Below are 72089 nucleotides of genomic sequence, written 5' to 3'. Positions count from 1 at the left end.
AATTTGCTGTTTTCAAGTTTTCCTCTTTCATTGTATTTACGTTTATACTTATACATTTTACTATTATTATGCTGTCAACAAAACTGCAAGTTTGATGTTAAACTGTACCTACTGTACACCACCTTGGGTGAATCTCTTCTTAAAGGCAGTTAATAAATCCCAATAAATAAATACCATAAATGGTTATGGAGACATACAACATGGGATTTCTTGGATATTAGCCAGAGTGAGTGAGAGTGTGAGTGAGTGAGAGAAGGGGAGTGCGAGAGTAAGAGTGGGAGAGTGAATGAGGTGGAGTATGTGAGGGAAAAAAAAGGTGGTCTGAAAGATGTCTCACCAAAGTGTGTGTGGGTGGGTGGGGGGGAAGCAAGGATCTCTCCCTGGAAAAAGGTAAGAAGTTTCTATCCAAATTGAGCTAACATCATAAATGCTGCTATAGTGAATTATGTTTTTAAATCAGACTCTTTTTGGAACAGTACTAGCCTGATAGCAGATAGCACACTCTAAGTCCATTTGAGCAAACAGGGGGTAAACTTAGATTAAATATGTGGTATTGACCCTGTGTGGAAACATTAAACATAACATCTTATTGAAACACAGAGATTGTAAATTTCCATATATGTTTCTTTAATCAGACATTAATTACAATTGTTAATTTATTAATTTGAGTCAAATAAAAGCCATACTTTAATTACCAAGCACCTCTTGCTTATATAAAACATAGCATTAAGAGGGTATTCAGGTAATGCCTAACAAGGTATAAACAGATCTTCTAACAAGGCATCCGACTAACCACCTGTTCCCTTGTGCCCTACCCATCATAGTTAGTACATCAGGGAAGTAGGGGTCTCATAGCAGGGGTGAATTCCTCTATTTCTAATGGGCAACTACCAACAGTATTAAAAAAGGCAGTGGTGCATCCTCTAGTAAAGAACAACCTTGACTGGGATGAGCTGAAAAGTTACCAGCCAGTACCTAACATCCCATTTCTAGGAAAATTTATAGAACAAACAGTTTGTGTTAGTTCAACAATTAGCTAGAAGAGAGAAACTGGCTAGATCCGTGTCAATCTGGGTCCAGACCCAGATATGGAATAGAGAGGTTCCTTGTAGCCCTACAAGATAATCTTCACAGAAACCATGGCAGGGAATTTGCCTCGATGTTAGTACTGCTGGATTTCTCAGCAGCTGTTGACACTGTAAACCATAGTATCATGCTCACATGATTAGCAGAAACAGATTATTCATGGCACAGTACTTTTCTTGATTCAGATTTTATCTATCAGGTAGGCAACAGTTTATACTGTTTGGCAGTACCTCTTTGCCACCATGGGCGCTGACCTGCAGAGTACCACAAGGATTGATCCTGTCACCTATTTTGTTTAATATCTACCTCAATCCACTAGCCGATCTGACACTCAGCTCTACATCATACCCATTGAGCCAGACCTACCTCTTTAGCTGCAATTCAAGAATGGGCTAAAAACAACAAACTTTGCCTGAATTCAAGTTAAATTGAGCTCCTGTGGGTCCCTAACACAAGTGATCCTTTACTGGACCTCAAAATCCCTTTTTTGAGAGGTACAAATTCTCCCTTAAATCACAAGTCAGGAACCTTGATGTAGAGCTAGACTCAGCAATGTGCTGGTCCCCCAAACCCAAGCAACCTTCAGGAGCTGCCTCTATCATCTGTGACAACTACACTGTCTCTCTCCATGCATCCTGAAGGCAAGTCTTGTCACAGTAGTTCACAACGCAACATCAAAGCTGGATTACTGTAATGTACTCTGCATTGAACTGAATACAAAGAGTTTGCAGCAGCCCCAATTGATTCAGAATGTCACAGTGCAACTGATAGAAGGTTGTAAACAATGTGATCACATCTCACCATTTCCACGGGCACTTGACTGGCTACAGTACAATACAGGGCTAAGTTTAAAACTCTGTGTCTGACCTTCAAAATCCTTAAAGGAAATGTGCCAGAGTACTTGAAGAACAGGATCTTTCTTTACATACTTCCAAGGTCACTAAGGTCTTCCCAAGGAGTATCCCTAACCACACCCTCTCCAAAGGACATCACATGATGTGACACTCACCAACATGTGTTCTGTAGAATAGCCTCACACTCCCTGAAAGCATTTTGCTTAATGCAAGACTCTCTCTATTTCAGGAAGCATGCACAAGCTTGGCTGTTCTCCAAACTCTTTAATGGAAAAAGAACTACCCCCCCCCCCCCCCCCCATTTACAAAGCCGCACAAGCGGATGCTGGTGCAATAATGCCAACACAGCCCACTGAAAGTGAATGGGCTGTGTTGGCATTGCCCTGTGGCTTTCTAAAAGGTGTGTGTGTAGGGGGGGGGGGGGGTAACTTAGCTAGTCACATACATGAGGGCTAACACTAGCTGTACATACTGTAGCAAGACTTGCTTATCTATTCTACTTTGCATGAAATAATTTTCTTGCACCTTTTCTGATTCTATGTGCAATTTTTCCTTACAATAATCCCTTTATTTCTATCTAAGTCCTGTTACTCTATCTTATCTGTCTATAAGATAACCTCTTTTTACATCCTATGCTGTCTACTAAGATCTTTTAATTTGTATTGTGATGGCATTGTAAGCAGCATATTATGGTATAATGTGTATTGTTATTGCTATGTTTGACTTATTCTTGCTGCGCGCTACCTTGAGTGAATTTCTTCAAAAAGGTGTTAAATAAATCATAAGAAATAAAGTAAATAAATAAACACATCTTTAATTTCCTGTAAGAGCTCTCTAACTGAAGGTCAACTGGTAAAGAATTCCAGACTGTACAGGCTAAACAGCTACAAGAGGTGCTGCTTGATGAATCTAATCTTAATCTAGTAGAGATAACTATATAGTTTGCCTGGGAAGACCTTAAAGATTGTTATAGGGCATAAGAGAAGTTAGATAGATCAGTATAATAGGCATGGAGGGGCATAATTGAACAAAAACGTCTATCTCCATGGGCGTTTATCTCCGAGAACGGGTCCGTGAAGGGGCGGACCGAACCGTATTTTCGAAAAAAATAGACGTCCATGTTTTATTCAACAATTTGTGAGCTGGGCGTTTTTGTTTTTCAGTGATAATGGAAAATGAAAGCGCCCAGCTCAAAAACGAATAAATCCAAGGCATTTGTTCGTGGGAGGGGCCAGGAGTCGTAGTGCACTGGTCCCCCTCACATGCCAGGACACCAACCGGGCACCCTAGGGGGCACTTTTACAAAAACAAAAAAAAAGGTAAAAGAGCTCCCAGGTGCATAGCACCCTTCCCTTGTGCGTTGAGCCCCCCAAATCCCCCTCAAAACCCACCGCCCACAAGTCTACACCATTACTATAGCCCTAAGGGGTGAAGGGGGGCACCTACATGTGGGTACAGTGGGCTTGGGTGCGGTGTGGAGGGCTCCCATTTACAAGCACAAGTGTAACAGGTGGGGGGGGGATGGGCCTGGGTCCACCTGCCTGAAGTCCACTGCACCCCCTAATAACTGCTCCAGTGACCTGCATACTGCTGCCAGGGAGGTGGGTATGACATTTGAGGGTGAAAATAAAAAGTTGTGAAACGGCATATTTTGTGGTGGGAGGGGGTTTGTGACCACTGGGGGAGTCAGGGGAGGTCATCCCCGATTCCCTCCAGTGGTCATCTGGTCATTTAGGGCACTTTTTGGGGCCTTATTCATGGAAAAACAGGGTCCAGGAAAAGTGCCCTAAATTCTCGCTAAAAACGCATATTTTTCTTCCATTTTCGGCGAAAGGCGCCCATCTCTGATCGCCCGATAACCACGCCCCAGTTCCGCCTTCACCACACCTTCGACACGCCCCCATCAACTTTGTCCGCATCCGCGACGGAGTGCAGTTGAAAACGTCCAAATTCGGCTTTCGATTATACCGCTTTATTCGTTTTTGTGAGATAAACGTCTATCTCCCGATTTGGGTCGCAATATAGGCGTTTTTCTTTTTCAATTATAAGCTGGATGGTGGGCTAGCAGCAGGATTTTGAACTTTATCCAGGTGCAGGTAGGAAGTCAATGTTGCTCAACTAATAAAAGGGGATGTGTGATCAGAATACTTAGGATTTTAGAATAGCTTTACAGCTGTGCTCTGCACAAGTTGTAATTGTTTTATCTGATAAAGGGGAACACTGGCCAATACAGAGCTATAATAGTCTAAGCGATTAACAAGTGCATGTGGTTCTAGAATCCAGTCAAAGCTCTGATCTTTCTAGCAGCAAAGAAGGATGCCCTGACCTCTGAAGAAATGTAAAAACTGAAGGAAGGTTTGTTGTCCAGTAAGACACCCAGGGGCAGTACAGATTCTGGGTTTTGCATAATATATGGCTAAAGTGGGAGGGGGTTGTTATTTCTTGAGACTCGCATTGCTTCAGAGTTCTGAGGGTTAAGGGTCAATTTATGTGAAGTAATCTAGCCCGTAATTTTATCAAATCTGTGTGCTAAGCTTTGCAGAAAATTCTGATCCCAGATGTCATGAGCAATTGAAAGCCGTGTATCATCCATGTAAATAAATGTGCACTGGGTTGGCACCAACTTGAGAACTTTGACGTGTGATGACACATTTTTGCTATCTATTGAAGATATCCTTTTAATCAGTTTCAGTTTGCTGAGTATATGCGTTTTCAACTCATTGTAAATAGATTGATTTCATTGACCCCTGATGCAGGCGCTTGATGCTGAAACACAACCCCTGTCGGGTCTTCCAATAAAGGACTCTTCAACTATCCCATACTTGAATGGCCTCTGGTGCTTCTTTTGTATCCTCTAAGCTTTGCAGAGAATTCTGATCCCAGATGTCATGAGCAATTGGAAGATGTATGTCATTCATGTAAAAAATATGCACGTGTCCCAAAATCCTGTATTAGGGTGGCATGTGGTGCAAATTCAAAGCACACAGAACTTGTGCAAATCAGGGTAAGCCTACCAGACTAATTTACACAAGGTTCTGCTCTGAGGTATGCACAGAAAAACATTCCAGTATATGCATGAATACAATTTTTTTCTGCTGAGACCGATATACAGAACTGTCACCTCCCTTTCTGTCTTAAAAGTAGCAGGTATTATTATGCTTGCAGCAAAGATTTAAAGCTAGCAATAAATCCCCAAACCTGGCAATTCAAAGGGGCATGTGATCAGGAGTCCACTCATCAGCCCTGTGCGGTTAAATAACACAAGTAGATTTAACCATAGACAGGGCAGGCAAAACTCGAAATTTCTGTGGGTAAGGAGAATTTTACTCATGGAGAGGGGTTATAGTATTGTCCTCTAAAGAGTATTACGATTAACAGTTTTACCTACGGACTGAGGCATGCCCAGGGACAGAGAGAGGGCAGAGACTGGGGCGATACACATAGTTTTGATTTTTCACAACTACGTATGTTGTTTCCAATGAAAAAAGTTACCCATAGGCACAAATGTCTGGAGGTGATTCTTCCCTTAGCAATAATGAAAAACACAACTACCCCTGAATTTCATTATTGTTGCATGTCCCCTGCGGTTTGCCATTCCAAGGGTAGTTTGACTATTTTGGCTATAGCTAGAGGGTTGACAGCTGGTTCCATATAATAAAAAAAAACAGGTTAATCCAGTCCTGCTTTTACCATATGGGATGCATGGACTCATGGTCTTGTTTTTCTTAAGAAATCTGCAAGCCCATGCATGTCATAGAGTGAAAACTGGACTGGATAAACCAACTCCTTATGACAGGGAGCCAGCTGGCATTCTTACTGGCCAGTATCCAAACCTCAGAGAACAGGAAAAGTTGACTAATCTTGACGGCTCATATGCTGTAAAGAAATAGATTACAGGTTGGTTAGCAATCTTCCTACAGGCAGCATATCTATGGAATAAATACAATATTCTTTATCCAAACCAGGATTATCTATAGAGTTAGGCTAACTGCATTATCTGGCAGTAATATAAGCCAGCTTGACTGTTCTGACTCCTTTTCAGTTGCAAAGTGCACTTTGGTGAAAACAGACTACAAACTTACACTGAGCAGAAATTTTTAAACCTTTCTCCACTGTTTCCACTTTCTGGAGCTGATCAAAATGGAAGAACAGAGCTTCTTCGATCTGTGAACTGTCACTTTTCTTTGTCAGGAATGCTTTTGTCATCAAGGCAAGCTCCCAGGGGTCTTGTCTGTAGCATAATATTGAATACATTTTCTTTATCAACACAAAGCTGAATGTATCAACAGAGCAACATTTTCAAATCTGTGCCTGGATCTTGGCCCTCTAAAGTGACAGATACAAAAATGCAGCAGTGAAATTACAAATGATTTTCCTGCATTGATTTTAACTTCATTTGAGATAGGGGAGGACCAACCTGGAGAGGTCAGGACTATGTGCTATATGCTGAAATGCAAGAGAATAGGGTTTATGTTCCTGCTGGTAGAGCTGGTGGGGTCACTGTGACCTTCCATCCCAAGGATGGAAGGAAAATGGCTGCCACGATTGCAGAAAATGGCTGCCACGATTGCAGTAACATCTCTCATAGGGTTGGCACAGAGGGTAAATCTGCTCAAGGGGGGCTGGATGGAGGCTTAAGGGGAAGAAAGAGAAGGAAAGTCGGGATGACATAGAAATATTTGGAAAACTAAACAGACTCTTTTGTAGATGGGGTATGACTAAAATCAAGGCTTAGCTTTCATCATTTAGATGTCCTACCTAGGTGATATTGTGTTGTGTTGGGATATACATTTCTTCTCCAGTAACATAACTATTCAGCACAGAAACTTGTGTATCATTATTTATTTGTTGCATTTGTATCCCACATTTTCCCACCTTTTTGCAGGCTCAATGTGGCTTACATTATGCCGTAATGGTGATCGCCATTTCCGGAATGAGAAATACAAGGTAGTGTTACATTAAAGATCATAGATATTAAAGTAAATTATAAAGTAATTTAGATAAACAGTTCATTTCAGGCATAAGAGATGAGGGGGTGATGCGTTAATGTTCATTGGTAACAAATTGATTGAAACAGTCGGGTGTAGAGAATTCGGATTTAACTGGCTCTATTATCATTTCTATTGTCTGTTTTCGTTTTGCTACAATGCCCATTCTCAGTGCATTGTTTGTGAACACACCCATGGCCCTGCCCATGCTCCACCCACATGAAAGCCTCCTTGCATTTATGCATTACAACACTTCAGCGCTACCCTTATTGAATAGCACCTAGTGAATATGCCCGCTCCACTGCTGATTATTATCGTCAATGATGTGCATACTACTAGGTGTCCATTTATAAACTTGCCCTGATATACAATATTACTGATGCTTGATGGACTTTTGGTTTGATCCAACTTACCTAGTCTGTTCATTGCACTGCTTGGTCCTGGGTCATGGGTCCTGAGTCAAGGGTAATGTACTACTATTACTATTTATCAATCATGGTCTCTGAATCTAGGCATCAGGTAACACTTGCTGGCTTGATGGATGTCGCTTCTGAGATACTCATTGTTTAGCGGAGGACAGTAGTAACAGTCAACTTCCTTTTCAGGATTTTAGTACAATATCTCTCTGGTGTGTTTAGGCCTAATTAACCTCAACTGACCAGGTATCTGAACCTGAAACTGCTGTATTGTGGCACACAGTGCTATAGACTAAGCCATGGGGGCTCTTGCCAATTTTTTAAATTCTGTGTCTCTTTACACAGCTATTATAGAGTCTCTCTTCTGGCTGAGAGGAACAAGTCAGGGTTTTGCAACATGGTAGAAGTGCACTTTAGCCAATAAGAGTCACTCTTGAGCAGTAAATGGGAGTGTTCCTGCCAGATGCTAAGGAACTGCTTTTTGCAGTGTCCCCAGCTTTTACCAGCTCAACAAGTGAGTTAGGTTCAAAATTTGAATTGGGTCTCCCATATGACAGTCCCCTACTGCTGTAGGATCACCGAGTTAGACTTTATAATGACAAGTTAAGCATCATAGTCTACATTTTATTTTTTAAGGCATACTTACACTTTGTAACCACTTGGGTGTGAAGCAGACTTCAATGTCCTTTTCCGTAACAATTCACGTTTGCTGGCTTCCATAGTTGGAAATCTTCCACACATGAGCACTAAAACAAAATCAGCATTGATCTAACATTCATCATTTATCTATGATTCTGGCATGAAAGCTTCACCTGAAATAGATATTTCCAATAGGTACTGCATTAAAATCCAGTAAGGATGTGGTGAGGGCAATTCTATAAATGGGCACCCATATTTAGGCACCTAGAAGGTGCCTATTTGGAACCTATTCTGTAAAGGAAAGTGGGCATCTCCTTTATAGAATACTAGCATAACCATGTTTATATGCACAGATGAAATTAGGCATGAGCACCTATGCCAGCCATAGAACTTGTGTAAATACCTGCACCTAGATTCCATATATGGTGCCCAAATTGGGGCACACTGCTGAGATGTGCACACAAATTAATTGGGTAATGAGTTCTTAACCATCAAGAAACAGGTGCCACTCAGTAAAATTTGTGTGCGCATCTGACTATGCACTATTGCAGGATGCCTAACTCCTATAGGCCCAAATTCTATATATTGTGCCTGAAAAATCAGCACTGACTAAGAGCATGCTAAGCACAATTCTATAAACATTACAATAGAATTGCGCTGTCATTTTTCCGTGTCATATTTTTGTGCATCATGTAATCTGCCTAAATGTTTGTGCTGTTTATAGAATATGCCTAATTTTCTTCACCAAAATTTCTGCGCACTGTATAGAAACTGATCAGTGCCAATTTGATGTCAGTGTGTAAGGATGTCAGGATGTCATGTATGTGGGGACAGTTGCAAAAATGGCTTCTAGATGGAGACAGCTGAATTTCAGCTATTCTGACTTTGTACTGCTTGCTAGGCTGTTTCTTTGTAAGGAAAGGGGGGTATTTTGTACTCCCAGGCTGCATGGGAGCCTGAGAGGGGCTCATGGCCTCCAACAATTCCCATGCCTTCTTCCTCAAAGTACTGTGCACAAGTTATGTTCATGGTCATGGTGGTTGGCAGGCTGGCCCTGGGACAGTACAGGATTTTCTTACTACAAGGCTACTTTCTCCACTGCTTGATGATACCTGTTGGGATGGGGTGAGGGTTATGGGGGGTTGGAGGCCAATGACGGGATTTGAGCTCACCACCCCTGAGCAATATGTCTGGTGTGTAGGGGTGCCCCTTAGAATGAGAAAGCCTGCGTCCCTGAGGAGGGACGTGGAAACTGCACACAGCTTCTGGGGGTGGGGGGAGGAGGAGGCAAGGAGCCAGTGACAGGATTTGAACTCACCAGCCCAGAATGATAAGACAAGTGTTCTAACCACTCAGCCACCTCATCTGCAATGTATTTGATATCATCACTGATCCCCTAGGAGTACTGCATGTTTGTATCAGATTGTATGGTTGCCAAACAAAACACAGATTAGTCTTATATACTCCACAAAAATGTCTATGTTTACCACCTTTTTAGCTCAGCCACCAGCTGCAGCACCCCCTGGACCCACTGCTGCCACACAGCCAGCCCCACCAGCCCTGAGGAAGAGTGAGGAGGAGGAGATGGTCAGCCTGAAGGAGGAGGAAGGAGATGAAGAAGAAGGGGAGGAGGAAGAAGATAATGATGCAGGGGAGAATGAAGATGAATGGGAAGGGGACGAAGATGAAGAGACACAGGCACCAGCTGGCACCACAGCCCAACATACCCCCCCCCCCCGTACACCCCATCCACTCTGTACCACCCCAGGAGCAGCAGGACCTCCCTCAGGAGGGGAACATCTCCCCAGGCGAGGACAATGGCCTCCTACGTGTCTCCCCATCTTCCCCAAGACAGAGAGCTTAGGCTCATGTGGTTCCAGGGGCAGCCACCTCAGATCTCTCCCCTCTAGAAAGTATTGTGGTATCAGACCTCGAAAGAATATATGAATCACAGCAGGATCCTGGGTTGTTTGCACACACGTCTGCCTAACCTCGGCCTCTCCTGTGTTGCCTCAGCCCCTTTCATACCATCAGCCATTCCATGAAGAGCTCAGCCATCACACTTAGCAATAATCACACACAGAAAAGGAATACCAGCACATACAAAGACACAGCCAAATCAGAGACAAGTGGCTGAGCTCCGCAAACACACACAGACACACAATGCAACACCATCATGTACACGGACACACCCATTACAAAACACACTACTATACAAAATACACTACAATACAAAACAAACAAATGGCTGCAGCTGCACACACAGTACACAGCAACTTGCACACAGGGATGGTATATAGGGTTGAGAGAGGGAAAGAAACAGCAGGGTATTGAGAATGGATGAATGGACAGAAGTGGACGTGGTATAGGTGAGAAGGGAGTAAGCAGGACAGGATTCCAAGGATATGTGTATGGGGTAGTGTCAGAGCACACACCAAGATCGCAAAGAATCATAAGAAGCACTAGAAAATGCAAACACACTCTCTGAGTTCCCAAGGACAAACTCATCTACACCAGAACACCATTTATGGGAAATTGGCGCTGATGTGAATGTCAACACATGTCAATTCGTGCCAAAAATCTCCGCCAAAATATAAAAGTCAGGCCAGGTTCCACACGGAATCTTTAGGCGCTGATAATATGGCTTCATAAAGGAAGGGAATTTTTCTTCCTAGAGCATTTCACCTCCTAGTACAGGAGGCAGGGCTTTTTTTGAAGGGGTACTTGGGGGTACTGAGTACCAGCACCTTTTCCATTGTCTGCTAAAATTGACCCATGGACCCCAAGTTTTAATGAAAGAGCTCAGGCTCTACACACCAATTCTGCCTCGTCATAGATTCTGTGACTGGTTGCAGGGGGCTTGGCTATTGTGGGGTGGGTCCTTCAGTGATCACCCCGCCCCTGAAGAGTGGCCTAGCATTTGAGTACCGGCACCTTTTTTTGCTAGAAAAAACGCACTGACAGGAGGTAAAAGCCAATTACAATCTCCTGTATGGGGAAGCAGCTTACAGAACCAGTGCCAATGCACAACTCACTATCTGGCGGCACATCTGCCAGACAATAAATGCCATCTACCACCAGAATCATGAGGTGAAGGATCTAAAGAAGAAATGGCACTATCTGCATAGCAACTCTCGGGATAAACATCACCAGAGAGAGACTGAGAGACCTCACAGCACCATCACCCGACTGTCTTGTAGAGCGAGCTACTGGCTACAGTGAGGCCTGGAATAGTAGCTGGAGTCAGAGGCCAGGACATAGCTCGCAGGTGCAGAGGTAAGACTAGACACCAGACATCCCACATAACCATTGCCTTTCTTCCAGATGGACATTTGCCTTGTGCACCAATAGTGATGTTCACATTTAAGGTTCTATGATCTGTGACCCTGACATGTACAGCAATAGGTCAGAAAGTGAACAGTTTCCCTGTCAGGAAGCAGCTATGGCAACCACAGCAGATCCCTTACCTGGCAGTGAGTTGTGTGGTCATACCTATCAGGTATGTCAAATGTGTCCATTTCAGTCCTCTTTGGGCCTGGTTCCTGCTATGTAGTCACATACCAATTGTTTGGATATGTATGCCCATGCTAATGTCACATGTCTCTTCATGCAGATGCTGAAGCTGCTCAACAGGCCCCAGTAGAGAGGGAGGAGGAAGTTGACCAGGCAATGCCAAAAGGGGCTGGAGCAGCAGCACAGAATCCAGTTCCAGCAGTGCCTGCGACAGCACCAGAAACACTAGCTGCTGAGGAGGAGCTGGAGGGGCAGAATAGGAAGACGGTGAAAGGCTGGCAGATCAGATGGAGAAGGAGGAGAAATACCAAGAACTGGGGGAGGAGGAAAGCCCCAAAGAACACCAAGGCTGTCCTGAGCAGGAGGACTACCATCTCCTGGTGACCACAATATCCACCAGAAGTAGGTCCTGCTTAGGGAGAGGGGCAGTGTTCTATGCCCTCATAGGGGGTGAGGGCCAGAAGGAACTTTGAAAAACAGTGTCTGACCTATCTCACCTCCCTATCTGCCAGCATGGAGGGCACCCAACGTGCTATGGAGGGCATGCATATCACCCTTGCCTCCCTTCTCCCCCAGCTCATCAGGCAAACCAGATCTCTCCCAGCACTGCACCCACCAACTGCCCCTGAACCACCAGGGCCTCCAGCTTTCAGACCTCCAGCAGCAAAGCCTCCACCCCTTGGCCCTCCCCCAGCCACTCGTCCACCAGTTGTGCTGACAACACAGGCAATGGCAGAGGTAAGCAAGGCTGAGCGTGCGACCGTGGGAGAAGCCTACCTTGAGGGGACTCTCAGAGATGCCAAGTTACCCAGTTCCAAGTTGGAGATTTTGGCCCAGTTCTTCATTTCCAACCACCCCATCCTGGTACATTATGGAACTTGCAGCAGTGATTTCAATGGGCAGGGTCAGGTACTACAAATCCTACACAGCTTTGGAATGTAAGTTCCCAACCAGGACTGGCCCAAAATCTCTATACTCTGTGGCGCATACTTCCCTCCCCAGTGACCTCAGTGACAGAGTGCTACAAGGGACTCTGCCTTTCTCATCAGGATTTGCTGTGCAGATCACTGCCATTGATTTATTCTTTGAATCCTCTATCTCACGCAATGGCAGATGCTGCCACCAGATAGTGACTTCTGAATTGGCCCATTTCTTTCAGACTGCACTCACCCATAACCCATACAGGACATTGTTTTTGGTGGGCGGGGGGGGGGGGGTTGGGGGGGAATATAGATTCACCCTTGTACATAGCACAGGGAGGGGGTTGGGAGAATATAGATTCACCTATGTATATAGCATGGGGAGGGGAGGGCGTAGGGATGTAGGTGGGAGAGTGGTGAGGGGGAGGAGTTTTATATATGTATATAGCACTGAATAAAATTGTTAATTTTTGCATAAGAATTGTGTCTGTCTCAATTCTTTTATCAAATGCTGTCTTCTCTGTTGGGTCTGTTCTCAAGGTGCCTCATCTGCATTGTCACTTTGCTCCTGGCCTGTAGTTTAATCGCATGCCCCCTAGTCCTAGTATTTTTGGAAAGCGTGAACAGACGCTTCACATCCACCTGTTCCACTCCACTTATTATTTTATATACCTCTATCATGTCTCCCCTCAGCCGTCTCTTCTCTAAGCTGAATAGCCCTAGCCTCCTTAGTCTTTCTTCTTAGGGAAGTCGTCCCATTCCCGCTATCATTTTAGTCGCCCTTCGCTGCACCTTTTCAAATTCTACTATATCTTTCTTGAGATGCGGCGACCAGAATTGAACACAATACTCAAGGTGCGGTCGCACCATGGAGCGATACAACGGCATTATAACATCCTCACACCTGTTTTCCATACCTTTCCTAATAATACCCAACATTCTATTCGCTTTCCTAGCCGCAGCAGCACACTGAGCAGAAGGATTCAGTGTGTTATCGACGACGACACCCAGATCCCTTTCTTGGTCCGTAACTCCTAACGTGGAACCTTGCATGACGTAGTTATAATTCGGGTTCTTTTTTCCCACATGCATCACCTTGCACTTGCTCACATTAAACGTCATCTGCCATTTAGCCGCCCAGTCTCCCAGTCTCGTAAGGTCCTCTTGTAATTTTTCACAATCTTGTCGCGAGTTAACGACTTTGAATAACTTTGTGTCATCAGCAAATTTAATTACCTCGCTAGTTACTCCCATCTCTAAATCATTTATAAATATATTAAAAAGCAGCGGTCCTAGCACAGACCCCTGAGGAACCCCACTAACTACCCTTCTCCATTGTGAATACTGCCCATTTAACCCCACTCTCTGTTTCCTATCCTTCAACCAGTTTTTAATCCACAATAGGACATTTCCTCCTATCCCATGACTCTCCAATTTCCTCTGTAGCCTTTCATGAGGTACCTTGTCAAACGCCTTTTGAAAATCCAGATACACAATATCAACCGGCTCCCCTTTGTCCAAATGTTTGTTTACTCCTTCAAAGAATTGAAGTAAATTGGTCAGGCAAGATTTCCCCACACAAAAGCCGTGCTGACTCGGTCTCAGTAAACCATGTCCTCGGATGTGCTCTGTAATTTTGTTTTTAATAATAGCCTCTACCATTTTCCCCGGCACCGACGTCAGACTCACCGGTCTATAATTTCCAGGATCTCCCCTGGAGCCTTTTTAAAAAATGGGCGTTACATTGGCCACCCTCCAATCTTCCGGTATCACGCTCGATTTTAAGGATAAGTTGCATATCACTAGCAGTAGCTCCGCAAGCTCATTTTTCAGTTCTATCAGTACTCTAGGATGAATACCATTCGGTCCAGGAGATTTGCTACTCTTCAGTTTGACGAACTGCCCCATTACGTCCTCCAGGTTTACCGTGAAGTCAGTAAGTTTCTCTGACTTGTCCGCTTGAAATACCATTTCCGACACCGGTATCCCACCCAAATCTTCCTCGGTGAAGACAGAAGCAAAGAATTCATTCAGTCTCTCCGCTACGTCTTTGTCTTCCTTGATCGCCCCTTTTATCCCTCGGTCATCCAGCGGCCCAACCGATTCTTTTGCCGGCTTCCTGCTTTTAATATACCGAAAAAAGTTTTACTATGTTTTTTTTCCTCTAATGCTATCTTTTTTTCGTAATCCCTCTTGGCCTTCTTTATCTGTGCCTTGCATTTGCTTTGACACTCCTTATGCTGCTTCTTGTTATTTTCAGACGGTTCCTTCTTCCATTTTCTGAAGGCGTTTCTTTTAGCCCTAATAGCTTCCTTCACCTCACTTTTCAACCAGGCCGGCTGTCTTTTGGAGTTCCGTCTTTCTTTTCTAATTCGCGGAATATGTGTGGCCTGGGCCTCCAGGATGGTATTTTTGAACAGCGTCCACGCCTGTTGTACAGTTTTTACTCTCTCAGTTGCCCCCCTAAGTTTTTTTTTACCATTCTTCTCATTTTATCATAGTCTCCTTTTTTAAAGTTAAACGCTAACGTATTTGACTTTCTGTGTACAGTTACTTTAAGGTCGATATCAAAACTGATCATAATATGGTCACTGTTATCAAGCGGCCCCAGTACCATAACGTCCCTCACCAGATCATGCGCTCCACTAAGGACCAAGTCTAGAATTTTTCCTTCTCTTGTCGGCTCCTGCACCAGTTGCTCCATAAAGCTGTCCTTGATTTCATCAAGGAATTGTATCTCTGTAGCGTGTCCCGATGTTACATTTACCCAGTCTATATTTGGATAATTGAAGTCACCCATTATTATCACATTGCCCATTTTGTTCGCGTCTCTGATTTCTTTTATCATTTCTGTGTCTACCTGTTCATCCTGGCGAGACGGACGGTAGTACACTCCTATCACCGTTTTTTTCCCTTTTATACATGGAATTTCAACCCACAATGATTCAAAGATATCTGCACAAGATATCTGCACAAGATATCCAGTTGGCACTAGCACAGACCCAGCTCCATGATCCAACTCTCCATCCTCACCCCCCCCCCCCCCCCCCACAAGACACTACCAAGAACTACATCCGTGGTGGCCCAAGTGGGTCTCCCAACCATGAGGTCCGCTCGCAAGACAAATCCCTCCTTTCAGTACCCTTCTCCACCACCGCCAACTCCAGGCTCCGCCCTTTCTGCCTCACCTCACCCCATGCCTGGATTAAACTCCCTGAGCCCATTCGCCAAGCCCCCTCCCTGCCTATCTTCAAATCCTTGCTCAAAGCCCATCTCTTCAATGTCGCCTTCGGCACCTAACCACCATACCCCTATTCAGGAAACCTAGACTGCCCCAACTTGACATTTCGCCCATTAGATTGTAAGCTCCTTTGAGCAGGGACTATCCTTTTTTGTTAATTTGTACAGCGCTGCGTAACCCTAGTAGCGCTCTAGAAATGTTAAGTAGTAGTAGTAGTAAATAATCCCTGGTGGTCCAAGCAGGCCACCCAACTCCTGACCTCCCCCCAACCTCATACATCCCTGGTGACTCAAGTGAGCCTCCTTGGAACTCCCTCTCCCTGATCCCTCAAATGACCCTGGTGGCCCAAATTGTTCCGTTTCCTAGGCCTCCAAGAGAATCATCCCCTACCCACATACCTTTATGTTGGGAGGCAGGAATGATGCATCTGCTATCATTTTGATCAGATGCACCACAAAGGGTCAGTCTGCCAAAGAAGGCATGTATGATTTTATAGACCTCTGTCATATCTCCTCTCAGCCACCCATTCTCCAAGCTACAGAACACTAACCTTTTTAGTCTTTTTTCATAGGAAGTCATTCCATCCCTTTATCATTTTGAATGCTCCTCTCTGTATCTTTTCTAATTCCACTATATTTTTTTCAAATGTGAAGACCAGAGTTGCACACAGTACTCAAAGTGCAATCACACTATGGAGTCAAATAGAAGCATTATGATATACTCTATTTTATTCTCCATTTCTTTCCTAATAATTTTTAACATTCTGTTTGCTTTCTTGGCTGCCACCACATACTGAGCATTTTTATCAGGGTGACAACAATGATAAAGGGGATGGGATGACTTCCCTTTGAGGAAACGCTAAAGTGGCTAGGGCTCTTCAGCTTGGAGAAAAGACAGCTGAGGAGAGATATGGTAGAGGTCTATAAAATAATGAGTGGAGTGGAACAGGTATACGTGAATCACTTGTTTACTCTTTACAAAAATACTAGGACTAGGGGGCACGCAATGAAGCTACAAAGTATTAAATATTAAAAAATTGGAGAAAATATTTCTTCACTCAACTTGTAATTAAGCTCTGGAATTTGTTGCCAGAGAACATGGTAAAAACAATTAGCTTAGCAGGGTTTAAAAAAGGTTTGGATATCTTCCTAAAAGAAAAGTCCATAAGCAATTATTAAGATGCACTTGGAAAACTCCATTGCTTATTTCTAGGATAAGCTGCATAAAATGTGTTTTACTGTTTTGGGATCTTGCCAGATACTTGTAACCTGGATTGGCCACTGTTGGAAACAGGATGCTGGGCTAGTGGGCTTGATGGGCCTTCAGTCTGTCCCAGTATGGCAATGCTTATGTTTTTATGAGCAAGGTATTTTTGACATATTGTACATAATAATGCCTAGATCTTTTCCTGGGTGGTAACTCCTAATATGAAACTTTGTAGCTCTAGTTTGGGTTGCTCTTCCCTATATACATCACTTTATATATCCACATTAAATTCTTCTGCCATTTGGATGCCCACTGCCCAGTGCCCCAGTCTGAGAAGGCCCTCTTGCAATTTCTCACGATCCTTTTGTGATTTAACAACATTGAATAATGTTTTTCCATCTGCAAATTTGATCTCTTCACTTCTTCCAATTTTTGAGTCATTTATAAATATGTTAAAAAGCACTGGTCCCCGTACAGATCTCTGGGACACTCCATTATTCACCATTGAAAAAATAGACTATCTATCTCTACTCTGTTTTCTATCATTAACCAGTTTGCAGTCCAGAACAGGACATTGCCTCCTATCGCATGGTTTTTTAATTTCATCAGGAGACTCTTATGAGATTTTGTGAAATACTTTGTGAAAATCCAGAATCATGATAGGGTTCATTTTCAAGGCACAGACTTACAAAGTTCCTTAGGTTACTATGAGGGGCATTTTCAATATGAGGTCTAAGTCAGACTATGGACTAAATGTCAAATCCGAATAGAAAATATACCATTTTCGAAACTGCACAATGTCTCTGTTTTTTTTTTCTGAAAATACCGTTTGTAACAAGGTTTTTTGCTCTGTGCATTAATTTTTTTCTGGACATTTAAAAAAAACCATGCATGATAAACATTAAAAAATCAAGCCACTGGGATGTAGGAGGGGCTGGCGGTTTTAGCACACTGGTCCCCCAGACATCCCAGGAGAGCAATGAGACACTCTACGGGGCACTGATGTGGACTTCATATAAATGCTCCCAGGTACACACCTCACCATTGCTCCCTTATCATGTTTGCTGAGCCCTCCAAAACCCACCCACCCAAAACCCACTATCCCCAACTGTACACCACTACAATAGCCCTCATGGGTGAAGGGGGCACTTCAAGTCATTGGGAATATTGTTCTTATTCCCATAGTTAAATAACTTGATGGGGACTTAACTTCAGTCTCTAACTTTAGACCTATAGCAAATATTCCATTTCTCGCAAAATTGATCAAGTTTGTAGTGGGTTCTCAACTATCAAATTCTATTGATAAATATAACCTTTCGCTTAACTCTCAGCATGGTTTTTGACCATTTTACAATACAGAGACACTGTTGTCTTTAACATCTGAGGTTAGATGTATTTTGTGCAGTGGTGGAGTGATGGTTTTATGACAATTTGGCATCTCTGCTGCTTTTGATGCTGTCAATCATCATATATTATTAACTATGTTATCTGAATTTGGTTTCAGCAGTTCAGTATTCAACTGCTTTGATCCTTTTTGGAAAAATAGACAGTATCTAGACGTCTGTTATTTATCCCCTTGGGAACCTCCTTGTGACGTTCCCCAAGGTTCTCTCATCTCTCCACTTCTGTACAACATATATATGCTCTCTTCATCAACTCTTATTAACACTTGGTGAAATTATGCTGTCATATGCAGATGATATTTTCTTTCTGTAGGTCAGGCTGTGGATTCTGTTTCTTCTAAAATTAATGATTGGATTAAAAAGGATAAAAGACTGGCCCATCAGGAGTAAACTAAAATTTATTGCGGACAAGACCAAGGTATTATGGTTTTCAATGGATTTAACTAAAATACCCCAGATAATTGTGGGAGATGATGGATCTCAGTTTAATGTTGATAGAACTCTTAAAGTTCTGGGAATGGTATTGGACTCATCTATGACGAAGAAACCACAAATTAATAGCTTGTTTAGAAAAGCTTACTTTAAACTAAAACAGTTACGGCTGCTAAGATCTTATTTTTTGGAAGATCATTTTAAGATTACTGTGCAGTTAACAATTCTATCGCTACTGGATTATGGCAATTCATTATATTTGAGTCTTTCTTCTGGGCAACTCTCTAGAATTGAAATGATTCAGAACTCAGCCACTAGGTTAATATTCTGGAAAACTCGAATGGACCATATAAGTCCTTTATTAGGAGTACCAGTCTCAGGTCATTTTTAAGGCACTTTGCATAGTGTTTACATTCTTGGACGGTTTGTGTCCTGAAAGTGGATCTCAGTTGGTGAAAGTGCTGAAATCTAGGTCAGCTTCTAGAAGATGTAATTATTTACTGCTAGCTTTTCCGTCAACTGAAAAGGATGAGCAAGTGTCAAATAGCCTATTTACATGGATAAATAGCCAGGTTAAAAAAATTTGGGATGGGAAAACTGTTCTCATTACATATATACATACAAAACAAAGTTCAATATTTAAGTGTGTCAAGTCAATCTATTACTATTACTACTACTAATCATTTCTATAGCGCTACTAGACATACGCAGCGCTGTACTTATTACAAAAATCTATGCATTTTGACAGCATTGTTCTGGGATGGGTAATAGATTGTTGAGTTTAATTATGAAAATCTCAGGGGAAACCTAGGGGTCATGAGAGGTAATTGAGGTGAGAAGGCATAAGATTGAAGATTCACCTTGGGCGCCTAGTACTCTTGTACCATTCCTGATCCTTACTCCATGTTTTTCTACACCAGTTCTGCCCTTCAAATGTTCTCCTCTGTTTATCAAAATGGCTTTTCCTACTCAAATTGCCTTTTTCTTAGTTTATTTGACTCATTCCCAGTGCTTCTCTTGCAGTAACACAATGTACATTTTTACCTTTCTCAGGCGTCCTCTCTTTTCAGCTTTCCCTTTTCTCTTCTACATTCATCAGTAACACCACAGTAATGAACTATCAGTAGAACATGCTGAATAAAATTAGTCAGAATTCAGCTTGAGTTTATATGCACTTTGATGATGCTTTTGTCTCCATAGGCAACTTCCTCTGATGATTATGACATCTACTTGAGTAACTTTACTCATGATTTTATCTGAAGTTACCATGCATTTTCCCTTGTTTTGAGATTTTAATTTATTAACTTTCCAACAAGGAGAAAACTCATGTACCAATCAATTAATGACAATTCCATTGTGTTCGTCCATTATTCTGTTTTATATTGCTTTATTTAATATTCCTTTCCCTCAACTCCTAAACTGAGCTAAAATTGAGATAGCAGGACAGGGATTGCAATTTAAATATGAGTTATTGAAATATCTCACATTAATAAAGGTATTTCTTTAATTTTTGAACCCAGTACCAGCAGTTTCCTTTTGCTACTTTTGTCTTCCAGCTCAGTTAGAATCAAGGCTGAGATCTAGGCACCATAAGCCTTCACTTGCAAACACCTGGGGATTTTCCCCCTTATTATATATCCCCTCTCAATTCACTTGGTACAATCACTGCAATAAAAGTCCTCAGCCGGGGACCATGTACCAGGATACCTTCCGGAACCCTGCAATCAAGGGCACAGAATCTAACCACTAGGTGTCACTGTTAAACAGTGAGTGACTTCCTTCCCCTCCCCCATATCCTGTTTCCCCCAAGAGCTGAGAGTGCTGCCTCTCCTGCGTCCCAGACAACTGAATAGTTTCTCTTTTAAATCTACCTATAAAGAATATGCAACAAAAGTACCTATGTATTCTGCAGCTAAACAGGATCTTTGAAAACTGCCCCCAATATTCAACCTCACTGGATATTTATTTATTACATTTGTATCCCACATTTTCCCACCCATCTGCAGGCTCAATGTATAGAATACAAATCTTGCTTTGTTATTTCCTAGATGCTCTCGCACTGGCAGAAAAATCTTCTTTTTCCTGTGTAGTCTGTCTCTCTGCAATTACTTGACTACTTAGACAAAACCAATGGTATATACCCTAAGCAAGCTACATACAGTCCTGGACACAGTACAGAAACAGCGTCAGTCGGTATGGTCAATGAGATCTGCTTGCAAATGGATGGACATGATTGCCATCTTGTCCTTCTTGATTTGAGCTGTGCATTTGATCTGGTAGATCATTCTCTACTTCTTTTAAGATTTGAAGAGATTGATGTCATTGATATTCCATCAGCATGGTTTTACTCCTGTTTAGACCATTGTTGCTTCTGGGTTGCATGTGGCTTCAATTCGTCCACTTTGTATCATTTAACTTGTTGTGTCCCTCAGGGATCTATTCTCACCTCTATCCTCTTTAATATCTTTTTATGTCCATTAGACACCTTGGTTCAGAACTTTGAAATCAGCTCATATACATACACTGTTGATGTTCAATTTGTCTGCTCCTTTCCATCATTTACAACACCATCTCATAACCATATGAATGGCTCTCAATGACCTTTGGTGTGTCCCAGTATGGCAAGGCTTATGTTCTTAGGATGCTATTGTCAATTGGATTACTTATCGTAAACTGAGGCGTGAGCCACTACAATGTTTTTGAGGACCAAAGAGATCCCTACTTTATCACCCTATATTTGTGGCTTTCATATACTGTAGCAGGACATGTTTATCCAGAGGCGTAGCCAGGTTCTGATCTCAGGGGGAGCAGACTTTTATAAAATAGGCACCGGTTGGTGTCAGCTAGACAGCAGTGTCTGTCTTGTTGCTCAAGGGCTGTAGCGGGCAATGATTAATACAGGCTGTCTCTGTTGTGTCCTGCCTACAAGGAAACAGGAAGTTACATCAGGAGGCAGGACACACAAGAGGTCCCCAGACAGCCCAGAGCAGGCAACCTGTCTTAACTACAAGGAAAAATTTTCAAATTAGGACCAGCACACACACTCCTTCCACTGCTAGACACTTTGTTTAAATCAGATGGGCTTTTGTTTGTGTGGTGATGACTCTATAGGATGTGGAGACTAGTCCTAAGCATTTTTATTTTGGGTGACAAGGCCACCAAAGGCGGCCCACCCCAGAGCAACTGAGCCTACTTTCAAATAGGGCCAGACACCACGTGAAATAACACAAAACCCTGCAAAAAGACACCCAAAACCTATACTGAAAACTTAACACACCAACAGCCCTAAACCACCTATGAAAAGACGGTGCTACAAATATTACACCTAGCCCTAAAGTGTTTCCCTAGGTGGTCCTGGAGTACCCCCATATAACATAACTCCAATTAACAGCCAATTATTGGCTCTAATTTGTGCTAAATTGAACTAAGTAGAGGTTACATATCTTAGTCGCTATTCTATAGTTGTGTGTTCAAATTCCCAAAGTGTGCAACTTCAAGGAGGGCATGGACCTGGGAGGGGCATGAGCGGGTTGAGGTTTTGTCAGGCAGTTATGCGCATGAGTTATAGAATACAATCATTTACGAGTCTAACTGTCTACAGTTAGGTGCCAGCATTTATGCTAGCCATTGAGCTGGCGTAGGTGCTAATGCCTAAGGGGCCCTTTCACTAAGGTGCGCTTAAAAGTGGCCTACACTGGTGTAGGTGAGTGTTTTGGATCGGCGCAGGTCAATTTTTAAGCATGCCTAAAAAAAGGCATTTTTTGTGGCCAAAAATGGACGTGCGGCAAAATTAAAACCCGCTCGTGTCCATTTTCGACCTGAGAATGCCACCCATTGACTTAGCGGTAAGGTCTCACGCGTTAACCGGGCGGTAAGTGGCCAGCACATGTAAATTGCTGATTACCGCTGGGCAAGCATCAGGCGTGCTTTGGGTGCAAGTCAAAAATGGAATTACTGCCCGGGGCTCACAGTAGCCGGATGGTAGTTCCAATTCGGTGGCGCCTAAGTGCCTTACAAAGCGGCGGTAAGCCCAACGCGGGCTTACCACTCGCTAAAAGGAAAGTACCACAGGGCTACTGTAGCATGTGAAATTTCCGGTGCTGCAAAAATATTTCAATTTTTGTAGCACCGTTGTGTACCCAACATTAATCGGGCAGTGCCACACGCTGCCTGGTTACCACCGGGTTAAAGCTGGAGCCTTGCCGCCACCTCAATGGGTGGTAGTAAGTGCTCCCACCTGAAATGGCCACGCAGCAAGTGGTTCACTTGCCACATGGCCATTTCTTTAAGAAAAGGGAAACCTGCCTTTTACCATCCGCGGTAAAAGGGGGCCTTGGCACATATCAAAAACACGTGCTAATGCCAGCACAGGCCTCCTTTTACCGTAGCTTCATAAAAGAACTCCTTAGGCACATAAATGCAGACATCCTAGCATTTGATGCAGACATGCTAGTATTTGATTTAACGGCAGTTGCATGCACAATAGAATTCATGCTTAGCAAGCATCCTGGTGCCTACATTTTGGGGACCTTTAGAGAATTTACCCCTTTGAGGTAACAGAGTGCCTATAAATAGGCATCCAGAGGGCACCTAACTGGCTCATATTCTATAAAGGTGTCCATTTTCCTTTATAATATACTGGTTTAACAGGGTATTAATGTGTGTATGTGCTTATGCGCCATAGAGCTGATACAAATGCTCACACCTAAGTTCCAGTGCTGCGGTGTAACTTACATTATTCTGTAAATTACACGCACAAATGTGCTGACCAGCCACACTCTATCCACATGCCACCCATGTGTACACCCAGATGTAAACCATACGCTATCACAGATATGTATGTTGAGTTATACGCATGTGTATGTGTGTGTGTGTGTGTGTGTTTTTAAATATTTGAGTCCGGATGAAGACCTACATAGGAATGGAGAAGATAGACACTTAAGGTTACACAACCCTATAAACTTATTTTACTGTTCTATTTGGAAATTATAATTTTTATTTCTTTGTATTATATTATTATGTTTATATTTTTATGTAAATCACTCAGATATATTCTGAATTTTGATGAACAGTATATCAAGTATTTAATACACTTCAAACCTGAAACTTGCATATGCTAGTATTCAAAACATTTACACACGTAACTGGTATGTAAATGCAAGTGCCTACTTTCCAGAATTACCCTATGTGTTCTTTCATGACTGAACAGTAAGTCATGGTCCAATACAAAACTTTCCTTTTCTAAGAAAGATGATTGAGCAGCTGTGCTATCTTGCAGAAAAAGCATGTTTTTCATGCTTATTGATCGAGGTTTAGGAAAGGCCATGGAACAAAGATGGAATTGCTTATCCTGATGTGTACTATTTAGAAAAAAAAAAAAAAAAGAGAAGTGATTTGTTATTGGTGCTCCTGGACCCATCTGCTGTTTTCAATACTGTGGACCCCTGTTCTTCATTCCTGGTCCTTGAGAGTCACCAACAAGTTAGGTTTTAATTAATTCCTAATGAATATGCATGAGGGAGATCGCATACAATGGAGGTGGTACACATACACATCTCTCTCATGGATACTCATTAAAGTTATCCTGAGATCCTGAGAATCTAACCCTTGAAGACTGGAAATGAAGACCCATGCTCTGTAACATGGATTGTTCCTACAATAGTTAACAGAGGTGTGATTGGAAGGGGAAGTTTTGGCCCTTGTTTTCTTCCTTTCTGCAAAGGAGACCCTTTTTGTGTACGGTGGGGGCAACAACTGCTCAAAGTTTCAGCCACTGAACTGTGGGGTACTGCATGGTTCAGTGTTGTCCCTATTGCTTTTGGCTGAGACAGGAATTGCCCAAAAAGAAGGGAAGCCAATTTCACAAAATGACAAACCGTGGAGATGAAGCCAAGAAGCAGCAGACTTCAGATCAAAAATGGCAAAACCTTTATTGATAACCCAAGAAAAAAAGCCCAGCCAAGCTTCAGCACAAAAGCCCATATCAGGGGCTGATTCACATAAAATCTATATATATAAAAAAAAGAAACCATCAAAATTAGTATATAATGCAACATACAATATAGGCACACAAGATAAGCAAAGCACAGGCAGCTTAACAGTTTTAGAAGAACCATACCAAACTTAAAACATACAGCAGGCAATTCTCTAACAGGGCAGCATCATTTAAACACCATAATAACAGTAGTGACCTTATAGAATACTAGAGAAACCAGAATCTGCAAGCTAAAATGCAGCCACCACACACATTCATAGCCAATCTTCCTACGTGAAATTCTGCTTCAAATACACTCTTATCCATTCACATGGACTCGCCACACTTTCAGTCTTTTTCCTCCTCCTATGCGGTGAGTCCATGTGAATGGATAAGAGTGTATTTGAAGCAGAATTTCACAAAAAAAGATTGGATTTTAAGCACGGAGGTGAAATTCACAAGCCTTTTCCAGGTTGTGGGCACACCAACCAATATTGATCCCTTCTGATTTGATTATTTTATCATATTATCATTATTGAACATTACATTTTTCCTACTCTCACTTGTATGGTATGTATTATCATTTTATTTACCCTACCTACCTGTTATTCTTGTACATTAATTGTAACAATATGCTGAACCTCTTACTCTGTTAAAGGTGACGCCATTGCTATATAATGTAAGCCATATTGAGCCTGCAAATAGGTGGGAAAATGTGGGATACAAATGTAGCAAATAAATAAATAAATGATAGTTCTGTGGCCCACCTAAATGTTAGCACCTAAATGCAAACATTCATGAATGCAAATTTGTTTCACATTTTTTTCTCTTGGCTGAGGACTGTATAAATTTATAAGGGAAAAGCTGTGTAGTTCAAAAAATACTTATATTTCCAAGGTCGATAATCAACCTTCCTAATTCCAGCTACTAAAAACTTTTCTGTTGTTGGCTGAATTACCAAATGAATGGGCATTTTACTAGAAGAATGTAAGTTCTTGGTTATAAAATCAAACCATAGGTGATACTGTGTATGGGCACAAGTATTATGCGCCAGCAGGACAACGCCTGCAATATAGTTCCTTGTGAGGAGATAAAGACATGGTTCGTGGATGATAATACGGTGAGTCACAGTCCATAGGACAGATTCAGCTATAATACGTTTTCGATGTACAATAGTGTTTCTCTGAACCGCCTGCATATCACAGATGCACAATCTTAGATCAACTGCAGGATCTGCACAGATTCCATACATGCTGTATGATGTAAGTCTATCATATCCTAAAAAAATTAGCACCCCGATATCACCAACTATGCTAAACTGAACACTTACTGTAAATATTTCATCTTCATGACCCACTATTTCTGGAAGCCTAATATAGAGGTCAAGTTTCACAATAACTTCTGCAGGACTGATACTCATGCCACTGCTTTGAACACCTTCGAACCTAGTAGCAACCAACTTTAGACATGAACCATCACTGCCCTTCTGTTGCTCCAAAATTAAGGTGTTCAAAAAACCCAAAGCGAATTCAGCAAACAAAGCGTAATAGGAATTATTGCTCTGTGTTGTATAATATGCCTGACAAATGCACAGGTTGGGATGGAGTCTTGGAATGTCTCTACATGATCTATCCACAGAAACTGGGCTGAAAAGTCCATTAACATTGGCACTGTATTTTGTGCTTTCTTTTTTGGAGGACTTATCAGCAGAAAGGAGACTCTTCAGAGTGTAATGGACATCTATCAAGCTAATCAGTCTGTTCTGGTTCAAATGCAATGATTTCATCTTTTCCCTACCAAGCACATTGGAAGCATAGTCTGGAACAATAATAAAGAGCGAAGGGTGGAACATTTCTACCTGAGATTCTGCAGATGCTGCAAAGAAGCGCCCATACGTGTTGCCATGGTCTGAAAGAATAAAGGATACAGTGTTTTGCTGCTTGGCCAGAAATAAGACGTGGTTAGCTAAGTCTGTGTCTAGCTGTTTTACCCGCACACCTGTATTTTCGTGGCCTGTGTCCAATATGAGAAAAGAAAACGTTGGCTTTTTCAGCCTGGAGAAATGCGTCATAAAATACGTTATGTATTGGAGGAGGTAGCTATGCTGATGAATACCATTGAAGCATATGGCATTAGGCCCATGGAACATATCCTTGACATTGTTCTCTTGGAGAATACCACAACTACTGTAAGAAACATCAATTCTATCTATACCGGCTCTTAAAATGGCCTCTTTAAAGATCTTTGCTCTTGCAGAGAAAGGTGCAGATTGGTTCATGGCCACCAGTTCCTTCACAAGACCCCATTCCCCCAGCCAGCACATATCTTCTACATATAAAGTCTCATACCCATATGCCTTAAACCTTCCAAAGGTTTCATTCAGGTCTACTGGATTCAGAGGTGATCCATAAGTATCAAAAACAGGAAGGAAAGCCACTTTACCTCCCAAAAGGGCTTGAAGAGATTCCAAAGTTCTTCCCTTAATTCCTTGAACTAATTTAAAATCAAACACTTGCCCATTCATGAATTCATGTCTATTTAGGTGTCTAAATGCTTCAATAGTTTTGACCAATGTCCTATAAAAATGGTGCCTAGAAACAGAGTCAAGCAGTAAAATGTTGATGTTCAGCAAAGGAATTTTGCTTCTGGATGTAACGGGACCCTGATATGAGGTCTGTAGGTAAGGAGGAAGAATCAGCAACTGTGTAACTTTCCTTCCAGCTGGACTCCTACACCGAATGAAGCAGAAGCCATGATGAGGAACGTAGGAACTCGCTAACAGCTCGAGGTTAATAAAAGTTTCTAGTTGTTCAACTGATTTCAGGTTGTGCCACATATATCCTCCAGTTTCAGGCTGGTATAGTCCAACAGAAAACAAGGAAGATGTCATGCAGGCATTAGGATTACAGATAACTTGGAGCTTCTCTGGATTATAATCCTAAATAGAAAAGATAAAAGAAAAAATAATAGTCATAAAGACAATAATGACAAAATTAATGAGAGTGGCATCACTGGCCTGAGTGGGAGGGGAGGGGAGAATCATAGATTGAAGAAGAGAAGAAGCTTCTTGTTAAGATCAGGTGTTGGGTCTTAGGAGGATGAGTTTTGCTGGCTGAGGTGGTAGTCTGTTTTTCCAAAGAATCTATCTATCTGTCTCATTTATATAGTTAAGCGTGTAGATGCTCAAGTTTACAGTGGGGGAAATAAGTATTTGATCCCTTGCTGATTTTGTAAGTTTGCCCACTGACAAAGACATGAGCAGCCCATAATTGAAGGGTAGGTTATTGGTAACAGTGAGAGATAGCACATCACAAATTAAATCCGGAAAATCACATTGTGGAAAGTATATGAATTTATTTGCATTCTGCAGAGGGAAATAAGTATTTAATCCCTCTGGCAAACAAGACCTAATACTTGGTGGCAAAACCCTTGTTGGCAAGCACAGCGGTCAGACGTCTTCTGTAGTTGATGATGAGGTTTGCACACATGTCAGGAGGAATTTTGGTCCACTCCTCTTTGCAGATCATCTCTAAATCATTAAGAGTTCTGGGCTGTCGCTTGGCAACTCGCAGCTTCAGCTCCCTCCATAAGTTTTCAATGGGATTAAGGTCTGGTGACTGGCTAGGCCACTCCATGACCCTAATGTGCTTCTTCCTGAGCCACTCCTTTGTTGCCTTGGCTGTATGTTTTGGGTCATTGTCGTGCTGGAAGACCCAGCCACGACCCATTTTTAAGGCCCTGGCGGAGGGAAGGAGGTTGTCACTCAGAATTGTACGGTACATGGCCCCATCCATTCTCCCATTGATGCGGTGAAGTAGTCCTGTGCCCTTAGCAGAGAAACACCCCCAAAACATAACATTTCCACCTCCATGCTTGACAGTGGGGACGGTGTTCTTTGGGTCATAGGCAGCATTTCTCTTCCTCCAAACACGGCGAGTTGAGTTCATGCCAAAGAGCTCAATTTTTGTCTCATCTGACCACAGCACCTTCTCCCAATCACTCTCGGCATCATCCAGGTGTTCACTGGCAAACTTCAGACGGGCCGTCACATGTGCCTTCCGGAGCAGGGGGACCTTGCGGGCACTGCAGGATTGCAATCCGTTATGTCGTAATGTGTTACCAATGGTTTTCGTGGTGACAGTGGTCCCAGCTGCCTTGAGATCATTGACAAGTTCCCCCCTTGTAGTTGTAGGCTGATTTCTAACCTTCCTCATGATCAAGGATACCCCACGAGGTGAGATTTTGCGTGGAGCCCCAGATCTTTGTCGATTGACAGTCATTTTGTACTTCTTCCATTTTCTTACTATGGCACCAACAGTTGTCTCCTTCTCGCCCAGCGTCTTACTGATGGTTTTGTAGCCCATTCCAGCCTTGTGCAGGTGTATGATCTTGTCCCTGACATCCTTAGACAGCTCCTTGCTCTTGGCCATTTTGTAGAGGTTAGAGTCTGACTGATTCACTGAGTCTGTGGACAGGTGTCTTTCATACAGGTGACCATTGCCGACAGCTGTCTGTCATGCAGGTAACGAGTTGATTTGGAGCATCTACCTGGTCTGTAGGGGCCAGATCTCTTACTGGTTGGTGGGGGATCAAATACTTATTTCCCTCTGCAGAATGCAAATAAATTCATATACTTTCCACAATGTGATTTTCCGGATTTAATTTGTGATGTGCTATCTCTCACTGTTACCAATAACCTACCCTTCAATTATGGGCTGCTCATGTCTTTGTCAGTGGGCAAACTTACAAAATCAGCAAGGGATCAAATACTTATTTCCCCCACTGTATGTGGTAATTTTTCAGTAGGCTATTTGGGGGTCTTTCTACTAAGCTTCAGTAAAAAGTAGCCTTAACATGTGCTTATGCAGGTCTTTCCTGCACACTAAGGCCATTTTTACAACAGCTGTAAAAAAAAAATTTTTTTTTGTATTAATGATAGCATGTGGCCATTTTGAAAAATTACCACATGAGCACTTACCACCACCCATTTTGAAGGCGCTGATGCACTATCCATGCACTAACCGGTTAGCATGTGGTAACAGAGCTGTGCTAAATAATTAGAGCAAGAACACTCACACTCTGTCCCCCTGACACGTACCCTCAAAAAAAATTTTTTAACATGCAGTTATGGCACGTACTTGGCAGTTACTGTAGTTTGGCAGTTACTGCAGAACACCTGGGCATGTCTCACAGTATGCCATTTTAAGCTACGTTGGGTGCATATTAGCACCTAATGCAGCTTAGTAAAAGGGCCCCTTAATGAAATAGCTAGCTATATTATACCCAAGTGAACCTAGATGAATATTCGAGACAATCTAATTCAACTAAACTTAACCTGCTATCTTGTCTCTAAACAACTTGTTGAAAATGAGCCTCAGTTGTAAAGGATAACTTTTCCATACATTCCAAATCTAACAGCAGATTCTGGCAATACATGCAGGCAATGACTTTAGAATATTTGAGTTGCAACAATTCAAAGTTACCACATTTTTCAAATTGATGCACAATGTTCAACATCACATTTGTTTCAATTTTACAACATGGGAGCATGTCATGGCAGGTTTGTATCAGTGTACTGATGACTCACAAGTAGAGAACGATGCGGGGATGGGGACGGGGACAGAGCTCACGGAGACGGGGCGGGGACAGATTCCACAGGGACAGGTTGGGGAAGGGGACAAACTTTGTTCCCATGTCATTTTCTACTTTGAAGCCTGTTAATGAACTGGACTGTTATTTATGTTTAAGTGATGCCTACAAAGATATTTTGATTTTTTGGAAAAACAAACAAACATACTGGCCACAACTAGCAAAATTTGCATGGGAGATCCTGTACATCCTGCTACCAGCACATCTTCTAAGAAGACAACTTCTATTCCAGGAAGGACTGTGGAAGACAGGAGAGCTAGATTGAATCCTGAGATTGTTGATGATTTCTTATTTATCCACAGATTTCAAAAACATAACAGTGCTTTATAGGGCATATTTTTCCCCTCTAGGGCATATAGAATGGGTTGTATTTTATACCCATGGACATTTTAACAGTGTGAATTAGGATTCCTTGGTGTAGTAGAAATCACCTATTGTTGAGGTTGGAAGGGTAGAGGGTGGTGGTGGGAAGAAGGGTTATTATAGCTGCTCATTGTTATTATTGTTCTCTATTTGTAATTTATACACAACAGTTGCACAGCATATTGTTCCTTTTTATATTTTAATAAAAAGATTTAAATATAAAATCATAAGTGTTCAAGGCTTCTGCAGATGAGGACAGTGCCCATGGGGATGGGGCGGGGACGGGGACAGAACCTGCGGGAATAGGGTGGGGATGGAGACAGGGCCTGCGGGGACGGGGCGGGGATGGAGACAGGGCCTGCGGGGACGGGGCGGGGATGGAGACAGGACCTGCGGCGACGGGGCAGGGATGGAGACAAGGCCTGCAGGGACGGAGACAGAACCCACGGGGACGGGGTGGGGACGGAAACAAACTTTGTCCCCGTGCCATTCTCTACTCACAAGGCCTAAAGAAGTGATTGTCAGCAGGAACAATGCCAGAGACTAACTCCCTAGAATGTCATCAGTGGAGTGTTCTGTAGTCATGCCTTGACACTTTCCTTTTCAGTATATTATAAAAATAATATAGTAACAAAGTAGATGATGGCAGATAAAGACCTGTGTGGTCCATCCAATCTGCCCAACAAGATAAACTCATTACACATGGTACGTGATACTTCACAAGTATCAGGAACAGCAAACAGGAAAAACATCTACATCAAATAATCCAATCAAGCAAGAGTAGAGGCTGACCAAAAGATGAATCCAACGCTGGAGATAGTGCTTAAAAGATGCTTTACTTGTTGCTTGGACAAAAGGATCTGACACAGTCTGTGTTTCGGCATCACAAAACAGCGCACATCCATTTTGGGCCTGAGACCTTACCACACCGCCCATTGACTTAGCGGTAAGGTCTCATTCGTTAACCGGGCGATAATCGTCAGCCGCATACACTGCCGATTTCTGCCCGGTTAGTGCACACGTGGTAGAAAATAGAAATTATATTCTGCTGCGTGTTTTGGACGCGAATCAAAATTAAAATTACCACCCAGGGCATATGGTAGCCGGGCGGTAGTTCTAATTTGATGCACGCTGTACGCACATAGGCACCTACACGTCTTAGTAAAAGTGCCTCTTATCTCTTAACTCTGGAAATCAATCATTTCAAAGATTACCTTTATCTCACAGATAATAGAGGAGAATTGGTGAGAGCAGTTTCCAGGTTCATCTGCAAACAGATTCTTCATAACTCGACAGGAGCCAGGCACAAATTTTGTCCTCTTGCACATCACTTCCTCTGGTGCCTTTTCTTCAGGGTCCAGTTTGAATATTGGGCAAATATCGTCATCATCGTCATCACCACCACCACCACCACCATCATCTGGTAGAATATCTTCTCTGTGACTTAAACTTGTTTTCTTCCATCTTATGCTTTGCTGCATAAAACAGAAATGAATTTACAATTAGGAATTTGGCATCTCAAGAAGGATACTGTTTGATCTTAAAAGCTTCTGTAGCTTATCTGCATCAAGAAACAGAAACTTTTTCATCTTCAGGCTCCAGATCTTAAATTGAGAGAGACCAGAAAGAAACACTGTTCCCTTTTTTGTAAGGTTACATGATACATGTGCATCCTCAGAAGGAGGGTCACTTTTCATAAACTTATAAAGGTCACTCCATGAGTCACTGGGTAGAAGATATCATATGAAGGCGTAAAAGAGAAGCAGCAGATGGAGGAGAGGCAGCTTGCATTTCTTCTCCATTAAGGGAGTATGTTCTTTCTCAGTTGATGTTAGGAGGAACTAAGATATGGAAGAACATTTTGCACAAACAAGAAGAGAATAGAATGTCTGTAGAACTATTTTCACCAACCAGCTATTTCAATACTTTTCTATAAGTGCATGAAGAGGACCTCCTAGCTCCCAGGTAGGTATAAGGGAAGTTACCATTTTTTCTCCTCATCCCCTTCCTTCTGGTGTATTAGCTAATGTTTCTGTATGGTTGATGGTGGCCTGTGACTGTGAAGGGATAGGTGTGCCCGCAGCCCTCACAGAATCTGTAAGCTCGGAAGTATATTTTGTGTGACATGTCAAAAGGGGAAGTACTCCAAGTATGATGCAAGCAGGGGCATAGCCAGACAACAGATTTTGGGCGGGCCTAGGCAGGAATTGGGTGGGCACCAAGTGTTCTCCCCCCCCCCCCAAAAAAAAAAAAATCTCAGCTGATGGGAAAATGCATCTTTCCACCTTGGCAGCAGGAATGTACTGAAAACTGAGCATGCGCAGGTGCCAGTGTCGTGGAGAGTAGCGTTTTTGTTACCATCAGGGGGAAATCTTCTGCTGGCGGAGCTTGGGATTCCCACCAGTTACCACTAAACATGTGCTACTGTTGGGTGGGCCTGAGCCATAAATGGGTGGGCCCTGGCCTACCCAAGCCCACCTGTGGCTACGCCACTGATGCAGTAGTATATAACTCCTAGTAAGGTGGGACTATGGTTTCATTTTCTTTCTTGAACCTATCAAAAGGCAGCCAGGATTCAGGAAGGGGTATTTGGACTCTGCAGTAAGGAGTCACTAGGCCAGGGTATGCCTGGGACTGGAGAGAAAACGCCTGTGAGGAGTCCTTATCCTGCTGGTGGGCAGCCAGGGTCAAAGGAGGGTACCAGGACCCCACATTGAGGAGTCACTGGGCAGGATGTTACCTGGAACGGAGCTCTGGATTATCATAGAGGGCCTGAGTTCTGCAGAACTGCACAAAGAAGAAAGGAACAGGAATTGTGCTTACAGATCCCAAAAGTATGGGAACAAGAAGGAGAGAAGGAAGATGACCAGAGGAGCCAGAAGGATGAAAGAGAAAAGAGCTAGAAACTTTGTGAACACTACATCGCTGTACCAGAAAAGCACTGGGATTGTGAACATAAGAGAATCATAGAGAATGAAGAGGTTATGATCACCTGGGACATACCCATTTTGACAGATAAAAAGTTATGTGGCAGGAAACTGGATACAGTGATGAAAAAGAAAAACTCCAGAACAGCATTGATCATAAAGGTGTAAGTTCCAAGTGACCACTCTGTGAACTTTGTGTAGAGAAAAAAAGGATTTTCAAGTACCAAGAAATATAGTCTGAGGCCAGGAAAAGGTGGCAGAAGGATACAGAAATATTTCCATTGTTTTGGATAAGTTGCCTATATATGTAATATCTTATGAACTCGAGGGAAGCTCTCTTTGACAAAATGCAAGTACTACGGTGAACATTAGCATTAAAGAAATTGAAATCATACTCCACATACCATGACTTAGGAAGGAGATTCATTACTGTCATGGCACGCACATAACTATAACATTTGGAGACATTGCCCCCATGAGAGAGATAAAGAGCTGCCTAGTCTCTGAAATCAATGAAGAAAATGGAGAACAGCTGACAAAAGCCTACAGTGTTTTGGTACAAGATTTTATGTTGAATTATTCTTGTGTTTTTGGCCTCTTTATTTTCAAGTAACCAAGGCAATAAATCATCAGGTCAATATTAAACTCTGTGAATCGTGTGTAGAGAAAAAAAAGATTTTCAAGTACCAAGAAATACAGTCTGAGGCCAAGAAAATTTGGCAGAAGGATACAAAAATATTTCCATTGTTTTGGGTAAGTTGCCTATACAAATAATATGTTATGAACTCCAGAGGGAAGCTGTTTGACAAAATGCAAGTATTACTCCCAATGTGGACCCTAGCATCAGGTAACTATGATTCGGATTATTCTTCCCAATTTGCATCATTTTGCATTTGTCCACATTAAATTTCACCTGCCATTTGGATGACCAGTCTTCCAATTTCCTAAAGTCTTCCTGCAATTTTACACAGTCCTCATATATTTTAACAATGTTGAATAGTTTTGTGTTATCTGAAAATTTAAACCATTTCACTTGTCATTCTGATGTCCAGATCACTTATAAATATGTTAAATAGCACTTGTCCCAGTACAGATCCCTGCAGCACTCCACTGTTCACCCTCCTCCATTGAGAAAAATAGTCATTTAACCCTACCCTCTGTTTTCTGTCCAATAACCAATTCCTAGTCCACAACAGAAGATTGCATCATATTCCATTACTCTAATTTTCTCAGGAGTCTCTCATGAGAAACCTTATCCAAAGCTTTCTGAAAATCTAGATCCACTACATCAACCGGCTCATGTTTATCACCAAGATATATTCATACAGTCAAAAAAATGAAACAAATTGGTAAGGCAAGACTTCCCTTGGCTGAATCCATACTGACTCTGTTCCATTAAACCACGTTTATCTCTGTGTTCTGTAATTTTATTCTTTATAATAGTTTCCACTATTTCGCCCAGCACCAACATCAGGCTTACTGGTTTGTAATTTCCCAAATCACTCCTGGAACCCAGTTTAAAAATTGGCATTGCATTGGTCACCCTCCAATCTTCAGATACTATGGATGATTTTAACAACAGGTTACAGATCACTTACAGCAGATCAGCAATTTCATGTTTGAGTTCTTTCAGTACACTAGGGTGCATTCCATCTAGGTCAGGTGATTTACTAGTCTTTAATTTGTCAATTTGGCTCATTATATCTTCCAGGTTCAATGAGATTTCTTTTAGTTCCTCTGCATTGTCACCCTTGAAAACTATTTCTGGTACAGGTAGATTTCTTACATCTTCTTCCATAAAGACCAAAGCAAAGAATTCATTCAGTCTCTCTGCTATGGCCTTGTCCTCCCTGAGTGCTTGATGATCTAACGGTCCCCAGATTCCTTCAAAGGCTTCCCTTCTGGGTCTTTTAAGTTTTTCCGTGTTACACTCTTATCCATGCTTTTCTTGTTTCCCATATAGATTACTCAGCTCAGTTTATGCAGGTATAACCCAGCACCAATTGAAACTACTACAATCCTTATAAAATATGGCTTCTCCTTTCCTATATTGCGCCAAAAGGTACAACCATGTTACTCCTTTATTACGTTCTTTGCATTGGTCACCTATTAAATTTTGTGCACAATTTAAGATCCTTTGTCAGGCTTTTTAGGCTTATCACTTGGGAATTCCTTCCTGTGTGTCAGATATGGTCATTCCTTATAATCCAAAATGATTGTTGCATTCATTAAATGGTCATCGACTTGCTCTTCCTTCACTAAAGAAGGCCCATTATGAAAGTAATCGGTCAACAGCATTCTTCTATCTGGCTCCAAAGCTGTGGAATGAGTTACCAAAATACATTAGATCAGAACCCTCTTTATTGAACTTCAAATCCTGTTTAATTCATTGAATTCTGTTTTAATTGGTAGTCTGGAAGACTAGAAGGCATTCCACTTGTCAGTTTTCTTGCTTCCTATATCTTGTCCATTAAACCTTTTTTATCCACGCTCTCCTGAGTTACTGTGTTAAACTATGACATGGCATTTCTTTTCTAAACTATGTAAAGCTTTTCGTGTAATTGTAAACCACTTGGATCAGATTCTGGCAGGTGGTATATCAAACGGTTGAATAAACATAAATAAACTTAAACATACTCTAAGCTTTTGGCTGCTAGATTTGCTAAAGTAATGCCCCACATTATCCATCCCTCACAATATGGGTTTGTTCAGGGAGAATGACATCAGACAACCCGAGAGCTTTTCATCATATCTTACAGGCTGCACAGACCTCAGGTGAACATCTGTGTCATGTCATCAGATACTGAAAAGGTATTCGACTTTGTTGATAGAATTATCATTTTGACATGCTTAGGGCCCTTTTACTAAGATGTGTACGCATCCAACACACACCAAATTGGAACTACCACCCAGCTACCCCGTGCCCCGGGCGATAATTCCATTTTGTATGTGCGTCCAAAAGACACGGTAGAAAATATTTTCTATTTTCTACCGTGTGAGACTTACCCTGCGGTAATCGGCAGTTTACGCACGGTGGTCGCTTACTGCCCGGTTAGCGTGTGAGACCTTACCGCTAAGTCAATGGGTGGCGGTAAGGTCTCAGGCCAAAAATGGACATGCGCTGGTTTTAACTTTGCCGCACATCCATTTTTGGCCACAAAAAAAGTCTTTTTTCCAGATGCGCTGAAAAAATGACCTGCACACACACAAAACACGTGCCTACATCAGTGCAGGCCACTTTTCGGTGCGCCTTAGTAGAAGGGCCCCTTAATTCGTTTATCAGTAGTTTATCTGGGTGACACGTTCATTAACATGGTCAAACTCATATTCTTATCTGGTGGCAAGATTGAATGTGGATGGGACTGTAACATCTCCTTTTTCTGTAATTAGAGGCACCCATCAGGGTTGTCCTTTACTCCCTCTCCTATTCCATTTGACTTTGAAACCTTTATTGTTGCAAAATTTGCACGCAGTTGGCTGCTCAGAGATAAGGGTCTTCGCTTTTGCGCATGATGTCCTTCTCTACCTGCTGCAGCCATCTATCACTATTCCACATGTCTTGCTGTTATTACAATCTTTTGGCAAATTGTCTGAGTATTCTATCAACTGCGACAAAACAAACTACTCCCTTTTACGTCATATTGTAATAAGGATACAGATATTAAATATTTAGGGATAAAATTCCAACATACCCTTGAGGATACTTTGCAACATAATATGCAGTTGTTGCTAACCAAGGTTAGAGGCCTCTGTTCTGCATGATCGCCTTTATGGCTCTCTTGGTGGGGTCATATGGAAGCCATACGAATGGTGATTGCATCTGTAGTCCTTTATGTGTTACAGATGCTCCCACTTCCCTTTCCAATTTTGCAAAATAAAACCTTGATAAACTGCTGGTAAAGGTTTTGTGGTCATCTAAGCCACCTAGAATTTCTGTCAGTAAGCTAAAGTAGCCTAAATAACTTGGAGGAGTTGGATTTCCTGATTTTGCCACATAAACTAAGGCTGCTATTTTGCGTTCTGCCTGTTTGTGGTATCAAGAATATACTGATGGTGGTGATCCTTGTTGACTCTCTTTGGAGCGTCAGATGTTGACACCCTATGCACTTACTGATCTTGTGGGGACTACAAGCATTAATCAGTGGATGCTTTTGAGAACAACTTTCCTGACCGTAAAACAATTAGATTTGACCTTTCACACTTTTTGTTTGATCATTTGGATGCCCCACTATGGGGGAATCCCTGCATTTGTATTGGCAAGGCCACGTTTTCTGGTCTAGTTGGGTTCATCTTGGCATTTGGAGACTTTTTTCTCATCTGGCTTTTAAATATTTACAATTTAAACATTGCTTGAACAGGTCTCAAAGCTTTAAGCTATCAAATTTATTGGATGCTGAGCCATGAGTAATCTTATTTTTTATGATTGTTAGGCTGCACAAAGCATGTTATTCTCAAATATATAAGCATTTGATATGTCATCATTTTCGCAAATCATTGACTCTTCAGACTCTATAGGAAGCAAAATTGAAAGTGGCTACGAATATTCCAATGATCTAAATTCTGGTTAAAGTGTAATCATCCTCTTCAATCACCACCAATTCTACAATCACTCTACTTTGTTTTTCATAAGGCCATTTGGACTCCCATCAAGACATGAGCAGTCAACTCCAACTCTTCTTCCAATTGTTGGAGATGTCAAAGCAGTTTGGGTACTTTTCAACATATGACTGCCCTGTTTTATCTTCCTTCTGGTCCACTGTTTGGTCTATGATAAGTCAATCCTTCCAATAGGTGACTCATAATACCTTAATCCTATGTTCGGAGGTGAATGACTATGGTCCTGATGAAGATCAACAGACGTTACTGGACATTATGATTCCTGTGGCACTAAAAGTGATGTTAAGTCATTGGAAAACTACTGCAGCACAGTCCATCAACGGTGGAATTATTTGGGTCAAATAGCCCAGTATGAATATCATTTTGCAGAACAGCGCTGTGTGCTTGCTTGACATAATACAGTATGGGCATGACTGATATTGTTTAGAAAGTCAACTGATCTTGTCATAACCTTGGGTCTTTTTGATAGTCCTATTTACAGCTGCCATTTGCTTTTGTTTTTGAATTATATTGCTGTTGTTTATATATATTCTATTTGCCTATTGCTCTCTTGGTTTGATATTTCCTTGATGTTGCTTAGGGCTGCTTGCCCCTTTTCTCTATATGACTGTGATTTTTCTTTCCTTTGAAATTTCAATAAAAATTATCACAACTAAAAAAATAATAATAATAAACTCATAGTTTATGGCCATGTTGGGCAGGTGATATCTATACCAGCAAATGAACTAAACATTATTAAAGACTTTTAACCATACTGCTTTTTTTTTCATCTTTTCTAACTCTATCTTCTGACTGTACAGATAGGCAGCCAGAAAAATTTTGTGCTGTTTTTTTGAGAGTTGTTGTTGTTGTTCTGGAACAAATGTCATTATGAGTGCACACAATGGGCAAAGAGGATGTACTTTTATTATAAAGTTTGCATTATATATATACAAATGCACACTCTCTCCTGACAAAACACGAACCATCAAGCATGCACTCACTATCAGAAAAAGCGTACCCTTTTGTACACAGTGCACACTCTTTGAGAAGAGTGCACACCATTAACAGCAAATCATTTTTGACCCAAACAACAACACATCCCTACTCTGCAGGGAAATGGTTACACTTTGATGCTTGAAAAGGGACCCAAGAGGATCAAAAGTTTTTAGAATTGTTCTCTTTTAAAAAAGCAAATGCTTCATTTTGGCAGCATTAAAGAACGTTCTTGTGAAAAACATACACTGACATTTTCAACATGGCTACAATTGCCTTTGGCAAGCACCCCTGAAACATGAGTACATATGTCTATGCAGAGAAGGGGTGTGTGTGTGTGTGTGTAGGAAGTTATATATCATTGGTCATGTGACCAGATTAGAATAATGAAAGGGTTTGATGACATTGTGAGGCCTACCTGTAACTTGACAGTCCCGTGCAGTGAGCATGACAATCAGAGAGCACTAGGGCAGAGAAAGAGTATGAGGCAAGTGCAGCTGCAACACAATCAGGTGACTGGAGAGCCCCAAACCAATTTGTTGTTTCTTTGTCCCCCTGTTGACCCATCTGTCTAATCAGGGATACCATGTGCAGGTGCCCTACCACAAAATCATCTCCGTAGTATACCCCACAAGGTAATTTTACAAAAGAGCAACCACATGAAATGTCCAAAAGATCATCCACTTCACACCTATCCTACAAAGACAACACAGGCACCCAAAATTCACTTGCTTATTCTTTAATCTTCCACCTATATTTCACTTACCTATCAACTTTCCATCTCATCCTTTCAACTCCTACCTCTCTTGTCTTGCTCCTTCCCTGGCCTCCTAGTCTCTTCTTTCATCCACCCCCTTCTATCCTCTGTAGTTAGGTCTCTCCCACATGGTTCCATCATTCCATTCATCTCCCCTCCCTCTCCTTTCTTACACCCTTGTAAGCCCAGTATTTCAAGGCCCCCGCCCCCACCCTTCTCTCTCCCTACAGAATTCTAGTCCTCCCTCTCCCCTGGTCCTGCTCTCCTCTCTACATCTTCAAATTACCAGGACTCTAAGACTTTACTCCTAGGTGCCTGCTCCAGCCCATCCTAGGAAGGGTGGAAAGAGAAAATCTCAGTCCCCAGTAAATGTGTGAATTTTACTAAATCTCGTCCTATTTGCAGCCCTAGAGCCATAGCAATCCAGGGCAAGCCATGACAGCATATCTGTGCTAGTCAATCCAGCAGCATCAATAAGGACTGTATTGAATACTGTTGAAAAGTCTGAAAGAATATGTCCCACCCACTAATCTTTATCAATTTTTCATCACAAATCATCCAGAATAGCTGTTAACCCAGTCTTTCTACATGTATTTTATTCTATTGCTGTTAACCATACATACCATCCAGCTTATAATCGAACGAGAAAAACGCCCAAGTTCCGACCTAAATCGGGAGATGGGCGTTTATCTCACAAAAACGATTAAAGCGGTATAATCGAAAGCCGATTTTGGACGTTTTCAACTGCACTCCGTCGCGGATGCGGACAAAGTTGATGGGGGCGTGTCAGAGGTGTGGCGAAGGCGGAACTGGGGCGTGGTTATCTGCCGAACAGAGATGGGCGCATTTCACAGATAATGGGACAAAAGTATGCGTTTTTAGCTAGAATTTAGGGCACTTTTCCTGGACCCTGTTTTTTCACGAATAAGGCCCCAAAAAGTGCCCTAAATGACCAGATGACCACCCGAGGGAATCGGGGATGACCTCCCCTGACTCCCCCAGTGGTCATAAACCCCCTCCCACCACAAAAAATGATGTTTCACAACTTTTTATTTTGACCCTCAAATGTCATACCCACCTCCCTGGCAGCAGTATGCAGGTCCTTGGAGCAGTTGTTAGGGGGTGCAGTGGACTTCAGGCAGGTGGACCCAGGCCCATCCCCCCCCTACCTGTTACAATTGTGCTGCTTAATGCTTAGTCGTCCAACCCCCCCCGAACCCACTGTACCCACATGTAGGTGCCCCCCTTCACTCCTTAGGGCTATAGTAATGGTGTAGACTTGTGGGCAGTGGGTTTTGAGGGGGATTTGGGGGGCTCTACACACAAGGGAAGGGTGCTATGCACCTGGGAGCTCTTTGACCTTTTGTTCTGTTTTTGAAAAAGTGCCCCCTAGGGTGCCTGGTTGGTGTCCTGGCATGTTAGGGGGACCAGTGCACTACGACTCCTGGCCCCTCCCACGAACAAATGCCTTGGATTTATTCGTTTTTGAGCTGGGCGATTTCATTGTCCATTATCGCTGAAAAGCAAAAACGCCCAGCTCACAACTTGGCGAATAAAACATGGACGTCTAATTGTTTCAAAAATACGCTTGGGTCCGCCCCTTCACGGACCCGTTCTCGGAGATAAACGCCCATGGAGATAGGCGTTTCTGTTCGATTATGCCCCTCCATGTATATTTGTGGCCTAGGAGTGGAAGTAAATAAATAAATAAATATAACAAACGTTTTTTTAACATTATAGCTTGTATTCTGCAAATATTTTGTAGTTCTAAGCGGATCACAGTTTAGAAGAGACTGGATATTTCCAGGAAATACAAAATAAGAACAATAATACTGATACCTTCTATCTATCAGATTATAACACAGTTCTCCTAAATAAGAAAGTTTTAATATGTTTTTGAAATTGAAAATAATTAGACGTAGACATTAAGAGATTGTCTATTTCTTTGTTGAGACATGCCATCTGAAACAAAAGGAGGTTGTCTAAAAGCTTTGGTCTTAAAATATTTTTAAAGGAGGAAATGTAAATATAGCAGTTGATCTAATGATCCTTAATTTTTGAGAAAAAAAAACAACAAAATGGGTTGTGAAATATGATGGGGCTAGACCATGTAATAAGCAGTTGGAAATTCACAAAGTGAGTCTTCTGTTTGGATATAGATCCCTGCCTGAAAGCTATCCAGGTGTCATAATTAGTCCAGAGAATCTTGATATTGTATCTAATAGTTTCTCCAAATAGGGCAGGTGAGAGGGAAGTCCTAATTTCTCAACACAAGCTAGAGAAAGAGAAAGCGTCATCAGAAGAAGCATAACTTTAAAACAGCTAGATTCCAAACTTCAGTAATAATGCATTAATCGCTATACCCACCCAGTTAACTATTCCTCTTTTGCTGCCCTTACCAAACTCTATGGACATGTATCTAGTATTCACATCACGGGTCTTACCTCTGTCAAAAGTTGGAATTAACTGTTCCCTTGTTAGCAATCTAAATGACTCCCAAATGTGGATGGAAATTTTCCTCAGGAGTTGTCCCATCCTCCATCCCAGGGGCGCTTACATGTATAACACATTATAGTATACTCCAACTATTGGTAGCAATTCTATAAGCACTTATTTCTGCACTTAACATTATTATTATTTGTGATATTTATATCCCATATTATCCCAAAAAGTCTTGAGTTCCGTGTGGCTTACAATGTAGATTGAATGAATATAGAATGAAAAATTATATTGGTCATAATACATTGGATTGAGTAACAAGGAATAACAGATTAATAGAAGGTTATAACAATGTACAATTTGATAATACAAGCAGAAGATAGGGTTGTCGACCAGTTAATTAGATCAAAGAACTCAGACTAATGTGAAGAAATTTGAAATGAATGTGTAAAGATAAGAGTTTTTAACTTCTTTTGAAATTGCATTTGAGACCTAGAGATGCTCCAAGAAAATAAACATATAATTATCCAACCCCATTCTAGGAATCTCATCTACTGGATTATTGCTGTCTTTACCCAAATCTTATCCCTAAAATAGGAAGCAAACTGCTTACAAGGTGGATCTAGACATGTTGACTTTTCGTGTTCCAGACTGTCTCCTATCCAAGTTGCAGCCATTGTATGCACATTTCCACTGACTCCCTTCATTCCTCCATTACCTTACTTGCATTCTACACCTGTAAACCATCACCCATCCTTAATTACTCATTTACTAATCATTTCCACCCATTACTTCCTCCCTGCTTTTCTACACCCTACTCCCTGCAATAACCATAAGGGAGCAGAAAAACTTCCTCTATTGCTACAGGATCTTGTGTTGTTCAATTGCACCTCCTGCACTGTACTCATAATGTTTACTTTGGTGCACTACTTAACAGCAAGTTCAACCTGCTCTACATCCAAAGAGAAGACTCGCTTTCTGATTTCCAACTGTTTATTACAAATAAGCAAACAAGGAACTGACTGTACTTGGATTGGATGGGATTGATAGTGTTAAAGCGGCTTGCATAACACAACTATTATTAAATACAAAATAAAATAAACATTAATTCCAAAAGAAGAATACAACCCACAATAATTAAAACACTGTTGAAACAACCAAGTTGTAAAAAGTTTACGAAAACTAAAACAACAAGCAGCATTATGAAAATCATCAGGTGCAGAGTTCCATAAGGAAGGTCACACATATGAGAACACTCTTCTTCTGGTCATAGCAAGCTTAACGACATTAACAACAGGAAGCTGGAGAAGACTTTTCTGTGCTGAGCTTAGTGCTCACTTCATCAGTTTTTTTGAAAGATAGACTGGAAGAACTTCATATACATAACTGAAACTAATACTGCTGCACTGATTCTGATTTATTTGCAGGTATGATGAGTCTAGTTTAGAGGGCAACTGAAACTGGGGCTTCCAGTTATGGCCGAAATTAGCCACTTGGTTTTGGTTGAAACCACCGCCAAAACTGTCATCCCCACCCCGCCGGGGGCAGCTTCCTCCAACAGAAAGCCATCCCTCTGGGCTGCCCACTCCCATCGACCACAAACATTGCCCTCCCTCCACTCATAGGCCCTCCCTGGGCCTACATTTGAAACCCTGGTGGTCTAGTGGCTTCTTTCGGGCAGAAGCGATACCCAGTTCCAGTGTGGTTTAACCAGGCAGGAACCTCTCCTGCCTGGTCAAACGCTTTTAATATTGGGTCCTAATTTTTATAAATAAAATGAGAGAACCAGAGGCTTCAGGAAGGATATGTGATGTTCAGAAATTAAAATAGGCATTCAATTAAACTGAATAAATATCATTAAAAACAGTTGTCACAAACTGTGACTGGGAATAGGTGACTATGAGAAAAAGAAGATGAATCTGTGAACAGACTCCCTGAAGATACATTCCTTTCCTAAGCCCTGCCATAAATAAGAAATATAAAAATGCACTGACCTGTTCACTTAATCCAGAAGAATGTAATTTGCCATCCTCCCAATTTTTTGTCATATTAAACAGCCATAAAATCATCTGGAAATAAGTTTTAAAAGAATGATATAAATATTATGTTTTCTGAAAATGCACTGATTTTATACTGTAAGTAGGTAAATGGGTAATTTTATAGCATTTTCATATATAAAACTGCTCAAAATACAGCCGCCCAATTTATTTATAAAGTTCCATGTTTTGAAAGAGTCTCCCCTCTGATATGGTATAATGTAACTATATTTACAAATATTGTTTTTTTATGTATGTATGTTGTTTATGTTGATGCAGGGCAGCTGTTGCCAGCATTCTAAGGCATTATTTTGTAGTATCCCGAGAAACACTACTCATACCTATATACATAATGCCCACCCATATTAGCTCTGGGCCCACCCAAAAAGTCAGGTCTGGCTACGCCACTGCTCCCTATTAAAGCTAGGGTTTTGTTTAGGATATGTACCTTTATCTTTCAAATAATATATGGACTAGCACCATCTAGTGGAGGAGTAGCCTAGTGGTTAGTGCAGTGGACTTTGATCCTGGGGAACTGAGTTCAATTCCCACTGCAGCTCCTTGTGACTCTGGGCAAGTCACTTAACCCTCCATTGCCCCTGGTACAAAATAAGTACCTGAATATATGTAAACCGCTTTGAATGTAGTTGCAAAAACCTCAGAAAGGCAGTATATCAAGTCCCATTTCCCCTTCCCCCTAATTGGACTACCTTCACAGTAATATCTTCCTTGGAGCCAAAGATTTCCTTAGACTTCGCCCACCAAATTTAAAAAATATCTACTACAAATCAGTACTGTCTTCAGATTTCTCCTATGTCGGAAATAAATGTTAGAACTCTCTCCGTAATGCCTATGTTTACTAAGCGGCCCTATGGACGTGTTAGCATTTTTAATGCATGTAAATGGTTTACACGCATTAAACGCTAATGCACCCATAGAAATGTATAGGCACGTTAGCGTTTAACACACCTTAAATTTACAGGTGTGTTAAAACTGCTAACGCACCTTAGTAAATATATCCCTAAATCTGTAAGATTCCATTCTAATTATATGCAATTTCAAAAGAAGTTAAAAACTCTTATCTTTACACATTCATTTCAAATTTCTTCACATTAGTCTGAGTTCTTTGATCTAATTAACTGGCCGACAACCCTATCTTCCGCTTGTATTATCAAATTGTACATTGTTGTAACCTTCTATTAATCTATAATTCCTTGTTACGCAATCCAATGTATTATGACCAATATAATTTTTCATTCTATATTCATTCAATCTACATTGTAAGCCACACTGAACTCAAGACTTTTTGGGATAATATGGGATATAAATATCACAAATAATAATAATGTTAAGTGCAGAAATAAGCGCTTATAGAATTGCTACCAATAGTTGGAGTATACTATAATGTGGTATACATGTAAGCGCCCCTGGGACGGAGGTTGGGCTGAGTTGTGACATATACACACACATATATTATGAAACTAGTGGAACCCAGCCTGTTTCCTCAACAATGAAACGGGCCCTAGGAAGGCTCTCTTGTAAGCGATTTTTTGTCTCTCCCCTGCCCTCCCCTCCGTGTCCAGCGATTCTTCCTTTCCCTCCCCTCCCCTCTATGTCCAGCGATTCTCCTCTTCCCTGCCATCCCATCCATGTCCCGTGATTCTCTTCTCTCCTGTCCTCTCCTCCCATCCCATCCATGTCCATCGATTCTGCTCTGCCCTACCCTCGATGTGCCGAAATTCTCTCTTCCTTTGTACCTCATCGTTTTCTGGCTGGCCTGGCTGGCTTCCCTTCCGTTGGTAACATCCTGACGTCAGCTCGACTCCAGCGTTCCGCCTTCTGATGTCATTACGTTTTGATGCGAGGGCGGTGCAGTGAGGGGGAATGGAACGCTGGAGGCTGGCTGACGTCATCAGATGTTATGAACCCAGGCTGCCAGACAGCAATGGAATGTGGAAGTGCAAATTATTATATAGGATATGCAGTCCCAGGAAAGCATCTTCCTGGAACTGGCATCCTCCTCAACTATCACCTTTTTAGAAAACAGTAGCAGTCCAGCTGATGCCAATGGATCAGAGAGCCTTCATTGTTGAAAAGGAGGTAAAAATGAAGGGCCTGTTTTACAAAGCTGAACTACCGATTCTTGATGTGGCAATTAAGAGGAAGCCCCAGTGGCATACCAATGGGGGCGATGGAGGCGGTCTGCCCCGGGTGCCCGCCGCTGGGGGGGTGCCGCGCGCCTGTCAGCGTCGTTTGTTTCCATGCTCCCTCTGCCCCAGAACAGGAAGTAACCTGTTCTGGGGCAGAGGGAGCATGGAAATGAACAACGCTGACCGGTGCGCGTCCCCCCCCCCCCCCCAGCAGCGTGCACCCGGGGGGGGTTCTTTCACTGGGGGGGGGTCACGCTGCACCGGGGGGGGGGGCGGGGCGCATCGGCGATCCGCCCCGGGTGTCAGCCCCTCTAGGAACGCCACTGGGAAGCCCATTCAATTCCTATGGGCTTCCTCTCATTTACCACATGGGAATTGCTAGTGTGGATTTGTAAAAGAAGCCCTAAAATGGAAGAAAGTTAATTTCTAACACTCAAGTTAATTTCAAAGTTAATGTTACTTTGATTTTAATGCATCTCTTCCGATTTAGCACTTTTTTAAATCTCATTTTAGCTCTAAGCTTAACTTTGCTGCTTTTTGCATAAGTAATACATAAAAATTACTGCAAATGTAAAAAACAAAACTGGGTTAAAAATCTAATGCAGAGTTTTAATGCAATTGTAATACAGTACAAACTTAAGGGCCCTTTTACTAAACCATGTTAAGCACGAATATGCATTTAATGCAAAAATAAAAGCCTTACTGCAAAATGTGTTAAAGCATTTTGTGGTAAATAGTCTGTCAGTGCATGCTAATCACTTGGGTTTTTAAAATAAAATTTGGTAGGAGGCATGCCATGGGCCAGGAATGGGCATGGAAGTGTTATCCAGCTAGTACATTCACATTAGCATCTGACTTAGTGTTCCTGCGTTCATATTTTTGCAGGTCTCGAGCACTAAAGGAAAAATTAGTGCATGGCCTACAAAAAGAAAAAAGCTCTCAATAAAAATGGGCTCAGCGCTCTGAAAGTACCATGTTAAACCGCACCAATCCCATTTTTTAATGCCCTTTAGTAAAAGGGCCCCCTTAGATTGTAAACCTTCTGGGTACAAAGAAGTACCTACCATACCACTACTGAAAAAGGTGTGAGCTAAACCCATATTATTAATAAAAATAATAATACATGATACTAATGATATAGATATCCCACAATATCCTAGTGGCTATATGATTTTTGATAAACGCTGCTGCCACCTAGTGGTACTTTGCTGTTCACTGTCTTGGTAAATCTTCATAAAGGCAGTTTAATATATGCCAATAAACAAATACATACATACATATGATAACATTTATCGTCAATCTAGAATCCTAAAATTAAAAGCCCATTTGACAGTCTAAAACCTGATAAAGATCTATGTAAAAGGTAGCCTCCCGAGCGAGTCCCAGCAAAACTTACCTATTTCTTCCTATAACAAAAAACAATTGTCTGACCTGCCATTGTATACAATCTAGCCCAAGCATCTAGGTTAAAAGTTTGCAGAAATAGCCATAAAAGTACATTTTAATACAAACTCAAATAATCCTGTTGAAGCCAAAGTTCCAAAGGTGGCTTATTCCAGAAATATAAATGTAAACAGTTAAAGGCACACACAATATATGTGTATATGACAAACTAAGCCTAGTTCATTCTAACAGAATTACCATGTGCTAAATTGCTAAGAAGCCCATTTTATACCTAAGCTTTAGTGAAAGGGCCCTTGAGATTTTTGAGGCAGATTTTTTTGGAAGGGGGGGGTGAGGATTATAAGTTATAAAAACTCTTAAAATGTGTAGTTTTTTGTACATATGTTTTCATATATTTATCTATGTGTGGAATGGTGTGGTTCAAATAAAAGCTGGGGTTCTTTTTCAATTTATTAAGCCTGGTACTTATTAATCAATACCAAAAGAGACCAGAAAAGTAGTTCCTATGCAAAAGCTAAAAAAAAAAACAGAACAAAGTAAGGGGCCCTTTTACTAAGCCAGGTAAGTCTCTACACTCACTATGGTCTGTGCTCTGCTGCTGATTCTCAGTAAAGACAAGTATCCTGGGACTGAGTATGTAATGGACCCTCCATGAAAAGCATCTCCTTAGTAGGTCCTATGGGTAAAGAAACACGTTATATTGGAACATAGGAAAGGTTTCATTTTGGGTACAGAGTTACATACACTACATGTATGAATTATACTCTACTTTTTTTTAGCGGTCTTTTTATTACAAGCTCAACTCAACATTACATAGAAGAGGCAATACACAAACATAAGAAGCAAAATATGCTCTATGTACTTTTTTACATGAAGAGACATTTAGATGTTATTTACTACTACTTGACATTTCTAAAGCGCTACTAGGGTTACGCAGCGCTGTACAATTTAATATAGGACAGTCCCTGCTCAAAGGAGCTTACAATCTAAAGGACAAATGTACAGTCAGTCAAATAGGGGCAGTCTAGATTTCCTGAAAGGTATAAAGGTTAGGTGCTGAAAGCAACATTGAAGAGGTGGGCTTTGAGCAAGGATTTGAAGATGGGTAGGGAGGGGGCTTGGCGTAAGGGCTCAGGAAGTTGATTCCAAGCATAGGGTGAGGCGAGGCAGAATGAGCGGAGCCTGGAGTTGGCGGTGGTGTAGAATGTTATTTGTATCCATAGAATCATGCCATCACATTCAAAAGACTGATAGTGGTCACTGCAGATGGATATGTTATGGGAATCTCTATTGGTCTTTTTTTTCATTAGAATAAGCATCATCACTAAACACGTAGTGTTCTTGAATGTAACTCACCATGAGCTACTACTGAAAAAGGTGTGAGCAAATAAATAGATTTAAAAATATCATTGAGGTCAGTATGTTTAATTCTCTATTTTTACCCACTGTAGCATGGCTTGTGTGTTCTTGGCCACCCTTAGCATTGAACCCATGGACGCAGGGAGATTGGCCTGAATGAGTAGACCATCCCAATTCCACATCTTAGTCCTCTTTAAATCTACCTCACATTCCCTTCTGGTTGGGTCTGAAAGGAAGGGGAGGATCCTGATGCAGAGCTCATCTGCTACAGGAGAGAGGTAAGTTAATGGGAAACTGATTATAGATGATTTGGCTTGTGACATGTCGTACAGACCCTTACACATCCATCCATTGTAGACCTTACCCTACCTCAGCAGTATTCAAGCTCTATTATCCAAAACACTACAGCCCATACCCTCTCTTGGGTATCTCCCATGCAATCCTGATACCGCTTATGATATTACTAAAAACGTACAGAAATTAGCTACTGCATATCTTCTCCTGGTTTGGTGTGCACTCCACACTTTCATATTCTATATTACAATAGTAGCACATGATCATATGCACATTATGGGTGACAGAGAAGGTAGATGCATTAATGAAGGGTGTGGTTTGTGTGATGGACTGGGGATGAGAGATATACAGGAACAGTGTCAGGTGAAAGGTGCGTTTATTGCATTTGGGAAGTCGAGAGCCATGAAAAATGTTTTTCATGGGGTGGTAGGGAATACATAAGACAGATGGGAGAGAAAACAACTGTCTGTGAATGGGTGTAAGTTTCTAAGAGAGCCAAGAAGTGATGTTCGAATAAGAGAAGAGTGAATGTTGGCACAGCATGAGAGGGTACTAACAATATAGGCCTTCAGACCTCTAGATATATTATAAGGACAGCATAGGGAGAAGGTGGCATCCACAGTGAGTGTGAATAATGAAGGACTAGAATGTGCCAGTGGCCAGAGGTGGGGTCAAAAGGCTGGAAACCAGAGGTGAGACCAAGGTGTGTAATGTGCTTTGGAAGCTGGGTTACCATAGGAGACAGAGGAAAATGGCCATGTGTTTGGAATACAAGTACAAGTGAACAGAAACAGATAGAGGATGGAAGGTGTGGACTGCCCTTCTGGCTGGCCTAATGCTACACTAGGTGGTGTCAGAGCTAGCTGACATGCAATATAAAGCAGTGGGAGAAGAAAAAGTAAATAAGACAGTGGAAGTGGTAGATGGAAAGTTAGTACTGGCAGAGGGGACTATGGGTCATTAATCGTGAAACTGTCCATATGAATAAAAATGCTACAACTAAGGAGAGCATGCTACATATACAGACATACAATGCTCCACTGTAGAAGCTGATAAACAGCTAAAGGGGCATACCAGTCTGCATTTGCCTGTGGTGTATATGTTAATAAAAGTTGTAAAATGGAGTACACACTAGTAAGGGTGGCACTGGGTAAGAGAAATGTGCTAGAAACTATTCTTGCAATATATCATTATGAATAGTGTGATTGTGTGTTTTGGCATCTATCTACTATACTTCTAATATGTATTCATAGATTACCCCCAAAGCAGTCAGGTGTTCCGGATCTTTACCATGTATATTTATGAGATATATTTCCATGCAATACACTCTGTACATGCAGTTTTCTTGCTTTCATACTCTTGGTGGTGATCCAGATATCCTGACAGGCAAGGTGCTACTCGAGATACAGTTCAGGGATATAGCCATGAGGGGGCCTCTGGGCTCCCACTTTGGGCTCAAGCCCCCTGAAAAATTGCAGCAGTCATCAAAAATTGCAGCTTGGTCATCCCTGCCAGTTTATGTTTCAACGATTTTATTGAAGACAAATTAAACATACAATCCGAAATAAGAGGTACATATTACACAAAAAGCCTGTACCTTTCAAACAACGCCTCAGTACCTTAGTATACATAACATCATCTTCAAGTTTTTATTTTCCCCCTTCCCCATCCCCGGCTACTACCCTGCTGTTCTTCCACCCTCCCCCACCTATGTCCTCCCCCCTCCTCTTCCCTTCCTCCCCCCCTCCCTTTTAGGTTACACTGTGTAAACTGCAAATCTCTAACATTAGGTGTCATTATGGCCGTTCATAACTTATTAAGTACAAGACTTCTACCACGGTGTGTGAGGGTGTTTATAAAAGGTCCCCAGATCTTTAAGAATCGATTTTTTCCTTCTGTAAGAGCCTTTGGCTTCTTTCATCTCCCACATCATCAATTGGTGTATTTGATTCCTCCAGTGCCAAAACTCAGGAGGTTCTGGTGAAGTCCATGACTGTAAGATACATTTCCTTGTGAGCAAACAGAGTATACGGCAGAGTAGTTTTTCGTCTGCTTTCAGGCCCCTAAATGAGCCAGGACAATCCAGGACCAGTTGAATAGCTGTTCCTTGAATGTGGCCGGACAGCATGAGGGACAAAAATCTCTCCACTCTTCTCCAGAACTGTTGTATCATTGTGCATTCCCAAAATGCATGATAGTAGGTGTTTTCAGAACTATTACATTTCAAACAAACAGGTGTATGGATTCCTCCCGCTCTAAATAGTTGTACCTGTGTGAAATAGGCCCTGTGTATCACTCGAAAGGCACATTCTCGATATAGCGCCCCACTGACCAGTTTAGGTATTCCCTTTATATGAGCTGCAATGTCCCAATTAGCAAGGCTTGTCCCCACATCTGCTTCCCATCGTTGCCGAAGCTGGGCTAGCTCTTCCCCAGGCCTCAACGACCATATCTTCCCCTGAATGTCGGAAACAGAGGGGGCTTCATCTGAGAGCTCCATAAACAGCTCCTGAATCTTCTTGCCCAGGCCAATTTTTAGTGCTTCAGTATCTAAGCCAGTTTAATGGCTGGCGGGGATGACCAAGCCCCACCAGCTGAAGAGGTCTACTGGCCAAGCTCCCGCCCTTGCTGCATAAGCAGCACAGAGGTCGGTGACATGCTTCAGCTGCCGATGCCGGCTCTCGTGCCTGCTCAGTTCAGTCATGCATGCTGGCTGAAGCACACCGCTGACTTCCATGCTACTTAGGCACCACGGGCAGGGACTTCACCAGTGGAACTCTTTGGCTAGCAGGGCTTGGGCATCCATGCAGCAAAGGCATGACTCAAATTCAGCAGGCCAGAGGGAAAAGAGCTAAGAGAAAACATATGGCCCCCTTAGCCCACCCCTGCCTCCCACCCAAATTAACTTCTAGCTTTGCTCCTGGTATAGTTTAAGGGAATATAGTGGAGAAGACTGGCGTTTCAAGCTCAGTATCTGTGCTGTGTGATATGGAGAACAACAGCCCATTTCAGGCTTTTCATGTGGAATGTTTGTTATGCCATTTTTTTTTTCATTTGAGACATATAAACATGAGTAATGTACGAGACTTTTCTGTTCTTGAATATGTGGAGCATTCCCCAAATTGTATGCACTTTCTAAAATATATGCATTTACATATACTACTATTATAATTTGGTCCCTTTCCACAACCTATGAAGGGAGCCACCAGCACTGCTATGCTGCCACCCTCCAAGATTTGGCTACTTAGGGAATGAGGCCAAGTGGTCACCACAACTTTCTTATAATTTGTGAGCTCCTAACTGCAGGTTGAAATGTGGTGTCAGGATTATCAAGCAGGCCATAAAAATACTAGGGTCCAAGGAGGTGAGCCAGCCTCTGTTGCAGTGGTGAGATTGTAATGGGAGATGGTCCTCCTCCACCATTGCATTTTCCATGTACCTGGATCCTGGCCATGTGTTTCCTGACATTCTCTTTAGGTTCCTGTAGTGATGTATTATCTCACTGACTGATCATTTGTTCACCCCCAGAGCACAGACCTGGCTATGACCTTCCACATATGACCCTCCTTGATACTACAGGAATCTTGATACTTTGTTTATCTAACATCTAGGAGTAGTTGGCAATTACCATCGCCATGATCATGTTATTCTTCTCTGCTGAGAACCACACTGCCTGCTGATGCTGGGATGGCTTTATGTGCCTGTATGCAGCTTTCATTGCAGGCTGGCTGCCTGCCATGTGAGGGTCCCTCCTTGCATACTTCTCCCTCCCAATTCCCTCCTCCTACTCTGGTCACCTGTATCCATATTCTATATAGCCTCAGCTGATTGCGTGTGGTGGGCTTGTCTTCCACAGGGGCACTGTTCTGCCCTTTCCATGCCCCAGCTAATTTGAGATGCTGGACCTCTCCCTGCTCCTGGCATGCTCTTGCCCTTCTTCCTCTTCTGGTACTTCCCCCAACCTTTTCCCTGGCTGCTCCCACCCTTTCCAGTCATCTCTTGCATTCCACAGAGCAGCTGCATGAAGAACAATTTGGCCCTTATGCTCACACTCACACTCCAAGCAGGGCTAAAAGTTGGGTCCTTTGCCTCATCATAGCTGTCAGGCACACTTCAAGCTCCTTACCACATAATTATGCTGAGAACAGCTGTCCTTATATAACAGGAAAAGGGATACGTGTAACATGTGATGGTGTGGCATGAACAGATAGCATGCTAATACAGCAGATCTGGATGCATAGCGGTGTTGCAGTTACCATGCAAAACTACTCATGGATGCTTCCTTAGCACAGACACACCCCCATTATCCTCCAACCTGTTGTACGGATCCTTCTCCAATAACACATATTAAAAATGTCCATTAGCACAAGTTAACGGTAATCCCTTGCAGCATTTTAGTAAAAATGTCCCTTAGTTGGTATGAACTCTATGTGTAGTTGATTATGCCTTAAAACAATTCTCTGTATAACTTAATGACTAATGATAAACATAAACTCATAAAAATAGTAAGTGGTAACCTGGGTAAAAGGTAATAAATTTCAAGCACCAAGTATAGTTTCAATTCAACTCAAAATCAAATCTGTAGTATATACCAAATCCATGAATGAATAAATAGGAGTAGATATTCAGTGTGGTTTAAGTAGGCAAGAGAGGGTCCTGGCCACTTAAACCACACTGAGCTGCTGGCCACTGATATTCAGCAGCCCTTAAATGGGTAGTGCTACTGATTAATCAGCTCTGACCACCATGGCACTGTCTGGGGAAAAAAAATACAAAAGCAAGAATAAATAGCCAATACGGTAAAATCGAGGGACATTTTTTAGATTTGTTGTGATAGGAGGAAGTACAAAAGAGGCATTGAGAGACTCAAGGGTGAAGGGGAGGAATACATAGAAGTTGATAAGGATAAAGCAGAATTGCTTAACAAATATTTCTGTTCTGATTTCACAGATGAAGGGTCAGGAGTAGGAGCATGGAAGATAAAACACAAATAGGAATGGAAGCGAGGTAGATTTTTCCGAAAACTGAGTTCATGAGGGGCTAGCCAAACTAAAGGTAGATGATGGGACTGAGGCTTCTGAAAGGGAAGTTCCAGTGGCTCCACTGTCTGATCTTTTCAATGCTTCTGTAGAGTTGAGAATGGTCCCAGAAGACTGGAGAAGGATGGATATGGAACCTATCCACAAAAGCAGAGGCAAGGAAGAGATTGGAAACTGCAGGCTAATTAGCTTGACCTCTATGGTGAATAAATTAATGGAAACACTTCTAAAATAGATACTAGTGTAGTATCTGGAATCCAACTGATTGCAGAATCCAAGGCAGCATGGTTTCACTAGAGGTAGATCTTGACAAATTAATTAATTTTGTTGACTGGGTGACCAGAGAGTTGGACCGAGGGAGAGCGCTAAATGTGGTATACTTAGATTTCAGCAAAGCCTTTGACACAGTTCCACGTAGGTGACATAAATAAACCGAGGGCCCTCAGTATGAACCCTAAAGACTGACCAGGTTAGAAACTGGTTGAGTGGAAAGTAACAACAGGTAGTGATAAACGGAGTTCCCGCCGTTATGACCACATGGCACCTCCACGTGGGGGCTGAAACAGTTCTGCAAAGTAATGGATCTGGTTGACCCATAGAGAATTCTCCATCTGTTGGATAAAGATTTTACCCATGTAGTTAGAGCGTATCCATCCATGTCCCGTATAGACTATATGTTTGTACCCTCTGCTTTTTTTTACTGTGTAAATAAAACCAAAATTGGGCTTCCTAGTCTATCAGACCATAAGGTGATATGGATGGAGTGGAAGGGAATCCAGGTGGGCAGAATAATTGGTGTTTCCCAGGTCATCTTTATTGGGACCCACACATTAAACCATATATAGGGGTCCTTTTACTAAAGGGTTGGTGTGCAACAATGGGCTTGCCGTGTGCCAATCCAGAACTACCACTGGGCTACTGCAGGAGCCCAGCGGTAATTCCCACCCCCAGCGCATGCTATTTCCAGCACTACAAAAATAGTTTTTATTTTTGTAGCACCGGTATTTACCCAGGTTAGCGAAGGATCCCTTTCCGCCACCTCAATGGATGGTGGTAAATGCTCCCTCATGAAATGGCCGTGCGGTATGTGGTTTACTTACAGCATGGCCATTTCTTTTCAAAAAGAAGAGATAGCCTTTCATCCACTGCAGTAAATGGGGGCCTCAGCTGACGCTAGTTCAGACCCCCCTTTTATTGCAGCTTAATAAAAGGACCCCATAGTTAAGAACATCACCATTGCCATACTAGGACAGACCGAAGGTCCATCAAGCCCAGTATTCTGTTTCCAACAATGGCCAGTCCAAGTTACAGGTACCTGGCAAAATCCCAGAACAGAAAAAAGTTTACGCTGCTTATCCTAGAAATAAGTAGTGGGTTTTTCCAAGTTCATCTTAATAATAGCTTATGGACTTTTTTTTTTGGAAATTATCCAAACTTTTTAAAACCCTGCTAAGCAAACTGCTTTTACTACATTTTCTGACAACAAATTCCAGAGTTTACACGTTGAGTGAAGAAATATTTTCTCCGGGTTGTTTTAAATTTGCTACTTAATAGCTCCATTGCATGCTCCCTAGTCCTAGTATTTTTGGAAAGAGTAAGCAAGCGATTTACCTCAACCTGTGCCACTCCACTCAGTATTTTACAGATTTCTATCGTATCTCCCCTCAGCCGTCTCTTCTCCAGGCTGAAGAGCCTTAGCTGCTTTAGCCTTTCCTCATAGGGAAGTTGTCCCATCCCTTTTATCATTTTTGTTGCTCTTCTCTGTACTTTTTCTAATTCTGCTATATGGAAACAATTTGAAGTCGACAATGCAGAACATATATCTAACCAATCTGTTTTGGGAAACATCAAAGGCAGTGTTCAGAGGAGAAACCATAGCCTATGTAGCACATAGAAGGAAAGAGGCCACCTGTGAATTGTTTTATTTAGAGCAACAAATTGAAAAATTGTTACACTTGATAACACTTGATAATTGAGACACTTGTGGAGACAGACAGTTAGGGATAATCTGTTATACAGGCTGCCAGATTGGCATTAAATACTGAAGTACATGAGAAGACTGTTAGGTCTCAGCAGTACTAAAGACATAAGCTATATCAGTTTGGGAACAGAATGGGTAAATTTCTTGCTCACTTAGCGGTCCTTTTACTAAGGTGCGCCAAAAAATGGCCTGCACTGTTGTAGACACGTATATTGGATGCGGACAGGTCCATTTTTCAGCGCACCTGCAAAAAAGGCCTTATTTTTTTTGGCCGAAAATGGACGTGCAGCAAAATAAAAAATGGTGTGCATCCATTTTGGGCCTGAGACCTTATCACCCCCCGTTGACTTAGCGATAAGGTCTCACGCGTTAACCGGGCGGTAATCCTCAGCGCACGTATACTGCTGATTACCGCCCGGTTAGTGCCATACGGTAGAAAACAACAAATATTTTCAGGCACGCGTATTGTACACGCGTAGAAAATGGAATTACCGCCTAGGTCATGCGGTAGCCGGGCGGTAGTTACAGATTGACGTGCATTGGACGCGCGTAAGCACCTACGCACCTTAGTACGTCTAGTAGCGCTTTAGAAATGATAAGTAGTAGTAGTAGTAAAAGGGCCCCTGAGTCAATCCACGGTGGGGGCTACAGTTTTATAAAGGGATACGCCATCAAAATCTCAGACAGGGATACTGACTTGTGTGTCTTCACTAGACTTACCTAACTTTCAGGAGCAGGATTTGCAACAACTGCATGAGCCCATCTCTGCCTATGAGATTTTGGCTGCCATTAAATAGGCTCCTTTGGCAAAGGCCCCAGGGGCTTCATGGCATGACTGTGGAATTTTATAAATTACTACAAGACCAGATCTCTCTGCCATTGGTAGCTTATTTTGGCAGTGTGTATGCTTAACAGTCTTTTCCAGTGAATGCTAACTACTCCACTATTATAGTCCTGCTTATACCAGTAAAAAAAAAAACTTCTTTATTGGAATCTTATTGGCTAATATCCTTGATAAACTTTGAACTGAAGTTAATGGCTAAGATTTTAGCTAAACAATTGGCCCCTTTGCTGCCTGGAATAATTCATCTGGACCAGGTGAGTTTTATACAAAATAGACAGATTGTTTGGAACGTGTGGAGAGCATTACATAAGGCATTCAGTCTTATCATCAAGCAGCGTTAACATACAACTATCTTTTTAAAGACCTTTTTGGTTAATCCCTGTGGTTCTTAAGATTTTACTTTTTGATACTTGTACACAGACTCCTGTTGCAGGCCCTCTGGCTGAAACACGATGTTGTGTTGAGTCATTTTAATACACACTGTTTTTACTGAAGATTGAGTACGTTCCAGTTTCTGGAAACTGTGGTCTTATTTCCCACTCTTCTCTTCTTGAGCTACTCCGTGGAATCTTTTGAGTTCTCCACACACGTGGATTCTCTTTGGACTCTTTTATACAAAACTAGTAAAAAAAAGGCCCGTTTCTGAAGGCAAGGAAACGGGCCCTAGGCAGGCAATTCCTCCCCCCCCCCCCGCACTACGGCCCCCTCGCCCCCCCTTTGGCGAACCTGTCGCCCCCCCTGGACCGTCTGACGTCAGACACATGCAGTCAGACGCACGCAGAGGAACTTCCAGAGAAAATGAGGAAGGAACGCGAAGGGCACAACAACACTTCGGCTGTCGGGGGTTTGGGTCCCCCGTCAGCACAGGTAGTACACAACGGCGGCGGGGGCCGGTTTTCGGCGGTCCGTGGGGGGGCGACAGGTTCGCGGGGGGGGTCGAGGGGGCCGTAGCGCGGGGGGTGACAGATGATTCCGAGGCAGGGGGAGGAGTAGGGAAACACGCTGCGCGTGTTTCCCTACTCCTCCCCTTGCCTTGGAATCAGCTGTCATGACGTCAGTGACGTCAGTGACGTCAGTGCGTGTCTGCCTAGCAGACCACCTCCAGCCTAGGGAGCTACGGTCCCAGGCACAGAATGTTGGAGGTGAGAATTATTATATAGGATAGACAGATTGTTTGGAATGTGTGGAGAGTCATGGCAGTGATGGGCCATAGTGCAACAAAAGGGATTCCAGCTTTGCTAGTGAGCTTAGATGCCCAAAAAGCATTTGAGTGTGTTAATTGTTCTTATTTATTTCAGCTTTAGGGGAAATATAGACTAGGAGGCCCCTTTTTGGATATGATCAGGCTGTTATATAAAAACCCGACTTCTGCAGTTATGGTAAATGGCTTCCCATCTGAGATTTTCCCCTTGGGGAGGAGAACTAGACAAGGGTGACCACTCTCCCCCCTTTTATTTATTCTTTCATTGGAACCTTTTCTCATGAAATTTGGGTGGATGCCCAGTCTCCCAGTATCATAAGGTCCTCTTGTAATTTTTCAGAATCCTCTTTCAATTTAACAACTTTGAATAATTTTGTGTCATCAGCAAATGTAATTACCTCACTAGTTACTCCCATCTTTAGATCATCTCTCTATATAAAACGCACCTCCAACGTTCTGAAGCCTCCACAAGTCCCAACATTCTAAATGCATGGTGGTGAAACCAGGAATTCGCCCATGAGTGTGGGCCCTGCCCCCCATGTAAAACGTCGGCGGACCAATGACACTCAACCAATCGCATCGCGAACCCGTTACTAAGCGACGGAACGTGACATAAGACACATCGCGGAACAATGAAAACCAGCAGCACACAGTTGCTACGCGACGTCAACAGCAACGCTAAAAGGACCATATAGATCTCTGCTCTCCACACAAACAACGGACACGGAGGGCATATGAGGGAAGGAAAAAACCAGCACATACACACACACTCTCACTCTTAGCTGGCTATAATGAGCAACTGACCTGCCACTGTCACAGGGACTGCTAGCACTTCTCTCTCTCACACACATACACACGGGACACAGAGGAGACGGAAGACAAGGAACGAATCGTTGGGTATGGAGGGGGCGGCAGGGGAGATAAGGCAATAACTGCCTCAAATGTTTGTGCTGTGCTATGTACAATTATAATGCTGTCTCTTCATTTTGACCCTACCCTTTCACACTCTCTTTCACACAGATGCACACACACACACTTACACTGTCTCTATCTCACACACACACGCACCCACACACATATACACACTCTCTCACACAGACACACAAACACGCTTCAAATGGTTCAGCTGTCCTATGTAAAATTTCACTGCTGTCTCTTAATTTTCAACCTACCTGTGCACACTCTCTTTCACACAGACACACACACACACATACTTTCTCTGTGTCACATACACACAGACACACTCTCACTCTCTCTATAGCCTTGCTAGCGCCCGTTTCATTTGTTTACGAAACGGGCCTTTTTTACTAGTTTATAAATATGTTTAAAAGCAGCAATCACAGCACAGACCCCTGCAGAAGCCACTATCTACCCTTCTCTGTTGAGAATACTGACCATTTAACCCTACTCTCTGTTTTCTATTTCTTAACAAGTTTGTAATCCACAATAAAACACTACCTCTTTCCAATTTCCTCTGGATTCTTTCATGAGGTACTTTGTTAAATGCCTTTTGAAAATCCAAATACACAATATCAACCAGCTCACCTTTATCCACATGTTTGTTCACCCCTTCAAAGAAATATAGTAGATTGGCAAAGGCAAGATTTACCTTCACTATATCCATGTTGGCTTTGTTTCATTAATCCATGCTTTTCAATATGCTCTGTAATTTTGCTCTTTATAATGGTCTCTAAAATTTAGCCTGGCACTGACCAGGGGCATGGCCAGACTTCTGCGGGAGGGGGGTCCAGAGCCCGAGGTGAGGGGGCACATTTTAGCCCCCCTCCGGCGCTGCCGACCCCCCCCCCCCCGGCGCCGCAGCCACCACTTTTGATCCTCCCCACGGCGGCGCCAACCCTCCCATTTCGATCCCTCCCTTTCCGCTGCCACCGTTAAGTACCTGTGCTGGCGGGGGTCCTCTTCTGTGCCGGTCTCCGGGTCGGCGCATTGCTACAGCTGATCTGGAAGGATTCTGTTCTGAGTGAGTCGTCCTGATGTCCTGCACGTTCCGTAGGAATGAGTCACTCAAAACAGAATCCTTCCAGATCAGCTGCAGCAATGCGCCGACCCGGAGACCGTCGCTGAAGAGGACTTTGGCTGACGGGGGTTGGGGCCCCCCGCCAGCACAGGTACCTGATGGCAGCAGGGGGGGGGTTGGCGGCGGGGGGCCCATGCCCCCGTGGCCCCACGTAGCTATGCCCTTGGCACTGACGTGAGGCTCACTGGTCTATAATTTCCCAGATCACCCCTGGGCACCCTCCAATTTTCCGGTACCATGCTTGATTTTAAACATAAATTACATATTACTAACAATAGTTCTGCAAGTTCATTTTTCAATTCCATCAGTACTCTGGGATGAATACCATCCAGTCCAGGTGATTTGCTACTCTTCAATTTGTCAAATTGTCCCATTACATCTTCCAGGTTTACAGAGATTTCATTCAGTTTCTAAGACTCATCAGCTTTGAATACCATTTCTGGTACAGGTTACTCTCCTAAATCTTCCTTGGTGAAGACCGAAGCAAAGAATTAATTTAGTCTCTCCGCTATGGCTTTATCTTCCCTGAGTACCCCTTTTATCCCTAGTCATCTAGCAGTCCAACTGATTCTTTTTCCGGCTTCTTGCTTCTAATATATCTTTAAAAAATGTTTACTATGTGCTTTTGCCTCCAAGGCAATATTTTTTTTTCAAAGTCTCTCTTTGCCTCTCTTACTAGTGCTTTGCATTTGACTTACCATTCCTTATGCTGTTTCTTATTAATTTTCAGTCGGATCCTTCTTCCATTTTCTTAAGGATTTTCTTTTAGCTCTAATAGCTTCCTTCACCTCACTTTTTAACCATGCCGGCTGTCATTTGGCCTTCCTTTCTTCTTTTTTAATACATGGAATATAACTGGCTTGGGCTTCCAGGATGATATTTTTGAACAGCATCCACGCCTGATGCAAATTTTTGACCTTCGCAGCTGCTCTAAGTTTTTGTTTCACTGTTCTTCTCATTTTACCTTAGTCTCATTTTTTAAAGTTAAATGCTAACGGATTTCCTGTGTGTACTTACTCCTGAGCTGATATCAAATCTGATCATATTTATAATCACTGTTGTCAAGCTACCCCAGAAGGGCAAGGTCTAGAATTTTTCCTCCTCTTGTTGGCTCCTATACAAGCTGCTCAATAAAGCAGTTCTTCATTTCATCAAGGAATACCTTCCTAGCATGCCCTGATGTTACATTTCCCTAGTCAATAATGGAGTAATGGAAATCACCCATTATTATTGTGTTCCCCAGTTTGTTAGCCTCCCTAATTTCTGATAGCATTTCTACATCTGTCTGTTCATCCTGGCCAGGTGGATGGTAGTACACTCCTATCAATATTATTTTCCCCTTTACACATGGTATTTCAATCCATAGGGATTCCAAGATGTGTTTTGTGTCCTGCAGAATTTTTAGTCTATTTGATTCAAGGTCCTCCTTAACATGCAATGCTACCCCTCCACCAATTCTAACACTATGGTATAATTTGTACCCTGGTATGGCATTGTCCCACTGGTTATCCTCCTTCCACCAGGTCTGAGATGCCTATTATATCTAATTTTTCATTTAATGCAATATATTCTAACTCTCCCATCTTATTTCTTAGGCTTCTTGCATTTACATATAGACATTTCAAACTGTGTTTGTTGTTCCTATTTATATCTTGCTCAGCAGTTGACTGTGATAATTTGCAATCTTTAAAATCTGTCTGCTTTTTATTTAAAGACACCCGGTCTACTATGGTCTCTATTGCAAACTCGTTATCAGGATACCTTATCTTCCCTGTTTTGGTGATATCTTTGAAAGATAACCTGTTCCAAACCATGCACTTTTGAATGACTCTTGGCCTTCCTTCAGTTTCTAGTTTAAAAGCTGCTCTATCTCCTTTTTAAATGCCAATGCTAGCAGCCTGGTCCCACCATGGTTAAGATGGAGCCCATCATTCCGGAATAGGCTACCCCTTCCCCAGAATGTTGCCCAGTTCCTTACCAATCTAAAACCATCCTCCCTGCACCGCCTCATCTACGTCTCTTGGGCCTATGCGTAGAATGAGGAGCATTTCTGAAAATGCTACCCTAGAGGTTCTGGATTTGAGCTTTCTACCTAAGAGCCTAAATTTGGCTTCCAGAACCTCTCTCTCACATTTTCCTTTCCTAAGTCATTGGTACCCACATGTACCAAGACAGCCAGCTCCTCCCCAGAACTATCTAAAATCCTATCTAGGTGATGCATGAGGTCCGCCACCTTCGCACCAGGCAGGCAAGTGACCATGCGATCCTCATGTCCACCAGCCACCCAGCTATCTACATGCCTAATAATCAAATCACCAACTACAACAGCCACCCTAATCCTTCCCTCCTGGGTAGAAGCTCCTGGAGACACATCCTCAGTATTGCATCCCCTGGTGGGCTGGTCCTGTCTACAGGATTACTTCTAGCTTTACCAGGGTGATGCTCTCCTTTTAGGAGACCTACCTCCTCCAAGGCAGCATAGGGGCTGCCAGACTGGAGGTAGGACCTCCATAATGTCCCTGTAGGCCTCTTCTATGTACCTCTCTGTTTCTCTCAGCTCCTCCAAGTTTGCTACTCTAGCCTCAAGAGAACGGACTCATTCTTTGAGCTAGGAGTTATTTGCATCAAGCACACACATATAACCTCTCACCAACTAGGATATACTCATACATGTGACACTCAGTGCAAAAGACTGGATAACACTCCTTTTGCAATTGGACTGCTGTCTGCATCTTAGTATTATAGAGTGTTTAAAACTTCTTAAAGTACTAAGGATATCAGATGAATATAAAGAGTCTTAAGATTATATAGTATAATGTGTAATGTATTAAGTATTTGCTTCTCAGAAACTAATTAAATGTAATGCAACACCATGTTCTTATGTACATTCAGTCCCTTTCTCCTACAGCTCGCAGCTTGATTCTTAACTCTCTTTGGTTTTCCTTCTCCTTGCAAGATCAATCTAGGATAGTTGACATATTTTTTCCTGCTGTATTATTTATTAGAGCTCCTAGCTGGCTTTAATATTGTACATGTGGGGAGCTATGAGAAACCAAGAGCTGTGTTTACTAAGGTGTGCTATGGGTGCATTACTGTTTTTAATGCATGTTAATGGTTGACACACGTTAAATGCTAATGCACCCATAGGAATGTATTGGCACATTAGCATTTAATGCGCCTTAACTTTAAAGGCGCATTAAAAACATTAATGTGTCTTAGTAGGCATACCCCCAATTTTCCCCATGGCTGAGGGAAGATTTCTCCCCTTCTCTTATGCCTTGTAGGGCCAGTTTGAAGTCATTGTGAGTTTTTGTTTTTTGTTTGTTTTTGTTTCTTTGTTTACTGGGTCAGCGGTTATTTCATCATTAGGTATGGCTTTGGCTCTGAACAGTTCTTTCCTGTTCCTTCTCCAAAACCAGGATCCCGTACTTCCCACCTGGAGAACTCCTCCACGTTATAGTTAATGCTTTACTGGCCAAACCCTCCTTTTTGGTCAGCCTTAGTTTCTTGAACCCATCCAGGACCATCCCCCTCTACTCAAGGGTCCTGGCGGGGGATAAAGGCAACCAAAGTCCTCATGCAAACCCCAACAATCCAATCTATTACCTCCTAACACCTCCCCTACTGTCATTCAACAACCAAAAACATTTTCCTCTGCAACTTACCCTAGGAACCCACCCCATTGGGCTGGATCCTTTACCACCCACAACTTCAGAACCCTCCCCTCAGCAACTCTGGAGAGTTCTCTCATGATCTTTAGTAATCCCCGTTGTAATGCAGGATCACATAGAGGGGCATAGTCGAAAGGGGTGCCCAAGTTTTCCTGAGGACTTCCTCGCAGGACATCCCAGAAGGGGCGAGGAAACCCATATTATCAAAACAAGATGGGCGTCCATCTTTCATTTCGATAATACTGTGACAAGGCTACAGCCCAGAGGTACAAAATGAAACAACAAAATCCTGAACTATGTCTCCCAGAATGCATTGCCCGTCCCAGCAAAGGGAGCCCCAGGGATAGACAAGATGGATATATACCAACTCTGACCACAAGAGGGAGGGAGAAGGAAGAAGCCCAGTTCCCTGGCTCCGTAATCAATACATGATGCCTCCCACCTGTAGAGGGAAGGGTGGGGTGAAAAGCAGGTGGCGGAGGGGGTTAAGGCTGCTGAGCAAGAAGCAGAAGGAGGATGGAATGGGAGCTGGAGAGCCCTGAGGAAGGTAGCACCTAAAGGGGGAAAGCCATGTGTTTAAAAGTTTTGATTTAAAACCTGTTGTAAGGAAGAAGCCTGTTTTGATTTGAACTGTTTGCTGTGGGGGAAGGGCAGAGGACTGGAAGAGTTATAAGCCTGGTTCCCCAGCTGCTCCGAGTCCTGTTTGTTGTGTAAGAACTGTGGGAGCTGGAAACCCTGGTTGGACAGGAGGGAACAATTTTGCTTTGGGCCAGCACAGCTTGTGATACGTACTTTGGGCCCACACTGCTTGTGAAACATACTGTGAAAAGGAAGTATTTTCAAAGGGGACTATTGCAGCCCTCAAGACGGTCAGAGACTTTGGATTGCTGGGTGAGGGGCAGCACTACCCTGCCTGGGGCAGCCCTAACCCCAGGGCTGGACTGAAGCTTTTGTTTGTAACTTGGAAACAAAAATAAAAAGAAAAGAATATTTGAAAGTATCTGCTGGTGGCAATTTGTGGGGCTTGGATTAATCCTGGGGAGGAGACTTCCTTCCTCCCCCTACTGGCGCAGCGGTCCCGTTTACAATACGGTCGGGGACACACAAATCTTGACATTTAAGTCATCCCTAGAGTTGGTCGTCCTTAGACTTGGTCGTTTCTGATTTTCAGCGATAATGGAAACTAAGGACGCCCATCTCAGAAATGACCAAATGCAAGCCCTTTGGTCATGGGAGGAGCCAGCATTCGTAGTGCACTGGTCCCCCTCACATGCCAGGACACCAACCGGCAAGTCCACCAACAGTGGACTTCAGAAAAAGCTCCCAGGTACATAGCTCCCTTACCTTGTGTGCTGAGCCCTCCAAAACCCACTACCCACAATTGTACACCACTACCATAGCCCTTACAGGTGAAGGGGAGAACCTACATGTGGGTACAGTTGGTTTGTGGTGGGGTTTGGAGGGCTCACATTTACCACCACAAGTGTAACAGGTGGGGTGGGGGGGATGGGTCTGGGTCCATCTGCCTGAAGTGCACTTCATCCACGAAAACTGCTCCAGGGACCTGCATACTGCTGCGATGGACCTGACTATGACATTTGAGGCTGGCATAGAGGCTGGCACAACTATTTTTTTGAGGGTGGGAGGGGGGGTTAGTGACCACTGGAGAAGTAAGGGGAGGTCATCCCTGATTCCCTCCAGTGGCCATCTGGTCAGTTCGGGCACCTTTTTGTGGCTTGGTCGTAACAAAAAAAGGACCAAATAAAGTTGTCCAAGTGCTCATCAGGGACGCCCTTTTTTTTCGATTATGGGTAGAGGACGCCCATGTGTTAGGCACGCCCAAGTCCCGCCTTCGCTATGCCTCCGACACGCCCCCAGGAACTTTGGTCGTCCCAGCGACGGAAAGCAGTTGGGGATGCCCAAAATCGGCTTTCAATTATGCAAATTTTGGCGACCCTGGGACAAGAACGTCCATCTTCCGATTTGTGTCAAAAGATGGGCGTCCTTCTCTTTCAAAAATAAGCCTGCTATTGTGCAACGTACTCTGTGGTTTACTAAATATAATTTTAAAATAAGAATAGGTGTTAAGACGACGATATCACCTAGTATTTCAGAAAAACAATCTTCCTACAAACATAGTCTTACACATTTAACATCATCATGTCCCTGCTGTCCAGAAGCAGTGAGCCGTTAATGGCTCATAGGGCTGCCACATATGTAACGGTTTCAATGGCAGATCCTAAGTGGGGTGAGGTTGCCAACACCAGTCCTAGCCATCCCAGGGCAATGGAGGGTTAAGTGGCTTGCCCAAAGCCACAAGGAGTTGTCATAGAATTAGAACCTGGGCCTACTTAACACTTAACAATCCATTGTAAAAATTTTGTGGGAGGGGCTTTCAGTAAGCAAGAAGGGCAACAATCCAAAATACAAGAAGTAGTAGTAAATTTCTATATTATAAAAAATTCTACATCCTCTTGGTTTTCCCTACATGCTTTAGTTCTCCTGATCTCCACCCACTACAGACCTGTTTGAAAGCTGCAGCTACCTGGTTCTATGACAATAAGGTGGTGTTAAATTGAGAAAAACCCCTGGCATGCTGGATAACAGATTGTTCTGTCCATCCTTCTTTGGTCCCTATTCTTTTAAATGCCCTAGTTTGCACAGTTGAGTCCTTCCATTATCTAGTCATCATTCTCGATACCACACTTTCATTTCATAAACAGATTTCCAATGTACTCAAGCCAGGCTTTTTAATCTTACATCAGATTCACTCTTTTTAAAGTCTTTCTGATGTTGGCACACATGTTCATACTTTTCTGATTTTATGTATAGATTATTGAAATGTAGTCTATGCTGGGACTGCCTAATATCAAATTAAGAGACCCCATACACTTCAAACTACTGCTGCTTGGGTTTTCACAGAAGTGTCCGTGTCACTCCTCTCATTAAAAAAAATGACACCAGCTTCCTGTTCAATACTGAACTCAGTTTATGATCCTCTGCCCAGCATACAAGGCTGTTTAAACTGGCATTCCACTTTATTTATCTAAATTAACTATCCCCTACACTCCCAGCTCCATAGTAACATTGTAAATGATGGCAAATAAAGACCTGAATGGTCCATCAATTCTGCCCAACAGTTACACCTATTATCAATTCATGAATGTGATATAAGATACTTGATCATGTTCTTTCTTTGGCATTTCTGGGACACAGGCCATAGAAGCCCACCTGGCACAGTCCTTACATTCCAACTACTGGAGTTGCCATCAAAGCCCACTCCAGCCCAGGGGCGTAGCCAGACCTCGCTGGGAGGGGGGGCCAGAGCCCGAGGTGGGGGGCACTGTTTAGCCACCCCCCGCCATCGCCCCCCCATCCGCCACAGTGGACCCCCCTCCCGTCACCAACCCCCCTCGCCGCCCCCCCAGCCGCCACATTGGACCCCCCTCCCGCCACCTACCCTCCCCCGTTGCCGCCCGCCCCGCCGCCGCATCAGATACGTTTGCTGCAGCCGAAAAGAGTCTTCTTTAGTTCAGCGCCGGAGTAGCGCCTTCGTTCAAGGAAGTTCCTGCTGTGATCAGCTGTTTCTGATGCCTTACGTGCAGGACGTAAGGCGTCAGAAACAGCTGATCACAGCAGGAACTTCCTTGAACGAAGGTGCTACTCCGGCGCTGAACTAAAGAAGACTCTCTTCGGCTGCAGCAAATGAGGTATCTGATGCAGCGGTAGGGCGGCGGGGGAGGGTTGGTGGCAGGAGGGGGGGTTGAAGGGGATCGTCGCCAGGGGGGCCAGGGTCAAATCTATGGGAGCCCAGGCCCCCTCAGGCCCCACGTAGCTACGCCACTGCTCCAGCCTATCCAAATCCATCTCGTCATTTGTGGGACACAGACCATAAAAGTCTGCCCAGCTCCAGCTCATTATGATCTACTAGCATTCTGCCATTTTTGTTTCTGATCCCTATTCCATCCACTAGCTGAAGAGAGATGAGTTAAAAAAAAAAATTTAAAGCCCTTAAAATGCATTCCTTTGAGGCTGCTTTTGAGTGCTAGCAGCCTGGCTCTGGCATGTGAAGGTGTAGCCTGCATATGAAGACTAGGCCTTGCTTTTCTCTATTTTATTTTTGAGTGACTCTAGTTCTGTCCCCTTATATCCTTCTTATCTTTCAAACTGGCATTCCATTCCTATCTAGATTTTAGGCCGTAAACTGCTTTGACCTGCATGACAGAAAATGCAGTCTAGCAAATCCTCTAATAAACATAAATATCACCTACTTCAATAGGGAAACTATCTGAATCTGATCATATTCTACCTGTACCAACAAATTTTTTCAAGTCAGAATGCCATTCAATAAAGTGTCTAAAACATAATGCAATGGCATACTCTTCCTTCTAAGTTTATCTTTAAAATAGACTGCTAGGTCTGATGCAGATGGTAAATGCTTCGATAAATGATTGACCTTTTGGGTAAGCAATAATTCGTTTTAAATTTGGAATGATTTTCTCTGATTTAAAGACAACAGGCCAATCAAAGTGAAAAAATAACTTTATTTAGCCTCCAGTAAAACATTTTTATAATTTCTATAGGCCGCTCTCCAATTTAAAGCGTTTTTATAATTTCTATAGGCCCCTCTCCAATTTAAATTTTGATTCATTATTGCCTGATGAACACCAAACATGCGTTAATCTGCAGCAGGACTGGGCATTTGGTCACCCTAATTAAAACATGGCTTTCTAGTGACCTAATCCAAGAATTCTGCTCAAAACAGGGCAGAGAGGAGAGGCTTGAGAAGGGGGAAGTGGAGAAGAAAGCTACTGAAGAGGCATGAGGGAAAGACAGACATAGGAGAACAGGTATGAGTTAAGAAATAGACACCAGATGATAAGAACAGAATGAGAATGGGAAAGGTGAAAGATCCAAAGAAAAGCAGTGGCACCCAGGGAATGGGGAGGCCATTTTCGTTAGGAAGGACAGAACTGTGGGACCTGACGATCACCGAGAGCCTGATATTGAGCCAGCAGTGACCAGCACTTTGCTGACCGCCACCAGCATTACATACGGAAATTCAAAGCCAGGTCATATCCGGACTCCGGCATTGAATTTCTGGGAATACAGAGCTGGCAAAAACATAGCTGGTTATGTGCAATATTTGGCACTTAACCGGCTATGAATGATTTTGAATATTGGGCCCAGAGAGTGCAATATGACAGGTTCACAAGGAGGTTTTTGGCATTCCACACTGATGTTATATTTCTAAGTGGAAAAATACAAATTTCTGTACTTCATACAACAGTGTCACTTATAATGCCATATCGATGTGAAAAATTGCATTGACTTGTGGTTAGTTGTCATAGCTTGTTTTCATTGATTTTAAAACCATAATATTACTGTAGTGCAGTTTCAGGGCTCTGTTTACTAAGCCGCGCTGTAAGCGCGCTAGACACACCCATATATTCCTATGGGTGTCTCTAGCGTTAGCCCGTGCTAATTTTTAGCACAAGCTAAAAAAGCTAGCGCACCTTAGTAAACAGACAGTATACATATTTTATGCCCTCCCTCGACGGTAAACACTTTTTTCCCCTAACTTTCTTCCAGAGGCAGTAATGAAAAAGCAGAGAGCTGTAGGACGGCCCATACAGCTAAAAACACATTTTCCACATGCTACAGAACAAAGTTAATGAATAAACAACCAGCCAACTAGAGAAGCCCTAGCTGTGAGCTGCTGTCATGAAATCTGATTTGAGTACTTTACTTCATGGTGTATTGTAAGCCACATTAAGCCTGCAAAGAGGTGGGAAAATGTGGGATACAAATGCAATAAATAAATAAAATAAAATAAACTGTTCTCTTCCAGCTCTAAGCATAAGAATTTTAGCTATCAGAAGTCACAGAGATGGAATCTTTTCCTTGCCAACAGGAGCCTCTCACTGACTACACTCTAGTATTTATACTCAATAAAACGAAAATATTTATAACAGGTTTACCCCAGTCGAATGTTGGTATAACTACATTATTGCAACCATCATTGCCAGAACCTGTTTATTTTTAGTAGGTTCTTGTAACATTTTTCCAGGCTATTAATTCACCTAGATGATAGTCTAGGAAATGTTTAGACAGACTGCCTTCAGTTACTACTGCATGGCTTGTAATAAACCTTACGTTGAAAGGATGTTAAAAGCACTTTAGAACTATTAGCTCTACCCCTGGATATTTTTTAAAGCATCAGCAGATGGCTGTGGATAAACAAGGTGCACAACTTACCAATGTCCCAGTGAGAGCAATGAAGAAACTGGTCCAAGTCACTGTCCTAAGATGCACATACGGCTTTCCTGATGAAAACAGACGTAACAGTCGCTCCTTCCTCCTACTATTCCCCATTCCCCTACAGGGCACACACACTGTGTCTCTCACAACAGCTACCGACCGCACAGTACACAACTAAGGAGAAAGTCAACTTTCATTCATACTTCATCTCTCCATGCAAAACCCACAGTACGTCCCCTCACCAGAGGCCCTCTGATCGGGCTTTTATTTTCACCGAACAAGATTAGCAGATTCTTCTGCTCTTCCAATTCTGCTGCTTAGTCCGACTGTGCTGCTCCGTCTCTCAGGTACACAGTGTGTGAGGGCAGAACCCTGCTCTGTTGCTAGGGCCCGATGCCCCCTTTCTCCTACATTCCACTATCACAACTTCTCGGTTAGCAGCATGAGAAATGAAGGGAAACAGTTTTCATGAACTCAAGTAATAGCATCCTGATACTAGTATTTTTTTTTTATTTAGCACACACTGAGCCATTTAACTATTTCAGGTAAAAATTACAGTTAAATCAAGGCTCTTTAATCTCCCCATCATACACACCAGCACACATAAGGATATCAGAATGTTGATCATAAAAACATGAGATGTGTCAGGGTTGATGTTAAGGTATTTTGGGGCCCCGGGCACAAATTAAGAAGGGAGACCCCTGAGCCCCTTTCCTCCATGCCCCGCCCCCAATCTCCCCACCTAGCATTGCTACCATACATAAAACAACTTTAAATTTTTATTTACTTATAAAATGTATAACCCGCTTATACCTAAGCGGGTCAGAATGAAAACATACACAAAATACAATCTAACATATCAAACAAAATGATACCAAAACTTACAGATCAACATCTTTAAATAATCAAAAAAGCCTGCAAAATGACTTTCACAGACAAAATACAGTTAGACCTTCACCAAATACAGAACAAGGAATCACAAATTAGAAATATAAATATGAACGTCAAAATTGAACTGAGAACCCAAGAAATTAAACTCAGTAAGTACTGAAACACTGGAGAAATAAAAATACAGAAATGCACTTTCTTATGTACTGAACATAATACAAAGACATCTGTGATGTACATATTCCAAAGCTCAGTATTGACAGTATCGTTAACTTCTCTCAGTGGAGGGGGCTCCTATATCTCCGCAACCAGAATGCCCAGCTCCAAACAAATTGAAGATTTGTCTAACAGAGTACAATTATATTTAGGAGCATTATTGGGTCTATCAGAAATGCATGACACCACTACTATGGCTCAGTTTATCGAGCCAAGCATTGCTTAGAGTGGGTATGTATTCGTCATTGATTCAAAATTTTATTACAAAACTTATATTTTTCAAAATTAAAGAACTTAGCTTGAAAGCT

Source organism: Microcaecilia unicolor, unplaced genomic scaffold (genome assembly GCF_901765095.1).
Source record: "Microcaecilia unicolor unplaced genomic scaffold, aMicUni1.1, whole genome shotgun sequence".
NCBI classification, from domain to species: domain Eukaryota; kingdom Metazoa; phylum Chordata; class Amphibia; order Gymnophiona; family Siphonopidae; genus Microcaecilia; species Microcaecilia unicolor.
Note: the sequence above shows the minus strand (reverse complement) of the source record.